The sequence below is a fragment of the Chenopodium album genome, chromosome 25, assembly GCF_948465745.1.
Source record: "Chenopodium album chromosome 25, dcCheAlbu1.1, whole genome shotgun sequence".
Classification (NCBI taxonomy): Eukaryota; Viridiplantae; Streptophyta; class Magnoliopsida; order Caryophyllales; family Amaranthaceae; genus Chenopodium; species Chenopodium album.
This window is the reverse complement of record NC_137858.1, coordinates 31,139,364-31,211,452: the sequence shown is the minus strand read 5'-3', so window position 1 is coordinate 31,211,452 and position 72,089 is coordinate 31,139,364. Positions and strand designations below refer to the sequence as shown.

Below are 72,089 nucleotides of genomic sequence, written 5' to 3'. Positions count from 1 at the left end.
TCTCCATCCATTGTTTTAATTGCAACGGGAGTTGGGTTTGACAGGTTTGAATAAATCAATTAAGGGTTTAAGGTTCATAATGGGAGTAGTTGAATGGATGATTAGGAGGTTAGGTTAATGTGCTCAAAGTCTTTAATTTACATGATTCCACGAAAGTAGGCTTGATTGTGATTAGGGAAGCCATTGATAACTCGGGAGAGACCATTGGTACTATTCAAGGATTGCTTTTCCTCATTAATCAATTGAATTATATGTTAGGGGTAGAACGACTATTACATTTGATCTTGGATGTTTTTAGCATTGATTTGTCATATTACTTAGATTTAATCGTTTTAATTAGTTCTTTAGTTATTAATTCTCACTACTACTTTGGTTACTTGCTTAGTATTTACTTGAGTCTATTTATTTAGTTGAACCATAGTCTCTTAGGATCCAAACCTTACTTGCCCGTCTACATAGTAGTGGTCTTGTTAGGTTATTTTTGTTAGAACGTGACACGCCTATCAGTTAGTCTACCATTATTTCTTGTAAAAATTGATAATATTGTTGATGTGATTGGATTTCATTTAATTTATTCTTCCTTCAATTCAATCACGTCTTACATTGTGCAACATGTATTGTAAAAACTGATAATATACGTTGGTCATGTGGTCTAATTTTCATGCAATTATTCTTCTTCATTTGATTCAATTATGTTAAATGTTAGTGATAAATTCTATGTTATCACAAGATTTACAGGAATTTAAACTTTGAATTGTGATATTCTTCCTCTTTCATGAGTAATAATCTTATTCTTTGCGGTAAATCTTTAGGTGCTTGCAAACCCCAGTTTCTCATATTGAGAAACAAAATTGTATCTCAAAATAGCACATTTTTTGTAAATAAAATCAACTTTTATAGTATTTTTTTTGTTTGTACTTTCTAGCTTTTAATTTTTGTCCTCCTTATTACTCCATTACTGGGTCGACTCCAATACTCCATGGCTCCATTGCTTAAATGCTTGACATTACCTGGTAACTCGTTGTCCCCTATCTTTTTTACCCTCCTCCGCCTTTTCAGTGGTTTTGCCGTCGAATCAAATGAAAACCCCGAGAAAAATTAGAGAAAGTAGGGCATAGTTAATCCTTAAGGGCAAGGTTTGTCTTCCTTTTCCATTGAAGTTGTTCATGATTTTCAATTTCTCCAGTAAAGGTTTTTAATTTATGTTAATGGAGGTGAGAGAATGGAGGAAGAAGAAGAACAAACGGAGGAGGGGAAGGCTAGATTAAGATCAATTTACAATATTAACCCCACGTATTACATACTCATAATGACATGATCAAATACCCCTTTGAAATACTTGTGCTGTTTATCAATATGAGAAACATGAATTACCCAATTTTAGATTTCAATACATGTTAATAAGTCAAAAAAATCTGCAGAGCGGTGGAATGGGAGAGGATTTGGTGTTGTCTGTGGATTGCTTGGTAAATTCTACAAGTGCCAAAGAATGATCTCAGGTGACGTCATCATCACTATCGTTGTTGATTCTAATTTGAGGTTGGAGGAGAAAGCTGAGGACAAATAAAAGGGAGAAGAAGAAGATTTAGTTTGCAGGGCAAGATAAGTGGAAGATGAACCCCTCATTGAAATACGCGAATGTCGCATTTGTCAAGAAGAAGATTGTGTAGTTTGGAAATCCCTTGTGTTTGGAACTTGCCTAAGTCAATCAGCCTTTGTCAATTAGTGCTTTTCTTGCCTTTTTTTAATAATAAAAAAAAAAATAAAAAAAAAATAGAAACTTAGATCTAAAATGGCTTCCACCAAACACCACCATCACAATTTCACAACTATCACTCTTCCCTCCGATCAACACGAAGTCCTTGCCAATACCATAATCTCCATCTTCAATTCGTCTTCGCTTCTACGTTCTTCAACAATTGTCTTCGTCTTCCTATCTTCATCTCAGTCACCACCACCATCTTCGAGGTCACAGCGCGGCTTCGCGGCGAAACAAAAAGACACCCTAGTAGCAAATAGTGTCAAGTAGGGCCATATCAACCCCTTTGCGGAAGCATCTCCTTCGCAATAGCAATTTTAACCACCACTTGTGGTGGTTAGTGTGGTGTGCAGTTTGCTTGTGTGGAGGAAGAAAGCCAAGTTGTCATGGTAGTCATGGTACTGATAAAGGAGGGAGAAAGAGGAAGAAAGCTAAGCAATGTACAAAATTGTCCCTAATTAATGAGTGAAATGACATAAATATCCCCTGATATACCAATTTGGTACATCAGGCTAATGAACAAGTATTTACTCCTCGTGTTTGTAGTGGCAGCTTAAAGGTATTCCTAGGAAAAGAAATAACTTTGTTATAGTTATGCACGGACAAACGTGAAACTCTCAATATGGCAAATAATATAGAGCCGAGACAATAACTTTAATTAATTTATTTATTTATTAATTTTTTACTTTTTACTTTTATTTATACATTTATCATTCATATCGTGAACAACTAAAGTCGTATAACCTTATCATAAATAATTCCTAGTAACTTTGTTATAACCTATTTTTAACTTTTATCATCATATTGTGAATAGATAATAAGGAATTAGGGTCGAATATACAAGGAAACATTGTACTTTTGCTCCTAATTAATATTAAAATATAAATTAAACAGTTTTTTTTTTTTTTTTTTTTTTTTTTTTTTTTTTTTTTTTTTGTGAGAATTATACTACGACAATAAAAAAAACTATGGAAAAACCAAAAATAAAAGGCCAAGAGTATAGGTTCATGAATAACTAATACTCTTGGATAAAACGTAATAATCAATAACAATTTTACAATCAATTAGATTAACGGGATCTTGCATTTATCCATCATTGAATTTGAAATAACATGCTCTAACATGTATTAGATTCAATTTCTCATATTGGAAGTGTTAAAATATTACTAAACTGAAAATTTAAACTAAATACAATAGAACAATTATCAAACTAAAATAGGACGACTTTACTCTGTCCTTAGGATAATTTTTTAGTCCTCCCATATAAATGTTGTTGGGATAACCTATGCTAATTTACCCCTAGGATTCTCCTTCTCAGAACGAATACATCATAGGATTTCATTCTCCTTGGACATCTTTTTTGTGAAGCCCTTATTAATCACAAATATAACTGGAGTATCATTTAATTCTATTTGAAAATAATTAAGCCAAAGTGCTAAGTCTTTGATTAGTAAATATGTTTATTGATAAATATACTTCTAACCAAACCACTAGCATAGCCATAACCAAGCCCAATCCCATACGCCCAAAACATTTAATCACATATAGCACACACAAATCAATATATACATCAAAACTTTTATTTTCTTTCTATGCGGGAGAACTTTTTTCAATTTAAGATTCACTATTTGAAGACTATATAAAATAGAAACTAGCCTTTAACATCATAACTACATCTACTCAATTCATAACATCAATATTGCTATAATATTGAAATCAAATTACATCTACTTGATTCATAATGTAGTTGTATAGAATTAAAATAATTTAATAGGAAATTCACATGCAATATTAACAACAAATAAAATAAAGTATCCCTTCATATTAATCATGGACCCCTAAAAAAATGAATTAAACTAATCTCACATAATCTAATCTAATATATATATATATAAAGGGGAGTTTTTTCCCGAGATTTTAGAGAGCCACGTAGGATCTAATTTTCTCAGCACGCCATGTAGGATTATAAATCTTAGTAGTAGCCAATTAAATAAGAGATTATTAATTTCTTTTAGAATTAAATAATTCAAATGCCATGTAAGCAAAATTGGCGAATGAGATTTTTAAGTTTAAATTAATTAAATATGAAATATTATCTTTTAATATTAGGAGTTTTATCTAAATATACAACAAATTTTAGCTCATAAAAAAAAAAAAAAAAAAAAAAATTAAACAAACCGTGCGTCGCACGGGCTTCATCTAGTTAAATCTAAACTAATCAAAATAATTAAAATAAGTATATTAAAAACAACGATAATAAAACAAATATAAGAATAAAGCATGAATACTAAATTTTAAAAGTTTGAGAATGAACATAATAAAAATTAAACGAATGAAAAGCATAAAACCTAACTAAAGAAAACAAAATATACGTAAACTACTACTTCTAAAACTAATAATCCATTGGAACTTAGAAAAAGATTGGGCTTTTTGTACCAAAAGCCCAAGTAACCAAACAATCCCGAGTATTTGAGTAAGTGGATTTTTGATCCGTGGGCACCGTGGCTAAACACTCTACTTGGTCTTTAATTTAATTGGTAGCTCGTAATGTTAATCCTTAGCCAAACTGAGTGCTTAATCACCAAACTTAATTAAAATAATATCAAAATCCAATATACTCTTAGTGGCCTATATAGCTCAGGAATTACCGCAAAATCGAAATTTTTTTATTACTTGGTTCATTTCTTCATGCGGGGAGTTTTAAGAGAAATGGTAGAAAGTAATTAAATATGATGAAACTGAGGTTGGTTGAAGAATAAACAAATCTATATACTATTCTAAAACAGGGTACACTAGCTCCATGGCTGCCACATGTCCCTGTTTTATATATTATTTATAAATAAAATAAATCAAAATCATGTGTAATTGTGTTAACTATGGTAAGATTGATCATCAAATAATATTATTTATATTATATTCTTGTATATTTTGGCAAAGTATATGTAAAGAATATGTATATTGCTTAGTTTGTTAAGTAAATTTTCTTGTGCATAATGTAAGCTAATTAGCTTCCTTAAGTTTAGGCTAATTATGCTCTTGTAATTTGTATATAATCAATACGTTCCTAAGAAAGAAGTTAATGATTCACATGAATTTTTACTTAACAAACTCAGTAATATTTGCATAAATACATAATATTATTATCTGATAATCACATGAATATGTTATGGTATTCAAAAATATTTTTTTTATTCAAATGTTTGCCAATCTCAGATGAACTTTTCATTTTTTAGAATATTAATTAAGCGTTGAACATATTATTGGAAGAAAGTAACATTTTTGAAATATTCTTTATTTATTCGATTATAATTTGAAAAAAAATTTACATAAAAAGAAAATGATTGTGCTTCATACGTGACTGATTAATATTTTGAGGAAGACTAATAGCTCTTCAATCAACCATTTATCTACATCGTAAATACATATGACTCATATGAGCTTTTGAAGATTAGGCTAATTGGTCCACTTGATAAAGACTTCCTCTATAACAATTAACAAGCTACGAGATAGGATAAAGTAATTATGGTATTTAAAATATGCTAAGAATACGTAAAAATATCCTGTAAATATTAGTATATATAAATACAGAGTTCGACACTAATTTTTACTCTATTCGTCCAATTATAACTGACACGTTAGACTTTTTTTCCACTATCTACAATACTAACTTTGATTGTAGTTTGTTTATTTATATTTTTTTATAAATGTAATAAATTCATATTTTATCATGAAATAAGTTATTAAATAGATATAATAATAATAATAATTATAATAATAATAATAATAATAATAATAAAGACAATTAATCAAACAATTAAGGGCAAGCCTAAGCATCCTTCTAAGGTTATATATAGCTAAAGGTTACAATTTTTGGAAAAAAAAATATATTAAGCAATAGCTTTTCAGATTTTTAGATGTGTAAATTTTTGGATGTGGAAAATGCAATATGTGTGTGGTGATGAGGTTGATTCACCATTTGACAAAATTTAGTAGGTGATAAGACAAGATAATTTAATATTTTTTATCCTCCACGAGTGAAAAAACTATGAGAAGTAATATTTACATACATAATAAAAATACAGAAATTTTTTGGTGCAACGGGCCACACCGTGTGTCAGGGGTTACCTGAGTTATTTTGTTAAAGGTTACCCAAGTTATTTAGTCAGGGGGTCACTCGATTTACTCGGTCAGGGGTTACTTGAGGGGTTTCTCGAGGGGTTCACTCGGTCTAGGGTTACTTGTGGGGTTACTCGCTTAGGAATTACTTGAGTTACTCGGTCAAGGGTTACTCGACTTACTCCGTTAGGGGTTACTCGGTAAAGAATTATTTAAGGTCAGGGGTTACTGGAGTAATTCGATCAGGGGGTTACTTAAGGAGTTAGGGGTTACTTGAAGGGTTACTCAGTTAGGGGTTACTTGGTCGGGGGTTACTTGAATTACTCGGTCAGGGGGTTATTTAAGGTCAGGGGTTAATCGAGTAATTCGGTCAAGGGGGTTACTTAAGGAGTTAGGGGTTACTTGAGGGGTTACTCAATGAGGGGTTACTTATAACTAAAGGTTACAATTTTTTTTTAAAAAAAGTCATATTAAGCAATAGCTTTTCAGATTCTTAGATGTGTAAATTTTTGGATGTGGAAAATGCAATATGTGTTGGTGATGAGGTTGATTCATCAGTTATATTAAGCAATTGCTTTTCAGATTCTTAGATGTGTAAATTTTTGGATGTGGAAAATGCAATATGTGTTGGTGATGAGGTTGATTCATCATCTGATAAAATTTAGTGGTGACGAGACAAGATAATTTCATATTTTTTATCCTCCACGAGTAGAAAAAAAATATGAGAAGTAATAATTACATACATAATAAAAATACAACAATTTTTTGGTGCAGTGGGCCACACCGTGTGCCAGGGGTTACCAGAGTTATTTTGTTAGAGTGTACCTGAGTCATTTAGTCAGGGGGTTACTCGAGTTACTCGGTCAGTGGTTATTTGAGGGGTTACTCGAGGGGTTCACTCAGTCTAGGGTTACTAGAGGGGTTTACTCGATCTAAGGTTACTTGAGGGGTTACTCGCTTAGTAGTTACTTGAGTTACTCGGTAAGGGTTACTCGAATTACTCGGTCAGGGGTTACTAGAGTAATTCGATTAGGGGGGTTAGTTATTTAAGGAGTTAGGGGTTACTTGAGGGGTTACACAATTAGGGGTTACTCGGTCATGAGTTACTTGGTCAGGGATTATTCGAGTTACTCGGTCTGGGGTTATTTAAGGTCAGGGGTTACTCAATAATTCAGTCAAGGGGGTTACTTAAGAAGTTAGGGGTTACTTGAGGGGTTACTCAATCAGGGGTTACTCGAGGGGTTCGGTCATGGATTACTCAAGGGGTTACTTGAGGGGTTACTCGGTCATGAGTAACTCAAGAAACCCATGACCGAGTAAATCAAGTAACTCCGGCAACTTGAGTAACTTCTGACTGGGTAACTTGAGTAACCCATGTCGCACGGTACAGTTGGCCGCATACAAAAAATTGTGATAAACATATCAAATGTTCATAAAAAGATGTGACTATATTCATGATATATGTGAATATAAAAAATCCTATTTTTAGAAGTTACATGTTAAATTTAAAGTGTTTTAAAGGCCATAAAGAAAAAAGATATGACATTATTTGTGATATATGAATTACAAAATTAATACAATGATCATGTTGTTTTGTAATAGAAAATTTTCCAAGCATATATTGAGTTTACAAAATTTCATATGTGGCTGGCTACACCGTGTGTCCTAGATTACTTGGTCGGGGGTTACTCGATCGGTCAAGGGTTACTCGATCAGTTTGGGGTACTTGGTCAGGGGTTACTCGTGTGTTAGCATGTGTCAGTTGTGCTAATCACACAGAAAAGCGCTATATATACTGAGTTAGTGGACAGAGTTTAATCATTTTTAAATGAGGTGGCCAGTGCATCAAGTAGAAATGAGAAAAAATATGACTTAATGTAGTGATTGATTATCAGTTCATTGATTGAGTTGAATTATATTTTAAAACTTTACATTCAACTAAAGAATAAAAAAAGTTGTCTTTGAAGTAGTATATCATTATTTTAAGAGGTTAAAAATGCATGATTAAGACATGTATGTAAGTAAATTAATTATTACTCATTAAATCATTTTATCTAAAAATTTGTGGCATAATTATAAGTAATAAGATTTGTAATCCGTGCATCGCATGGGTGCTATGCTAGTTTTTAAAATTAAAAGTGAGTATAAGTGGGGGAGAAGATAATATGAAAACTATATATAAAAAAAATGATAATGAGGGGACTACTAGTGGAGAGAAAAGTAATAGAATATTATTATAAGTTTCTAGATTAGGAAATGGAACAAGTAATGAAATTCGACCACAAAAGACAAGTGGAGAAAGTAATAAAATACGGAGGGATTATTAAACACTATATTGTTATAGTGTGAAGGAGGATCCTAAAACATATTATGAGGTACGAAATCTCATGATGGCGGTACTTTGGAAAAATAGTTATCCGAGATGAAATGAGTTTAATTATGTAAAACAATACTTGGGTTTTGTCAGAGTTACCACATGCATGGCCGGTTGTGCACCTAGTTGCATTTTGGGAAGAAGTTATCAAAGATGAAATGGATTCAGTTAGGGAAAATAATGTACTTGGGTTTTGTCAGACTTCCCACCCAATTGCACTCTCTTAAGTTGTAAATAAATATTCACAAGAAAATTAAGGATTGATGGAACCGTTGAAAGTACAAGGCTCGATTAGTGCATGGTCTAAAGGTACAATCAAGCAAATTTACGGTATTGATTACTTTGAGTATGCTCCAGTGGCAAGAATAACCACCATAAAGCTATTGATTGTTTGCAGCAATCATGACCTTGTAATTCACCAAATGGATCTCAAAAAAACATTCTTTAATAGTGAATTGAAGGAGGAAGTGTATAGGAAACACTCGGAAGGCTTCATTGTCAGTGGATAAGAAACCAAAGTGTGCATGAAGTTGATTAGATCTTTGTATGAGCTGAAACAAGCACCTAAGAAATGCATCGAGGGTTTAATGATATAGTCTTGGTAACTTGCTATAAGATAAATCAGTTAGATAAGAGTGTATATAGCAAATTTGATAGTTATGGTAAAGATGTTATGATTTATTTATATGTAGATGACATGCTTGGATATATATATGTGACTGATTTAATTTGGATCAAGTTGAAAAGACCAAAGAATTTCTTTCGCCTAGCTTTTCCATGAAGGATATGGGATAAGCGATGTTCTTTGGTATTAGGATAAATAGAGGGAATGTGTAAAGAGGGTGTGCGCATCGTAGGGGATCCTATTCCTTATATGCCCATGACCCTTTAAAAGCCTATCACTTTACACTTGTTAGGGTATATTAGGATTTGAATTCCTGACTATTTGCGGGAACTTGAACTAGAGTTGATCCTATCATTACACTTTTTTGTACGAAACAAGTAACGTGTCGCCAATGAGTTTTTAGGAAAACTCATAAACCTCGTTCATGCCTTTCTCCTAAGTAGATTTCAAGGAATATTTAGCACGAATTGTAAGTCTACCCACGTCCAAATTGGTCTACGTGTACCAAAAATGAGTTCAGGAGCGAGGGTATCAAGATAATGTTCTCTTTAGGGGGGAATCGCTGGCCCTAGTGCGGCCTCTACTAGGTATTCATTTTTCACAATTTCATCATCAAACAATATATGCAACGTGATACCTAAAAACTAAGGGCTTATTTGGCATTGCTTTTTGTTTTCAGTTTCCAGCTGTTTCCACTTTTTTGTTGTTAGTTTTCATATTTTCATGATGTTAATAAGTTAGACTAATTTTTTATTCATCATATGACATATATCATATAATTTCCTTTTTTTTAAAAAAAAAAACCAAAATACAGAAAACCACAGTGTTGCCAAACGAATCTTAAGTTAGTTGATTTTATATTATTTACACGTGTCATTCATGTAGGAATTACATTGCAAAAGTCGTTATTCTTTTTTAATTCAAATTCGTGAAAAGAACAAGAAAAAAACAATATTCGCCTTGTCTTAAGTGATCAAACAACAATTAATTATTCAATTCTATTCTTTTTTAACGCAAGATACTATGTGAAATTAATTAATTAAAAGTTTGTTTATAGTCATCAAACAACAGTAATTAATTCATTAAAAGTTATTTAAACAAGAAAAGTAAAGGTGATTGATCTAAGTGCTTGGGGATCTACCACTTTTCCTTGCTAGATCTTCGTTTAGAACATTTATGGACTCCTTCTTGTTTGGGAACCTCCACCATAGTAACAAGTATTGAGAGGGGCGAGTGTATAGGACAAGAGGGTTGATAGTACACAAGTTTCACAAAGTTTTTGCCAGTATTTTTGGGTTGATTTCTATCTTTTAACCCTCGTATTAAGGCTTTATTTATAGGGAATGGATGCATTTAGGGTTACCTACCGCAGCAGGTGATGCGCGCGACAGCCCAGCACAAGTGATTTAGATGCGCTTTTATAGGCAACGCAACTGAATGTCTTGCACGCGGTATTAAGCTAAAATTCGATTTTATGTTTTTATGAAATTCTGAATCTTCCGTAAGCGCATCACTAGAGGTTGCGTTGGGTGTCATGCGCAACATTGTGAGTTGCGAGCGCAAGACCAGCGCGACTCATTGAGATGCGCGCTGATTTTTCTGCAGCAGCGTTAATTTTTAACCTAGGCGCCTCTAAATTCGTCCAAATTAGGTTTTAACCTCGGGCTTTAGCCTAATTATGATCGGGCTTAGTTATTTTGGACCTTAATTCATTTTTTTTTGGGTTAGGCTAGTCATTTTGCATTCTTGTGACTTAATCAGCTGTCCATAAGCATTCTTCACGTTGGTCCAACACAAAGATGATTTTATTTATCATCATAGCACTTCCTATAGGGACAGGAGGCCAAAAGTAGATGTCTAAAGTTAGCCCCCTCTTTGATCGAGTCTAGAATGGACGAGGATCAAAGTAGCCAAGGAAATAAATTGGAGACTCATTTTGCGAAGTTCCCTAAGAATAGAGAATCTTTCAGTAGTGTTGAGAATGTCAAAACTATTCTCGATTCGCTAAATGTTTGAGACAAGTAGCTGCTAAGGCTAGAATGGTATTTTCTAGATTGACCCTTTGCAAGTGTAGAACGCTTTTACAGGTAAAGGATGTCCTAGGTAATGTCTTGTCATGAGAAGATATCGGTTTAAAAAAAGAGTAAAGAGGATGATAACCTCTCAATTCTGGCATCGTTGATCTAAAGTCCCTTGATATGTCATTGAAATTTTAGTCCCTGATTTTAACAAGTTAAAAGATGATAAAAGGAGAGGTGTTTCGCCATTCGTAGCCTAACAAGTGAATAGAGGTTTTGACACTCGCTTGCAAAAAAACAATATTCAGGGTCCATAAGATAGAAATACATGTCTCGGGTCTGGAGGCATATATCCAAATCCAGTAAGAGAGACGAAAATCGGCAACTCTCTCAGTAGTTTTGTCCACAAGATGAAAACACGCGTCTCAGACTAGGGGCACATGTCTAAATAGGTGCGACTTTGGCATGTCGCTCATATAGGGGGCGGAAGGACACCCTAACTGTCTAGTAAGCCTGAAATCTCACTAACTACTGTATTTGCTTCCAATTAAGAAGTGTCTGTTATCGATGGTTCTGCGCGCCAGTCGACTCGTTGAGCTAACGCCTAAAGAAAGAAGTTTTATAGTGTTTGTTACGGTAGGTAGATTACGTTGCTGGGAAGAGGTAAAATTTTACGCAACACCTACGCCATACAATTTTACGCTGTACTATAACGCCATCCTTTTTGTTGTGGACACCAAAAAGAAAGAAAATAACGTAATATTTCTAAAGTCAGTACAGTAAAATGGCAAACCTGTCTATAGGAGCTGTTATGTAAAGCACCACTACGGAATGTTTTAAGACACGCTCACGAAAAAGTCCAAAACGTATGCTTGGGGCAGGCACAAAGCACGCTGTGCATGCAGAATGATGCAAAATACTACTCCCTCCCTTTTTAAATACTTGAATGCACCACTTTTCTTTTGTGGCCGTTTTTAAATACTTGCTTCATTTCCTTATTTAGAAAGATTTTATAATATTTAATTAATTTCTTTCAACTAGTGGGACCCAATATTATTACTTTTAGATTCTCTCTCCTTCAATTTACCTTACACAAACTCCACTATCTCTATATTTTATTACTTTCTCCAATTTCTTCTAAAATTCCGCGTATGGAGAAATGGAGCAAGTATTTAAAAATAGAGGGGGTATGAAAGAAGAAAATAAACTACAAAATGCAAAACAAATTAAAAGATTTCGATAATTTGCGTGCCATTAAGTCTAATAACGAGCAAAAATCGTTAAAAATAAATCAAACGGATCGAAATCTTAATAGCAGTCTTTTAAGTGACCAGTATTCGCGTGCAACTTAGTGGGTCACGCTGGCCAAGAGCACGCATCAATTCTGAGTTGCGCTGGGATGTCACGCGCAACTGATTGAGTTGCGCGCGATATTTAAGTCAGCAAAAGGAAATTGTTAAACGCGATTTTCCATTCGCTTTCTCTCTCCTTCCTTCACCATTTTCGACTCTTTCTTTCTCTACAAAGCTCAAAATTTTTTGTTTTTAGAAGCTAAAGGAAGTAGATCTCGTCTTCTATCATATTTTCCACAATCCAATTTAAGTTTTTGCTTTTTTTATTTAATTTGTATTTTATGGCGGAATTAGGGGAAAATTGAACCATAAAACCCCAATTTTCAAATTTGGGGATTTTTTTATTCGGTCCATTATTCTTGAAATTGTTTGTTCCATGTTGTTACGCTATGTTTAAGGAGTGTTTTGCAACAAATTTCACGAAAAAATGGTTGAGTATTGGACCTTGTATGAGCATTTCTTTGTTTAACTACGTTCTTAGCATTTTCCTTCAAATTTTAGTTCGAATGGGTTATTTTTGCTTGCTCATTTGGTTATACTTGTTAATTACGAAGTGAATTATAGTATTAGAACTACGATTACTTTCATGAAAAATGTTTCAAAAATTTTGAATCCGAAAAAAAATGGCACGAAGTATACACTTTAGCTTGTTTTTTCCATGCTCGGACCTCAAGGTTGTTTGGTAGATGATAATTATATTTATGTTATTATTATTCGCCTAATTAGTTGATTCTTTAAGATTTAAGGACATAATCTCTAGAATTCTTTAGTTGAAACTGGTATAGGATGGCTTTTATGGGTGTTAAAAGCCGCCATTCATTGAGTTTAACTACAGGTATCGTAGCTTCCAAGTGTGGGTGGCATTCGATTTTTGTGTTTTGCCCTCTCGGCAGTCGTTATGCTGCCAAAGTGGGTCTAGAACACGTAAATTAGTCTTTTAGGAAAAATAAAGTACTAAGGAATTTTATCCGTTATAGTATGGACTCCCCTCCATTCATCGATGCTGAGGAGGACCTAGGAGGACCCGTGCTTGACTAGGCAGTTCGCCTTCGAAAGAGGGTGACATGTCCTCGTGAGGAGGTTTGAGAGCGATGTGTCGGAGCTGATCGATGTCTCTAGGAGGATGTGGTTTAGGAGACTCCTCCTAAATGGGACCCTCAGGTCCTTAAGTGGGACCCAGACCATCATGTTTTTATTTAATGAGTTAAGCAACACTAAGCCTTAGGTCAACCTTAAAGAAAGATAAGTAAAGTCCTATAGTCCAAAATATAAATGCAGTTACATTCCAGCTAGAGCAAGAACATTCCCGGATTTTTTCAAAAAACCGCAAACATAAACCTGACTCCAGCGTCAGACGACAAGGCTGTCGCCTGACGAAAAAAATATGTCGATTGGCGATAGAGTGAGGATGCGGCGACAACTGTTTCCTGAGTGCGCCAGAGCAGCGATGAGATACATGGCCCATATTGGATTATGCGGACCTCATACAACAATTTCGGGTTCCTTGGTACGCCAGTTAGCCCCTATAAGCAAATCGACATGATTAGTAGTCGGCTCGATTACAATCGCAGTAAGTGATTGACCTGACGACGATCGTCTCACTTGGATTAAGCGCCTAAGCATTGGCTCATTACAAGCACTAAGACATTGATTCAAAAGCAAGCACTTATACGACAATTTTCCCAAGATTGGATTGTCATCCCCAACTGACAATATTTCCAAGTGTGGACTGTCGCGCTTCTTCTTCAACGACAATTTTTCCAAGATTGGATTGTCATCTCTAGCAAAGTTTCCGAGCGTGGACTGTCGTGCTCCTTCTATGTTCGACAATTTTTTCCAAGTTCGCAATGTCATCTCTGGCAAGTTTTTCGAGATTGGATTGTCATACACATAGTTCCCTATGGAAAAATTTCCCAAAGGATTGTCGTAGGTCTCTATTCATCTTAATATTTCGGCAAAGGTTCCTCAACGTGGATTGTAATTCATTTCATTAAGTGGAAAATTTTCCTGAAGTGGATTGTCGATCGACTCTTTTTTGCAAATGTTCCAAGACGCGGATTGTCAATTGTGGCAATATTTTCCTAAAAGGATTGTCGCATAGCATTGACAAATTTCCAAGGTGGATTGCTTTCAAGAGTTACATTCCAAGATGTGGATTATCGATCGTAGCAAGATTCTTATGACAGATTGTTACGAAGCATTGGCAACTTTTCCCAAAATAGGATTTTGGCAAATTTCCGAGATACGGATTGTCGCTTCATAGTGGCAACATTTCCAAGGATGGATTGTTACGTGGCATTGAAAACTTTCCCTAAATCGGATTTTCGTACATCATTCAAGAGTTATGTTGACAGCTGTTCCTAAAGAAAGAAAGGATTGTCATCACCCAAAGAATCAACAGCTGCAAAACTGAAGATGGCTACAAGTAGAGTTATCTTCGACGATGTTCCCTAGGATGTGAAAGATTGTCAGAAAACGGGATATGGCTACAAGTAGAGTTATCGTCGATGGTGTTCCCTAGCTTGCGGAAGACTATCACAGCGGAAAATGAAGATCCCCCTAGCTTGATGAAGATCGTCACAACAAATGCAGCAAAAAATCAGAGACGTGTGCTCGACGGTGCAAGATACCCGTTTCTTAACTCTCTTATCTGTTTAACTAACGCTAGTTCGCAGATATCGGCGTTACAAGAATGATATAGGGTCGCAGAACGTTCTGAATCATTCTCCGTCCTTATCGCTACTTTGAATTTTGCTTTCGAAACATAAGTTTCTCCAAACTCAGTTAAAGTGGGGGCTTCTGTAGACACCCAATTGTGTCTTCCCAAAACCAAACCCAGTGATGAATACCTTTCATATCGTTTGATTATCAAATGAAGTGAAAGTGTGAAAAGTCTAGTGTTGCGGTTGTTTTATTAAAAAAAATTTCTTTCTGTTTTCAAAAACCTACTCTATTTTACGAAAATAGCCAATCTAATTAAGTTTGGTCCATGATAAGGGTCTAATGATAGTGTAGTTGGATTGGGCTCAAAAAGCGCTTTCCAACGATATATTATAAGCCCAATTCTGATAAATAATGAGGAAGTTATGGCCAAAATACTAAACTGGCCCGATTTGGTTCTTAAATGCGGCCCAATGATCTAGAGGATGACTTATTATTAATTATCATTATTAAAGCTATTAGGATTGATTATAGTCTTCTAGAATTATCTAGAAGGTTCTCTTAAATCCTAATGGAATTAGGATTGATAATTATATTTTAAAGAGTTTTATTTGGAATAAAATAAGTGTTTTATTTTGATAAATCTAATCTAAAAACTGTTTAACGTGGAGTCTAATTACTTAATTATATGAGGAAAAGGATTCTGGACAAAGCGCGTTTTATCTTTTAATTAGCGCCAAACGATAGAGTGCATAGCCAGTTTGTCGCCTGGCGCTGTAGTGCAGTGCCTGGCGCTTGGCGACGGTGCTAGCGTCTGGCGCTGATGCCTGTCGCCTGGCGACAGATGCCAGTTTTATTCCGTATAGAATTTGAAGTATTTTCTATCGTTTTCGGACTATTTTATTATAAATAGGGTCCTACACCTCCGTTTTTAATCATCAACAAGCTTTTTCCACAACCATCACAATTCTCTCAACTCTTCTCTCTTGAGCGATATAACTTTCTTTTTCTCTCTTTCTAAACCAACCCTTTTGCAAATACCATACCGCACTCATTAATTCTAGACACACCTAGCCTAGTTCGAACTTATCTTCGCCCTAGACGGGAAAGGTTGATAATTTCTGAGGGTTTGGTCCCAAATCTAGTCTAAACTTTTTCACTCTTTCTATTAATTATATAATTTAAATATTTGATTTATTATTGAATTTTTCTAACGCGTGAATTTTGTTATTAGAAAGAGATACGAGACATCAAAATATGTAGTCTTATTACTATATTCTTGTAGAAAGCATGTTTATTATTTATTAATTCCTAGTATCATGTTAGAATGTTATTAATGCTTTCTAATATCATGCTTAGGTTGTCTTTCATTCTTTCTAATATCATGTTAGTACCTTGTTAGGTTTAAAGCTTTGATCTTTAATGCTTAGTGACATGCTAGGATTTGTTATTAATCATGTTAGTATCATGTCTATGATCTTGCTATTATAATTAAGCTTTATTATGCCTGATCATTATGATGTGATGATTGTTATAATTATTATCATGCTGCTTGATGTATATTATTGTTATTGCTTGATCATGCCTTTTATGCATGTTTAAAGGGAATTTGTACTTGAAATCACGATTAATAAGATAATTAATAATTTGGTTTAGGCTAATATGATTTTAATTCAAGTGATCGCCAATAATAATTTTGTTTGTGCATTAATATTCAACCAACATAAATTAAACAGGTTCAGGGTTAATTAAATGTTTGCATGTTAGTCAGAAAGCGCACATGAATACGAGTAGAATAAAGTAGAGGCCTATTATAGGGCGGATTCTTTCTCTTTTAGGTTGGATTTGTACCCTCATCCCCGAACATCCAGTCATGGTTCCAGAACAATTGGAGTTAATAATCTCATGGATCGTTAATACCTTCACCCTGTGAACGGTTTACAAGTTCCTAAAACTTGTTGTGAGTCTTTTACTCTAGCTTTCTTCCCTTTGGACGCTACAATGCTTAAGTGTATGATCACAGTGGGGTTCAAGTTTGGGATGATGCTTGAAATATTACCTAAAAAGGGGTGAATTGTTTGATGGTAAACGTAGAATGCGAGCGCCCAGGAGTCTTCGTTCCCAAGCTTGGAAACCAGCCCTAAAAAAAGTACGAAATGTTAAGGAAATCGATGCGCTTGTTTAGAAGAAAAAAGAAGAAGAAAGAACGAAATAAAAGACACAAGACACATTCGAATGGATAATATAACCTTTAAACAATTCATTAATAATGATATTATTTATACGAGTTCATTATTATTGAGTGTAGGGAATATTTCAAGCACTATAACCCCAAGCTTGAACCCCACTGTGATCATACACTTAAGTATGGTGGCGTCCAAATGGAAGGAAAAGCGAGCAAAAGAGTCGCCAACAAGTTTTAGGAACTTGTAAATCAATCACGAGGTGAAGGTTACACCCCTTAAACGATCTAGGAGATCGTCAACTCCATAAGGTCTTGAACCAAACAGGGTTCGGGGATGAGGGTACGAATCCAATCTACAAAAGAAAGGACCCGCCCTATAAATAGGCCTCTACTTTATTCTACTCGTATTCATGTGCGCTTTCTGACTAACATGCAAACATTATATTAATCTTAAACCTGTTTATCTATGTTGGTTGAATATTAATGCACAAACAAATCTATTATTGGCGATCACTTGAATTAAAATCATATTAGCCTAAACTAAATTATTGATTATCTTATTAAGCATGATTTCAAGTACAAATTCCCTTTAAACATGCATAAAAGGCGTGATCAAGCAATAATAAATATATCAAGCAACATAATCATAATAATAATCATAATCAAAATCATGTTAATAATAAAGCTTAATAACAATAGCAAGATCCTAGGCATGATACTAACAAGATTAATAACAAATCCTAGCATGTCACTAAGCAATAAAGATCAAAGCTTTAAACTTAACATGGTACTAACATGCTATTAGAAAGCGTAAAAGGCACCCTAAGCATGATTCTAGAAAGCAATAAATAATATCCTAACATGATACTAGGAATTAATCAAATCTAAACACGCTTTCTACAAGAATAGAGTAATAAGATTACATACTTTGATGCCTCGTACCTCTTTCTAATAACAAAATACACGAGTTAGTAAATTTCAATGTAAATATTAAATCAAAGAATTAAATTAAAGAATCAAATTGAATAAAGTTTAAACTAGATTTGGACCAAACCCTCAGAAAATATTAAACCTTGCACGTCTAGGGCGAAGGCAACTTCGAACTTGGGTAGATGTTTCTAAGTCTTGTGTATGCAGTATTGTGTTTGCAAAAGGGTGGTTTAGAAAGAGAGAGAGAAAAATCAAGTAAGCCTTGATGAGAGTTGGTGATTAAAAACGGAGGTCGAGGACCCTATTTATAAGAAATATAGTCCAGAAAAGCATAGAATTTGATAAGGAATAAAACTACACGTTGTCGCCAGAAATACACTCTGTCGCCAGGCGACAGCCTGTCTTTCACGCGCTTTCCACGCGGAATCCAATCTTTAACCAAATTTGATCTACGGAATCCGTACAGAAGCTAAAACGTATAATTTAAAAATAATAATATAATAATAAAATAATAATATTTTATTCCAAATAAAAATCCATCTTAAAATAATTATTAATCCTAACTCTATTAGAATTTAAAAGAACCTTCTAGAGACTTCTAGAAAATTATAATTAATGCTAATAATTTTAGGAATAATAATTAACATTGGGTCCTCCTCTAGATCATTGGGCCGTATGTAAATAATGAACCGGGCCCAGTTTAGTATTTTGGCCATAACTTCCTCAATATTCATCGGAATTGGGCTTATAATATATCGTTGGAAAGGTCTTTTCGAGCCCCATCCAATTACACTATTATTGGACCCTTATCATGGACCAAACTAAACTGGATTAGCTATTTTTAATAAAATAGAGTTGTTTTCAAAAAACAGAGAGAAGAGAATTTTTAATAAAACTAAACCGCAACACTAGACTTTCCACACTTTCACCTCATTCGATTATGGTTCGACGTGAAAGACATTCATCACTGGGTTTGGTTTTGGGGAGACACAAATGGGTGTCTACAGAGGAATAAAAAATATCTCGTAACAGTAGGCGTGCGCAAGTAACAAACTCCTTGTGAGACTTTTTTTTCAAAAATACCTAAAAACTAAGTTAGTTGATTTTATTTGCACGCATCAGTCATGTGGGAATTACATTGCAATAGTTATTCTTATTTAATTCAAATTCGTGAAAAGAACAAGAAATAAACAATATCTACCTTGTCTTAAGTGATCAAACAACAATTAATTATTCAATTCTATTCTTTTTTAACGCAAGATACTATGTGAAATTAGTTAATTAAAAGTTTATTTATGGTGATCAAACAACACTAATTAATTGATTAAAAGTTATTTAAACAAGAAAAGTAAAGGTGATTGTTCTAAGTGCTCGGGAATCTACCACTTTTCCTTGCTATATCTTCGTTTAAAACACTTACGGGCTCCTTTTTGTTTGGGAACCTCCACTATATGAAAAGTATTGAGAGGGGTGAGTGTTTAGGACAAGAGGGTTGATAGTACACAAGTTTCACAAAGGATCTACCAGTATTTTTGGTTTAGTTTCTGTCTTTTAAGCCTCGTATTAAGTCTTTATGTATAGGGAATGGATGCGTTTAGGGTTTCAAGTGTTCTGTCGCAGCAGGTATCGCGCGCATCTGAATGGGTTGTGCGCGACAGCCCAGCGGAAGTGACTTAGATGCACTGCTATAGGCAACACAACTTAATGTCTTGCGCGCGGTGTTATGGTAAGATTTGATTTTATAATTTTATGAAATTCTGAATCTTCCGCAAGCGCATCACTAGAGGTTGCGCTAGGTGTCACTCGCCAGACCAACGTGACTCATTGAAATACGCGTGGATTTATTTGCGACAACATTAATTTTTAACCTATGCGCCTCTAAATCCGTCAAAATTAGGTTTTAACCTCGGGCTTAAGCCTAATTATGATTGGGCTTAGTTAATTTGGACCTTAATTTATTTTGTCTTGGGTTAGGCTAGTCCTTTTGCATTCTTGTGACTTAATAAGTTGTCCATAAGCATTCTTCACGTTGATCCAACACAAAGATGGTTTTATTTATCGTCATAGCACATCATGTCGGGACTGGAGGCCAAAAGTAGATGTCTATAGAATGACTCTATAATTTTAACACGTACAATTTATTATATCGAGAAAGTGATTAAGAAGTTTAATGAGTGTGCTAGTTCTCTCATGTCTACTCCAATGGTCCTAAATGTTTATTTGGTTCCAAATGGTGGAGGTCCAGTTTCACAATAGGACTATGCTAGGTTAATTGGATGCTTGATGTATTCTATAATAAGCACTTGATCAGATATAGCATTCTGCGTAGGTATACTTGTAATCCAAGTACGAGCCATTGGCAAGCATGTTCATTCTAAGGTATTCGAGGAAAACTAATTTAATTCACTGCACTTGTTTAACTTTTCTGACCTCCACCGTTTGGTAAGATCTCACTTACTTATTATTGTCAACAATTTAAGAACTTAAGAGATTAGCTGACTTTTAAGTGTTTTATTCATCAATTTTATGTTAAAATTCTTTTTCTTACATGGAGATTAGTATTAAACTGTCTATATGCATCAACCACTTTCATAAGCATTTTCTAGGGTATGTTGTAGGCTACGTAAGGCTCTCTATGGCCTAAAGCAAACCCCATGGGCTTGGTATTATTGTTTTGCTAACTATTAACTGCATATTGGGTTTGTCATTGCTAATTAAGAGTAATAATTCTTTCTTCACCTTTCGGCATGGGAATAATGATGCAACTTACTTACTATTGTAGGTTAATGACATTGTGCTGGTCACATCTTCGAATTGACTGCGTAAGAACATTATTTCTCACTTACAAACAGGGTTCCCAATGATTGACTTAATTAGGTCCTATATTGAATTTTATTTTCGGCATTGCTATTTATTCTTGTCCTAACAGAAATATGCACGGGAAATCTTAGAGTGCACAAGTATGGGAAATTGCAAACCTACGGGGACTCGAGTGGATACTCTGTCCAAACTTGTTGTAGAGTCCGTACCTCATTTTCATGATGCAACCCTATATTGCAGTTTTGTAAATTTATTAAAGTACCTCACTTTTACTCACCCTGACATTTCAAGCTCACTATGATGCATTGAAACACATCCTACGATGCATTCAGTGTTCCATTGATCACATGTTACATGTATAACATTCAGCTCCTACGAACTTGCTCACTTAGCTTATACAGATCTACACATTGGGGCCAGTGTTCAGACACTCGTCGCTTGACATTAGCATATTATTGTTTTTAAGGGAGCAATATATTTTCGTAGCCTTCTAAGTGTTAGACTACTCTTTCTAGATCAAGTGTAGAGGGAGAATACCAAGTTAAGGCGCACAAATATGTTATTGATGAGGCTTACGGCCTTCGTAACCTCCTACGTGAGTTACATTGCCATCTCCGATAGACTACAACAATTGTTTATTGTGACAATGTCAATGCAATTTATCTTTCACCAATCCCGTACAACACTTGCGCACAAATTAAAGCACGTCGAAATGGATATTCTTTTTGTTCGAGAGAAAAAAGGTAGTGTTGGGTCATGTTAGGTCGTGCAAGTTCCTACTCGATACTTCAATTTCACGAAAGTCTTACTTCGACAACGATTTTTGGATTTCAGAATTTGTCTCATCGTTTCATCTTATCTTGCTATGACTGTGGGGGTGTGGTCACCGTTTGATCTTATCCTGCTATGACTGTGGGGTGTGATAGAATATATGACAGGATATTTCGTTAAGGTTAGGATACTTTTTGTGAATATTGCATAATTATTTTAGATATCTTGTAACACGAGTAGGATTCACGTCTGTAACTGTATATTGATCGATGAAAATCACTCCAACTTGACGAGTTTTCACTCAAACAATCTAACAATTTTGAGTTTTGAACGGAAACAATATGGGAAACCCAAACGTTACCCAAACTAAGTTTTCATGCATCACAGAATGAGACAGTAATCACATAATTGAATCACGGGTATATTTTTTAATTTTAATTTTAATTTTTTAAAATTCTAATATCGATTTGTAATGTAGGAAAGAGGAGTGATTTCCCTCAGTAATGTTATAACAAAAACAAATTCACACTATACACCCATTTAAAAACAAATTTCCAAAATACCGTCCACGTAGGATTGGTATTTGGTTTAGCTTAAAACTGCTAACGTTGTTAACGGTTTTATGTTAAAACCGGTAGCAACATTAGCAGTTTTGTTTTGTTTTTTTGTTTTTTTTTGTTTTTTTTTTTAAAAAAAAAGCATAGAGACCCGTTATTAATGAAATTAGGTCTCTTTGAACTTAACAATAATAATGTGGGTGCTCTCTTTCCTGTTATTGGCTAAGTCATGGTTCAACAAAGAGACCTCCTTTTTTTTTATATATTTATAGGTCTCTTTGCCTCCTTACTTTTTAAAAAAAAGGTAAGGAAAAATAGAGACCTGTTTATTGAAATAAGCGGTCTCTTTTCTGAAACCGCTAATAACAATAACGGTTTTAAAGCTTTAACCGCTATTGTCATTAGCGGTTTTAAGGTGAAAAAAAGAAAAATCACACCTTTCAATCCTACATGGACGGTATTTAGGAAATTGGTTTCCAAATCGACGCACAAAGGGAATTTATTTTTATTCTAGCATTATTGTGGGAAATTGCTCAAGGATAAAGAGTAGAAATTCTAGATCATTTAAAATGCTTACTCCGTATATTCTATACATAGACGAATCTGTGAGGAAGTCTCTATTGCATTTGTCACTCGTGTGCCTATATACCATGAATCGGGAAGAAAAGATTGCAATAGCCAGGTTAAGATTGTCGGGAGTTAGGGTGGTTATTGGATGACACCTCTTCGCCAGTTGTGACTATATATTTTCCTCGTCAATCACTCGTGCATTTGACAAATATCCACTTCTTTTTATAATTGCAACTTATGCAATTTAAAGAATGATAAAGATTTCTTTTAGACTTTTACTTTAGACTAACCAAGTTATTTCATGTACCAAATCACCGTCACTTGTATGTTCTAAGGGCCAAGGCTTGAATTAATCATAAAGTGTTGGGAGCTTGTGATGCACCTGTTAATTTACTTGCTTATCCAAAGAACGTCATATTTTGAGTAGAGGTGTCATCAGGTGATTGGATTGAATTTGATGAGGTCGAGTTGAGTCTTTTTTAAAACATGAGTTAGGTTAAATTATTGTGTTAACGAGAGTCAAACTCTGAATCAGATATTTTTCAAATAAGTTTCGGTTCGGGTCAGGTTGGATGTGGTTTTAACAACTCTAATTTTTAGCCGCTAGTTATGTACCCTTGCTAACTAATTATAATAATGTGTTTTCTCTTACAAAAAAGGACATATATTATATTTTCTTTTAAAAGTCATATAACAAGGGCATATAGCTACCAACACAATTTAATCAACTTCAAAGATATTAACCAACTAAAAACTAGCTAGTTGGCATCCATATCTCAGTATATGTGAATTGAAGCATCTTAAATTACATTTGTTTAATATAAAACTGTTTTATATTTATTTTTATCTTTATATCTCTCAACAAGATGTTCCTATGAAAGTTTATGTGCCACGTAAATTACGCCACATCACCTATTCAACCTCTCATTATGCCACGTTATCGACTCAACCTCTCATTATGTCATATCATCGCCTACTTAGCCTCTCATTATGCCACATCACCACTCAATCAACCTTAAGTAATTATGCCACGTCATTATTACTTCATATAAAAACATAAGGATAAGGAGATTCAAACACGCAACCTCTTTTTAGCAACTATATATGGTATACATATGAAACTAAATGTATATAATTGCAAATCACAAACTAATTAAAAAAGGAAAAAAAAAGATACCAAAAATATTAATTACATATTATTAAGGTTTAATTAAGGTAGCAACCCGGTGCAACGCTCGAGCCACACACTAGTTTATACATTAAATGATATGTTTAGTTCACACTATTTAAGTACATTATACTAACTCCAAGTCAGATTAGAAGTAATAAGTTTAGATCGGATTAGATCTGATCAAAATAAATAAGTTCCAATCATGCTTTATATTTTTATGTGCAACTTTAAATTGCAAATTTTCTTTAATATTGTAACACAATATAAAGAAAATTATAAATTTGTAAAAAGCCCATTCATACAAATCTCATAAGACCCATTTAGTATACATTTTTCTTATGTGCCGGGTTGGCGTGCAAATAAGGTCAAAGTACGGTTAAATTAGACAATTAAATTAGATCAGACAAAAACCATATATCTTGTATTAACCACAGATCTAATCATTTTTATATGTGTGTGATAAGGAAAATTTGACAATTACCACCTTCTGTTATGTCCATTTTAGTAATTACCACCTTCTATTTTTTTTTTTTTTTTTGAAAATTACCACCTTCTATTTTCAAAAACATCAAAAGTTACCACCTTCTTGCCCCCCAACTACCACGTGACGTCATTTTGGGCTCATTCTTTCCCTTTTCTCCCTATTTCCCTCACATTTCTCATTCCTAACTCGATTCTCATCCCCCCTTTCACTTTTTTCCCCCCAAACAATCAAAAACACTTCAATTCACTCCTTCAAATAAAAATTGACGAACAATTATTGGTGGTTTGGGGGAAAAAAAGTGAAAGGGGAGATGAGAATCCAAATAGGTATGAGAAATATGAGGGAAATAGGGAGGGAAGGGAAATAATGAGCCCAAAATGACGTCACGTGGCAGTTGGGGGCAAGAAGGTGGTGACTTTTGATGTTTTTGAAAATAGAAGGTGGTAATTTTCAAAAAAAAAAAAAAATAGAAGGTGTTAATTGCTAAAATGGATATAACAGAAGGTGGTAATTGTCAAAATTTCCGTGTGATAAATGTGAATGATATAGATTGATAACTAGCAAAGTAAATATTTATGTCAACACTACACATTGCATATGTACTTGATTTAAAACGTCCCTCAACATATATTTTAAATTCAAATAGATAATCTGCAAGGTAATAAAAAACATGTTGGATAAGTTGAGAAGAAAGTTGGATGTTTTGTTCCACCTAATTTGGATATACTTTTCTCGTCTTTCCTTTAATTGCTTTTCCTACTTATCCTTGTTTTGGAAAAAAAAGTTAATATTGAACATAATTGGATGAACTTAAGAAGTTGCTGCTGACTCAAATCCCAAACATACAAATATCCAGAGACGAAGCTTCAATGTTTTGGTGGAGCAAAGTGTTACTCTTGTTATTTGAGTGCATGAGCATGAGTGGAGTGAGCAATGCATAAATTGGCACCAATATATGTATATCCCTTTTTTAAAGAAATGAAAAAAATAAAAGGCAAAAGTTAACAGTATCTTTGGAGCATTAGATAAAAGAACTAAAAGTGAAAATATTAAGGTATAATAAATAATAATTAAACTAATCGACGTATGATTTTGACATGCATTATTAATTTTAGTAATTTAGATTATATATTAATTAGTAATCTAACGTCTTGGGGGCGCTCATTAGCAAAATGCAACCACAAATGACATGTTTTCCCTTTCCCTTTCTCCACTTTATATTTTTACCCAAAAAATAAAACAACCTTATTACTAATTCGCTATATTAATTAATATTTTTACTTCATATCTCCTAACTTAATAAAAATATTATTTATGGGTGCATTTCAATAATTGTCCCTCTTTACTCTTTATTTTAAACTCTAACTTGTGTGTGGCTTGGACGATTGCCTTGAGTTGCTGGTTTGTACTTCTTTAATATGATAATTATGTTCGATTGATTGTAGCTAGCGTGTGGTTCGGACGTTGTCTCGATTGTGACTTTTGTTTTTACCTCGCTCATATGTACTAGTATTTATTTTCTAAGCTTGTGAAAAATAAATAAATTATATAACCTCTAATTTACTTAATAAATGAAAGGAATAAATAATGTTATGTAAAATTTATAATATTAATAAAAGTTAGATAAGATGCATGGTAAATGTATCACCTTTATGTATTAGAGGTTACGGGTTCGAATCTAACTCAAAGCATAATCTATTTTGTTAAATGAATTGACAAGCTTACGTAGTAGAGGAATTGGCAAGCTTATGTGACACATATACTTTGGATATCGATGTGACGCTATGACATGACGCATATACTTTTAAAAGTACCACGTGGTATCTTTCCTTTGAAAGGAACGCCTTTAAATATATTTTCATTAGTACTGTCAAAACGGTTTGACAGTTCGGTTTCGGTTCGGTTTGAAATCGGTTCAGTATTCAATCGGGTCGGTTTGGAATCGGTTTAATTGTCTCACGGGTCGGTTTTGGTTCGGTTTAAATAGTTATCGATTCGATTCGGTTTCGGTTTATTCTTAAGCGGTTTAATTCGGTTCGGGTTGTAAACAGTCCGGGTAGTAAACGGTTCAGTGCAAACGGGTTGCGGTTTGTTAACGGTGCGGTGTAAACGGTTTTTATCCCGGTTCAAACAGTTTCGGGTTGGAAACGGTTTTGGGTTAGATACAGTTCGGTTCTTTTTTTGTTCAGTTTTATAACTGGTTCGGTTCTTTTTCGGTTCAGTTTTTAACTGGTTCGGTTATTTTTCGGTTCAGTTTATAATTGGTTCGGTTCTTCGATGGTTTAACCACTTTAACGTTATTCATATCGGTTCCATTTCAAATTTACTAAATTACGGTTCGGGTCGGTTTTCGGTTTCAAAAAATAAATTGTTTATCGAGTTGTTTGGATTCGGGCAGTTAAATGGTTTTGGTTTGAAATTTGATAGTACTTGCTAATCTTTTGCGTTCACAAGTTTTATATAAAGTCGCGAATCATTTCATATTTACTATTTAGGCATCATATTATAAACAAATTCTCATTGATTTTATAAATAAATATTATGTTCTGTTTCAAATTTAGTCATACTGATCTTACTAGTTTATTACGAAGTAGATTATAAGGTAGATTATAAGAGTTAGTGTATTAATGTATTACTGTGTTTACAATTAGGTTATTATATGCTTCTTATTTAATCATTTATATACATGATTAGAGGCAGTAGTGTTGCTAATAGTTTGAGGCAGAGCTTGAGCCTGCTTGTTTTGCTCTTGTTTGTGAACACTGATTATCCTTAATGAATGATTTGCCTTGCTATTTTAAAAAAAATATTCTAAGATTTCTAATATTTAATCCATTTAATTATATTCCCGTCAAAAAAAAAAAATCCATTTAATTATATCAAAAAGTTTGTAAACGGTTCGATTTAGAAGCGGTTTGGTTCATAAACGGTTCGGTTTATAACCAGTTCGGTTTACAAACAGTTCGGTTTTTAAATGGTTCGGTGCAAACGGGTAGCATTTTTCTAACGGTTCGGTGTAAGCGGTTTTTTTGACAGTTTAAACGGTTTCGGGTTGGAACCGGTTTCGGGTTAGATACGGTTCGGTTCTTTTTCGGTTCGGTTTTCTTTCAGTTCGGTTTATATTTGGTTCGGTTTGTTAACGGGTTCGGTTCTTATACGGTTTAACATTATTCGGGTCGATTCGGTTTCGGGTTTACTAAAATACGGTTCGGGTCAGTTTTCGGTTTCAAAAAAATCGGTTTTTAATCAGTTCGGTTCTCATTTGGGTCGGTCGGTTTCGGGCAGTTAAACGGTTTCGGTACTAATTTTTTTATAGTATTGATATGATATGATATGATATAGATTGATCTTAGAAATAACTTTTTTTTTTATTAATTTTTTTTTTTTTTTTGGTACTGATTTTACTAATAATATTGACGCACATGTCATAATGCTAGTTTCATTTTAGAAAAATATCGGAGGGAGTATATAGGCCATAAAAGAAAATCAAAGTGGTGGAAATTTTTGGACAGTTGTCTGATTATGATAGTGTAACTAAATTGCCGTTGTTATAAATGCTACCAACTCTTTATCACAAGTTCAATGTCTCAATTAGTGTCCCATCCATGATTTAGCTATCTATTAGTAAGGGGAAAGTGTGAGGATCGTGACTTATAGTGGATAGAGTCAATTTTTTAAGAAGGGAGCTAAGCTTGGCTTGTTAAGTGTATGCAGTATGCTTACTATGCTACCAACTTAATTATTGAAAAGAAAAGTTTGGACAACCGGGTTTAAAGTAACATTTCAAATTTTGAGGAAAATTTCGCAAAAAATTTCTTTTAAGGGCAAAAGAAGTCAGTCATGTGAACCCTTACAACTTAACGAGTGTTCCTTCATACCAAAGAGTTCCATTGTTGTAGTAACCCCCAAACTACGGACAATCGCCAGAAGCTATGAGCTACCCTTCGACACTTGATCTGATAAACTTTTTTGTGTGACGATCCATCTCCATATGTCCCAACATCATGTGTAGGGTTAAATGTTTAGGCTTGATCCAAGTCTTGGCCCAATTATGGTAAGAATAATTAAAATTTCCTTCTTAAGAATCATGCTTATTAGACCTGGTTATTGAATAGGGTATCCCAATGATAATAGGTTTAGGGTCTAGCTTAAAGATACTCCTTCGATCTTACCATTTAGAGATTTGTGTTCCAGAAACACATGCTATTATCTTAAATTTTGTTTCAAAGTTACAAATATTTATGATGTAAAGACTTAGAAAGGGATAGAAAAAAGGCCATTCATCATACAACAAAAAAATATTCAAGGAAATTAGGTAAACCAGAAGAGATGGAAGAAACGCAACTAAATATGCGTATGATGTAATTCCATTAGACATCCATTCACTTGTAGACTTTTCAACAAAGCCAAAAAGTTCTCAAAGTATTATTATTCCAACTCAATTGGAACTTTGGAAGGTTAAATCTACCATTTTTAATTTTTAGTCACTTTTTGTTTTTGAAGAACAAATTGAGCAAAGATCGCTAGCCATCTGGACACTGATTTTTCGTAGTTAGGCAAAACTGACTAATTAGTTTATTTATTGGTTATCCCTTTTAGGGGGTGTTTGATTCGCAAACTGGTATGGGGTTGAAATCAAGAATGAAAGCATAGTGGTATGAGTTTGGAACTTGATTTTTAATAGCATATGTTTGGTATGATTATAGAATACATTTTTTTTTCTTTTTTTTGATACCTAAAAGTATGGGAATGAGCCAAACCCACCTCCCTCCCTCCCCCCCCCCCCCCCCCCCCCCAAGGTTTCTAAACCCCATACCTTTGGGCTTTGAGGTATGGGTTTAAAACTCTTAAATTTTAAAACAAATATAAGGTATGGGTTTAAACCACTCATTCTAAACCCATAACTTATACCTTAATTATGTGAACCAAACACCTCCCCTTAAATTCAATGCATAATTCAGGGGAACTTGGTATTCAATTTATTTTAGAAGGTGTTTTGACTAGCCTGCCAAAGAGGTTCTTTCTTTCTCTATAAAGAGCTCATATGTATTTTTATATCAATTTATAATAACCTAATTATTAGTAACATTTGATTTAATGACAAACTAGTTTTTAGCCCGGTTGTTGTCTCGGGTCAACATGTCCGCTGGTTTAAAATTTTACTTTAAAAGAGTAACATCAAATGTTCCACATGGTTTAGTGTTTAAGGTTTATATTAATGCATAACTTCTGATTAGCTCGAGCATTGCCCCATGTTGCTACTTTTTGTAATCGCGCAACTGGAATTTTTTTTTATAAGGATTTTGAAATATGTAATCGGTATGATTGAATGTGTTTTTTTTAAAAAAAACTAAATCATGTGGTTTGCACTTATATGTATATTTCTTTTTCATATTTATAACTTGCTTGATAATGGACTAAGATGGTTAAATAGCCAACTTTGTTATAAGTGGTTGGGTGTTCGAATCCCCTTAAGAATATGGAGAGTGACACATCACACCTAAACTTATTCAAGTGCACCTAATACAACCGATCCAAATAGTGATTTTTTTGGCCCATTATTTGTGGGCTAAATACTTTGAAGTGAGCCACACTCTAAAGTAACATAGCCGAGAGTAATCGACTTTGCGACCTCATGATTATATTCACCAAATACAGAAATTCTTGCGGGTTTTTCACTTTTTGACTGAGATGATAAGTAATTGCAACATCAATTAAATTAATATTGTAGGATGTACAGCAGCTTCTTCCAGAAGCATCTATATCCTGTTATGAAGCATAACAAAATTGTACAGCTCAATATAGCTATTACATTATTTGTATTTTATATTTCTAGCTTTTCCTAGTCAGCTAGTTAGTTAGAAGGTAGGCTAAAAATAGTTATTACAAGCTGTACATTCATTTCATACTTTTGGAGAAATAAATTCCCAAACTAATTTCTGCATTTTCTCTCTCTAAGTGAATCAGTTTCACATGGTATTAGAGCATACGGATTTTGATCTTTTGGATTGATTTTCTGCTTGCTTTGCTAGATTTTTCATTAGATTTTACTTCTTGATTCAGCAATTTGCTGACGATTTTCTTGATTCAACTCAATTTTCTTGAAATTGAGGTAAATTTTTGCGATCGATCGAATTGATTCATTGATATTCATCGAACTTTTCCTTCATTTTCAGCTATAGTGGCGGCTCAAGATTCTCTTCATCAGCAATTTTGTTACACTGTTAAGTACTTCCTCGATTCTGGTGATCAACATCTTGGAGCTTACAAGTTTAATGGCGATAATTTTCTTACCTGGAATCGTGCAATTAGACCTGCTCTTGGAGCGAAGAACAAACTCTGTTTCATTGATGGAACTTGTCGACGACCTGTTGCAGATTCCTCGGATTTGTAGAAATGGATTAGGAATGATTATATGGTTCAATCCTGGTTGCTAAATTCTATGGAGAAGATAATCTCTGAAGGTTTTATTCTTCAACAATCGGCTCATCAATTGTATAAAGAAATTGTTGAAAGGTATGGACAATCTAATGCACCTCAGTTATTTGATTTGCATAAGAATTTAATTTCAATTGAATAAGATTCTGATTCAATTGTTCAGTATTACTCTAAATTCAAAAGAGTTTGGGATGAGATACAATTATTGGAAGGTTTTCCAGATTGTGATTGTGGAGCATTAGCTCATTGTACTTATGGAATTTTGAGGAAAATTTTGGCTGCTGATCAAAAGCAGAAGTTAATTCAGTTTTTAGCTGGATTAAATAGGGAATATGATGCTACTAAGACTAATATCATCAATATGGATCCTTTGCCTACTGTGAATCGAGCATATTATATGCTATTGCAGATTGAGAGGCAACATAAGTTGAATGAGAAGGTTGATGTTTCTTCTCAGACTAGTGCTTTTGCTACTTTCAAGAATAACCAATTTTCTCAAAATTCTCAAATTTCTCAATCTAGTCCTCATGATGTGAAACGTTATAAGGTTGATAGAATTCATAAGTCTGACAGAAAATGTGATCATTTTAAGAATTCTGGACATACTATGGATGCTTGTTTTAACCTTCATGGTTTTCCTCCTTGGTATGTTGCAATGAGAAATAAGCAGCCTGGTGGTACTAGTAACATGTCCAAGTATGCAGCAAATGTCTCTAAGTTTCCACTCCTTGATTCTCCTTTGGATTTTGATGATTGTGTGGGATCTGCTAAGGATAATCCTGTTGATACTGCTCTTGTGAGTGCTGTTTATAAGGAGATGATGAAGGCAAAGCATAATAAGGCAACAGATCTTAGTGGAGTTTCAGTCAACTTTGCACGTATAATCACCGCTTCTTATGTTGACTCTGTTAAGATGTTTTCTAGATTCAGATTCGATTGTGGATACTGGTGCTACATACCATATAGTCTGTAATAGAAACATGTTAAGTACTTGTAGTTTGCTGCCTAAACTTGTTATTGTTGGTTTGCCAGATGGTCATTTAAAACATGTAACTCATATTGGCACTGTTCTTTTAACACCTGAAATCACTCTTAAAAATGTCCTCATACCAGAATTTAAACACAATCTCCTATCTGTAGAAAGACTCTTAGAGAAAAACAATTTTGGTTGCCAATTTTAAGCACGATTCATATGTTTTTCAGGTTTCAATCACTAAATAAGTTACAGTTGTTGGGATCAAACAAGCTGGGCTCTATAAATTCAGTTCACCTTCTTTTTCTAGTTCAAATAAACTTTTGTATGAAGATGTTTCTTCTGTTTCTTGCCAAGTTAGTTCTTCTAGGCCTAAGCTTGGTTTACTTCATTCTAGGCTAGGTCATATCTCTGTACAGAACTTGTCCAAATTGACAGTTCCTTTTGATTCAAATAAAATCAGTGATTTTTGTTGTGAATCATGTATTTTTACAAAAGTTCAAGAACATCCTTTTTCCTATTTCTACCTCTTATGCTTCTTGTGCCTTTGAGTTATTACATGTTGACCTCAGGGGACCATATAGGCATTCTACCTTAACTAGTGCCCATTATTTCCTAACTATACTTTATGACTTTTCAAGAGTTATTTGGACTCATTTGGTCCATAGTAAGACTCAAGTTCTTGCTATTATCAAGGGTATTCTAGCTTATGTAGAAAATCAATTTTCTTCTTTTGTCAAGACCATTAGAAGTGATGATGGGACTGAGATCATTCAAGATGTGTGTTCTGTTCTGTTTTTTAATAAAGGGATAGTTCATCAAAAGAGTTTTCCTGGGGTACTTTAGAAAAATGGTAAGGTATAACACAAACACAAGCATCTTCTTGAGACTGCTAGAGCCTTGAGGTTTCATGCTGGTTTACCAATCAGGTTTTGGGTTGATTTTTTACTTGCTGCAACCTATTTGATTAATCTCATGCCTAGTTCAGTGTTACATTGGAAAACACCTTATGAAGCATTGATGAAGCAATTGCCTATTTATGATCATTTGAGAGTCATTGGATGTTTGTGTTATGCACTTTAGACAAGTTTGCTAGCAGGGCTAAGAAATAATGTATTTTTGTAGGGTATCCTTATGGTCAAAAGGGATACAAGCTATATGATTTGGAGCTAGAATAGGAAGATTGTTTTAAGCAGGGACGTTACTTTCTTTGAGGATGTGTTTCCTTTCAAGTCTGATAATTCACATGTCATGGAATCTGCGGATTTTACTTCTCAGCATGGATCTATGGTTAATCCTGCAGTTTTTCCATCTAATACTTCTCCTTTCTGTATAAATCAAGGGTCTTCCGAGTGTACTATGTCTTCATCTTCAGATTCTGTGTCCAATGCTCAGCATACATTGCCGGATCCTAGTGTTTCTTCTAATTCTGTCGTGTTCTTGGAGTTCCTATTCCAGTTGATTCTGGAATCAGGTCTGATCCTCCTATCTAGAGAAGATCTTCTAGACCAATTAAACCTTCTTCTAAGTTGCAAGGTTTCATTGTTCCTTTTGCTGGTCTTCCTGGTCAAGCAAGTTCTTTTGGTTCTTCTAGTTTTAATGATTATGCTTTTCCTGCTATTTCTTCCTTGCATAAAGATCAACTCCCTAGTCTGGCTAATTTGTTGTCAGATGTTAAACCTACTTCGTATAATCAAGCTAAGCAGGATCCAGTTTGGGTTGAGGCAATGAACAAGGAACTTGATGCTTTAGAGAAGAATGGAACATGGGAGTTAGTTGATTGTCCAAAAGGTATTAAACTTATTAGATGTAAATTGGTTTATAAAACCAAATTTAATCCAGATGGTACAGTTGAAAGATGCAAAGGAAGACTTGCTGCAAGGGGTGATAGACAGATCAAAGGGAAGGATTCTAGGCATACTTTCAGTCCAGTTGCAAAATTTACAACTGTTAGACTTGTCATTTCTCTTACAGCAGCTTGTGGCATGGAATTGCATCAATTAGATATTAATAATGCATTTCTGCATGGGAATGTCGATGAAGAACTATATATGCATCCTCCTCTTGGCTATTCTAAGGCCAAACTTGGACAGGTTTGCAAATTAAAGGGGTCTTTATATGGCCTTAGGCAAGCTTCCATGCAATGGAATCTAGAACTCAGCAGATTTTTGAAGTCTCTTAGTTTCGTACAGTCCAAGTATGATTATTCTATGTTCACTTCTTTTGGTTCCGATTTTACAATTGTGGTCACATATGTGGATGATCTACTAAATGCTGGTACAAATCTTTCTTTGGGGCCACTTTGGTATTTTCTTGGCATTGAAGTTACCAGATCTAATTCTGGTATTATGCTCAATCAGAGAAAGTATGTTCTAGATCTGCTAGAGAATACATCTATGATGGACTATAAGCCTGCTAAGTTTCCCTTGCCTAGAGATTTAAAGCTCAACAAGCTTGATGGTGATAGAATTTCTGATCCTGAGATTTATAGAAGGATTATTGGTAAATTGTTATATCTTAATATGACAAGGCCTGACATCTCATATGTTGTTCAGCATTTAAGTTAGTTCCTTGTTGAGCCTGAGTTCCTCATTTTCAAGCTGCCCTACATGTTTTGAGGTATTTGAAAGGTTCCCTACATCATGGTCTATTTTACTCAGCAAATTCAACTCTAAAGGTTAAAGCATACTGTGATGAAGACTGGGGATCTTGTGATTTTTCTGCTAGATCTCTCACTAGCTACCGTGTGTTCTTGGGTTCTTCCTTGATTTCTTGGAAAACCAAGAAACAAAAGGTGGTTTCCAAGAGCTCAACTGAGGTAGAATATCGTAGTATGAGTTATACTACAAGTGAGATTAATTGGATCAATAATTTGCTTTCAGATTTGCAAATAAATCCTCCTCTGCCTATTCCTTTGTTTTGTGACAATATTTCTACTAAACACATTGCAGAAAATCCTTGTGTGCATGAAAGAACTAAGCATCTTAAGATAGATGTGCATTATGTCAGGGAGAATATAGAATCTGGGTTTCTGAAGATTCATCATGTTAGTTCTACTGACCAGTTGGTTGATATAATGACAAAAACCCTTGGTACAATAGGCAACACTTAAGATTGCAACACTTACAGAAATGTTACTCTTAATAATCTAACGCAACAATATTTATTTGTTACCTTAAAGTAAAGTAACAGAAAAAAATGTGTTGCCCTAAACTATATAAGGCAACAATCGCTTAAAGTGTTACCTTTTTCTTGTCTAAGACAACAAACATAATAATTGTTGCATGAAAATATAACAATAGCAAAACTATTGTTTAAAAATATAACGTCAATATAAATGTTGCCATCTATGGCAACATTTATATTAAAAAGACAACATAATTTAAGATGTTGCTTTTATGGTAGGTGTGTGTATATATATATATATATACATATATATATATATATATACACATGTATATATACATGTATATACATACATATATACATACATACATTTATATATATACATATACATTTATATATAAATGTATGTATATATATATATATATATGTATATATATATATATATATATATATGTATATATATATATATATATATATATGTATATATGTATATATATATATATATATATATATATATATATATATATATATATATATATATGTATATATATATATATATATATATATATATATATATATATATATAACAAGTTTGGTGTAGTTGGTGGGAAACTCACCTAGTGACTTTAAGGTCACGAGTTCAAGCCCTACCAATTACTAAATGCTAGAGAGTGGCAACATTTAGAAACATTTTTGAATTGTTCCCTTATATATATATATATATATATACATATATATACATACATACATATACATATATACATACATACATATATATATACATATATATGTATATGTATATATATATATGTATATGTATATATATATATATATATATATATATATATATATATATATATATATATATATATATATATATATATATGTATATGATAATATACTACCTCCGTTAATTATTACATGCAACTTTGGGGGTGAACACGGTTCCCAAATCAAATTTTCATAATTGTTATTAAGGGATATAAGGGTATGTGATTAAGTATGAGAGAGAAAAAATTAAAAGTGATTAAATAACCACCCAAGACACCACCAGTCCACCACCACTGACTCACTCCTAAAACCCAGACCTGCCATCGCCGCCACCACCACCACCCTTCGCTGACATCCCCTATACCCAGATCGGCACGACACCCTCACAAACCCAAACCCACCATCGCCAAACCCCAGATCGAAGCTCACCATCTGCCGACAGCCCCTAATTCCAACCTCACCACCACCGCACCCCTTAAACAAAAACCACCCACTCAACCCGAAACCAAAAACCCGACCCCCAGTCAACCCGAAACCATCCACTGAACCTGAAACCACCGGAAATCAAACTCCCACTCAACCAAAACCACCAAAAATTAAACCACCGTACCCATCCTAAAAACCACAAAAGCCCTAGCCCATTTTGAAACCTCCCATAAACCCCCCGCTCATCTCGAAACTAGAAATCCCCAACCCGAAACCATCGAAATTCAAACCACCCAGCTCTCAAACCATTAGATCTAAATAACAGGTGGATGAGGCGACGTTGTAGCGGTGTTTAGAGGCGGCGATGTTGTAGGTGGTGGTTGGAAATGGCGGCGGCGACATTGATATTGAAGGTGGTGTTCGAATGAGTTATTGGAAGATGAATCTGATGGCGGAATGATTTGTTGGGTTGGATTTTTGATTGAATAAGTATGGGTAAATTGGAATTGGGTGAGAATAGTTATGTTAAATAAGTGAAATTATTAATTTAATGAGTTGTAATTAAGTTATCTAAGTGTGTTTTTAACATTATTAGTAAGGGTATTTTTGTAATCTCATTTAAAAAAATTTACCAAAAAAGGAAAGAAAGTGAAAAGTTGCAAGTAATTGGAAGCATCCTAAAAAGGCAAAAGTTGCAAGTAATAGATAACGGAGGTAGTATATATATATATATATATATAATATATATATATATATATATATATATATATATATATATATATATATATATATATATATATATATATATATATATATATATATATAGCAAGTTTGGTGTAGTTGGTGGGAAACTCACCTTGTGACTTTAAGGTCACGAGTTCAAGCCCTACCAACTACTAAATGCTAGGGAGTGGCAACATTTAGAAACATTTTTGCATTGTTCCCTTATATGGCAACATTTTTCAATTGTTGTCTTTGTAAAAGTGTTGCCTTATATATATATATATATATATATATATATATATATATATATATATATATATATATATATATATATATATATATATATATATATATATATATATATATATATATCAAGTTTGGTGTAGTTGGTGGGAAACTCACCTTGTGACTTTAAGGTCACGAGTTCAAGCCCTACCAACTACTAAATGCTAGGGAGTGGCAACATTTAGAAACATTTTTGCATTGTTCCCTTATATGGCAACATTTTTCAGTTGTTGTCTTTGTAAAAGTGTTGCCTTATGTATCATTTTACCTTGCCTTTCAAAATTATTGCCTTTGAATAAAAATGTGTTGCCTTATGAATCGACAACGGGGGCATATATATGTGTTGCCTTATGAATCGACAACGGGGGCATATATATGTGTTGCCTTAGCTACAAGGCAACACTTTTTTTATATTAGGCAATGATTTTGCACTATTACCTTTGCTTTATTTTGTTGTAGTGTGGTGCTGAATAACCCATGACTTTGGTGCTCAAGCTTGGAATTGTTGTTCCTGATTCTTCTGTCACTCCATTCCAGCTTGAGGAGGGGGTGTAGGTTGTACAACAGCTTCTTCCAGAAGCTTCAATATTCTGTTATGAAGCATAACAGAATTGTACAGCTCAGCATAGCTATTACATTATTTGTATTTTATATTTATAGCTTTTCCTAGTCAGCTAGTTAGTTAGAAGGTAGGCTATCAATAGTTATTACAAGCTATACATTGAGCTCATACTTTTGGAGAAATAAATTCCCAAATTAATTTCTGCATTTTCTCTCTCTAGTTCTCTTATTCAAGTTTAAGTGAATCAGTTTCACAAATACATATTCTCATAATTTTTTTTTTACAAATATATTACAGCCCAGGGGCGGAATTGGGGGGCCTGGGTTGGGCTATGGCCACCCCCTTGGCCCAAAAAAAAAATAATGCTAAGCCCAATTTTTTGTTTTAAAAAAAAAAGAAAAATAAAAACCCCTTAGTTGGTTATAAGGCTTATCACACAACCAAAAAAAGGAAAGAATCTTTGACTTCACTTTTTTATACACCTTAAATATTATTTTATTACTTTCATATCAAACATCAAAGTGAAAAGTACTTTATCTATTACTCTATATATATAGGCATATAGGATTATGTATTGTTTACAATGATTAAAATAACTTTTTACCCATTGGATAATTCACAATACACATAGATCCCTATTCCCTAATCCTTCAATTCTTCAGCTTCTGTCCTTCGTTCAGGTACGTTTTCGGTTTCCTTTTTTTTATTTTTGTGTTTTATTTTTAAATACATGTATTAGTTTTACATAATCAAACTTAATTAATTAAAATTAGATTATATAAATAACTATTATAGCTCAATTATATTGTGTATTTTTTTAGTATGTAATTGATCAGAATAATATTAATTTTTCTAGGGTAAAATATGAAGAGGAAAACAATTGACTCTTATTTTTCGAAAGCAAATCCTCCTTTCGAATTAAACATTGAAGACCCATCCCCTAACGTGACTGTCGAAACGAATGTTGATGTAAATCCAGAGACCCATAATGAACAATCAACAAATCCATCTACAGTTCAACCTACATTTAATATTGGAAATACAGTTTTGATGCGTGATCCGGCTCTATGTAAATCAATTTATAGTTACCCTTCAAAGGAGCAGGAAGATATTGTCAATGCATACGTACATTGCAGGCCTTATCAATTTCACTTAACTCAATACCCTTCTTCGGGTCCGATAGATCACTAACGTCGATTCTAATCTAATTGGTTTAAGAATTTTCCTTGGCTAGAGTATTCTCCTACAACAGATGCAGTTTATTGTTTTATGTGTTTCCTTTTTTCAAAAGACCCATTAGGAAAATCCGGATCAAATGTTTTTACAGTTTAAGGATTTAGACATTGGAAGAATGTTGGGGGTAAAGATTGTTCTTTGTTATCTCATATGGGGAAAGATACCAATTCAGCTCATGGATATTCATCTTTATGTTGGGAGAATTTGAAGAAAACTGAAGGTCACATTGATCAAGCATTCGAAAAACCTAATCCACAAATGATTGAAGATAATCGTTTAAGAATAAAAATTTCAATAGAAGTGGTGCGGTGGCTTACATTTCAAAATTGTGCATTCATAGGACATGATAAAAGCGCAAAGTCAAAAAATCAAGAAAACTTTCTAGAGATGTTAAAACTCTTAGCATCGTATAATAAAGATGTATGTAATGTTGTGATGGACAATAGCCCCACAAAATGCTAAAATATACATCTCTTGCAATTCAGAAAGAGATTCTACAGGTATTTGCTAACAAAGTGCATAAAGAAATTCATGAGGAAAAGTATTGTATTATTGTTGATGAATCTCAAGACATATCTAAAAGAGAACAAATGGCTATTGTTTTAAAGCTTTGCGACAAAAATGGTTATTTAAGAGAGCGGTTTTTTGAGCTAGTACATGTCAAAGATACTACCTCTATGACTCTTAAAGAAGAAATTTTTATGGTTTTATCTAACCATGAGTTGAGCATTCAAAAAACCCTAGAGGACAAGGTTATGATGGTGCAAGTAATATACGAGGAGAATGGAATGGCTTAAAGGCTTTGTTCATGGAAGAATGTCGCTATGCTTACTATGTACATTGTCTAGCACATCAATTACAATTAGCTCTTATTGCTACGGCAAGATAAGTAGCCGAGGTACATGATTTTTTTAAAGATTTAATTTTATTGTCAACACTGTTAGCTCTTCTTCTAAATGTCATGATGAATTACAAGCTAGCCAAATAGCTGAATTGGAGAATTTGATTAAGATTGAGGAGGTTGAAACAGGGAAAGGATTGAACCAAATTGGTAGGTTGCAATGTAACACCCCCAAATCTCCCTCTACGGAAATACTAGTATAATACGTATAATTATACCGTAGAGATAGACTTAGGCGTATTACCACCGCGTGATTACGCAAGGCTACTCAACTTACTAAAAATAACAATACTTTGCAGCGGAAACTTCAATACTCTTCTTTATTAATAATAACCATAAATAGTAACCAAAGTTATGAGTACTTAAAATAGATACAAGACCAAATTCCTAATTTAGTGAAAACCAATCCCGGGACTCCAATGCATCATTTATTGACTCCAACCTGAAAATAAGCAACACTGCTTACCATTACGGTAGGGCGAACCAAAACAAATAAGAAGTACGAGTTAGCAAAATATGCTAAGTACGATAAGTGCAAGATGATTAAACTCAATTTATTCGCAAACATGCTTTAAAACCAATTTCCAATAAATAATCCAATAATTCCAAACTCATGGTTTAAAACCAATTCTCAATAATTCCAATATCAATAATCAATAAAACCAATTCCAATTATTTAAAAACCAATTCCTCATATTAAAACCAATTCCTCTCCCAAGTGTGCACAACCCCCAAGCTAGTCTCCTTATGTTACAAGGCTATTCTTGAGGAAAGACTCGGTCATGCAAAGTCCAAGACCTTATCAATAAACCAAATCCGCATAGTGGGATCACCAACATGCTTATAAAGCATAAATAATAATAAATCCATGATTAAATAAATCCTCTTTTAAATCCAATAATTCATCCTTTAATAATAATAAATTCAACATGCTTTTAAAATCAATCCTTTTTAAACATGAATAATAAATTAATTAATCAAAACATGTTATAAAATCAATACTCCAATTTAATTATTAAAACCAATCCTTTAAACATACTTTTAATTCATAAACCATAAATCAATTCAACTTAGTTCAATTCATCATAAAATCATTCAACATGTTATTCAAATCGATCACTTTCAAGGTATCTAGCCACCTAACGTACCTTGATCTTCACTTAGCCAACAACACTTCAAAAGAACTCTCAAGTAGCTTGATCAAAAACACCCTACAAATAAATATAAGGTTAACAAATAATCACAAATAATTAAATTAAACCCTCCCAACTATATGTACATGAACCTCTTAAATTAATTCAACATGAATATTATTTAAATATGATTTTATATAATTAAAACTACTCATAATAATTTCATATTAATCTCCCATAATAATAATAATAATAATTGAATAAGAGAAAAGGAGAAGAAAAGAATTGGATTTGCGTAGGAAATAATAGGCAGAACTTTCAGAGGCTATAACTCCTTCAATATAGCTCCGAATTGAGTGATTCTTGAGCCTAACCTCAAAGATTTTTTGAGAGGAACAACTTTCTGTGAAATGTCAATACCCCAAAAACTGACCAGAAGTGCCCGAAAATTGGCTTCAAAGATGAACGGGATGATTTGTGTAAAATTGAGGAGAAGAAAAGAAGTGAATTTGTGTGAAGAATGTGAGAGGTATGAAGGGGAATTTTTTTGAAATAAATATGAAGGGGTATTTATAGGCTAGTATGAGCATGAATTATGGTAGGAAAATGTAGGAAGAATTATGGTAATTAGGGTTTAAGAGATTACTTGGAGAAGTAAGCAAAGTTTTAAGGAAAGTTTTGATATTTGAAGGGATTGTGTATAATTGAATATGGAAGGTATGTATGTCATGAAAAATATTAAGGAAATTGGAATTGCTTGGGGAATAATTAAGAAGAATGAATGGAACAAAATATAATAATTGGATATCAAAAAGATGGAGAATTAGAATTATGGAAAATAGGAGATTTTAGGGAGATAATTAAAAATACAAATTACCAAAATATTTTCCCAAAAATCTTTATGGGATGGCCGAAATTATTGAGCTTTCCTAAGCTCATATTTTCGGCCTTCTATTTAGAATTTAGGAATATATTTTGCTAGTTTTAAGGAATTAAAAATAATTGTGTAAATAATATATATTGTAATAAATAATTAAATAATAAAATACCAAATATTTCACCAAATAATTTAACTTATAAAATCAGATTTTATACATAAGAAAATCTGAAATTATTAGCTAAATAAATGGGATTTTTGGACTTATTAAAATAATAATAAAATATAGCTTTTGCCTTAATTAAAATATCCGAAATATATAAATAATCCGGTTTTTAAAATAGGATAAATGGATAATAAATCTTATCCAAAATAATGATTAGTTTTCAAAATACTTTTGGCGCCAAAATTCAAATATTATTTTGGCTCCAAATAATAAATTTACTAAAATACCCTTTTTATAAAATAATTCCTAATTAATAATTAGGAAAATACGTATGAAAATACGGGGTATTACATGCAACGTCCTGGAGATACTAGATGGAGCTCTCATTATAAGTCAATTTATAGTCTATTAAAAATGTACAATGCAACTTGCTCGGTCCTTGAAAAAATATTCATTGATCATCGGGTATCATATTCTCAACGCGAGGATGCTAAATCTGCTCTAAAAAATTTGGTAGCATTTGATTTTGTATTTATTTTACACCTTATGGAAGATTTTATGGGATATACAGATGGACTTTGTCGAGCTTTGCAGCATAAATCAAAAGACATTTTAAATGCTATGCATTTAGTTGTTGGTACAAAATCCTTGATTAAAAATTATAGAGATAACGGTTGGGAATCTCTTTTACAAAAAGTACATTCATTCTGCCTTAAACATGATACTCAAGTACTAGATATGCAAGTTGCTTATTCTGAAATAATTCGATCTCGGCGCAACAAAGACACCATAACAGTGGAGCATCATTATCAGGTGGATGTGTTTAATGCAACCGTAGATCATATCAACAATTGCAAGAGCTAATGAATGAACAACAGAGCTACTCACTTTAAGTGCGTCTTTGAGTCCTATTGATGGATATAAACACTTTAATGTGGAAAATATTTGTCTCCTTGCAGAAAAATACTATCCTGAGGACTTTTCAGAGTATGAAAAATCACATTTATTTGAAGGATCAATTTCAACAATTTTATTGTGATGTTCCTAATCACCCGAATATGAAGGACTTGAGTACCATTACCGATTTGTGTAGAAGTTTGGTGGATACTAGGAAATCAGTTTCTTATGCATTATTAGTTGATAGATTGATTCGACTTATTTTGACTCTCCGGGTTAGCACAGCAACTACAGAAAGAGCTTTTTCGGCGATGAAAATTGTGAAAACTAGTCTTCGAAACAAAATGGAAGATGACTTTCTTTCCAATTACTTACTAGTGTATATTGAGAAGGAGATTGCTGGAAAATTTGAAATAAAGTCAATAATAGATGACTTTTATTCTATGAAACCTAGGAGAGCTCGTGTTAAGTGATTAGTTTTTTTTTATTTTTTTTGTAATTCGAATTTTTACATACCTTTTTATTTTAATGGTTTATGTTGAATTTTTTTTACCTAATTACATACGCATTTATGACTTGTCGAGGTATTTTTTTCACATTATCAATTAGGCCGGCCACCCCTTCAAAAATTTCTGGTTATGCCCCTATTACAGCCTCCATAATATACATAATATTTGTTTTTTGAATAAGCAGAGTAGATATAATAAATTGAGAAAAAGACTTGTTTAAAAAATTAAAGAATTTTAAACTTTCTAAATGAACTAAATGGAAGTAATAATTTTTCTTTAATTTGAAGGAGAAAAACATATGTTTTCATGTTTCTGAAAAGAAAAGCAGTTGTATTTTTTATCTGGAATATACCTAGACTACATTAGATTGGTAAGTAGAAATATAAGAACCTCTTAAAAAGATTGGGTATTTGGGCAGCGGTGGAATATACTTCATACTAGGCTAGATCCCATGCCATGCACGGTTATTTAATTACCCCATATTTTCGATCAAGATCATATTCTTACAAAATATTTCACTAAAATTACGTCTTCCTTAAAAAGATTATATAAATTTTTTATTAGTCCGTAATTAATTTTGTATCAACCCAAGAATGGTAAATATTATTGCTCACTTATATAGTTGACAAAAACAACACTTTTTTTTTAAAAAACTTTCTTAAATAAAATTAAGTAATTAATAATTAATTATTAAAAAATAATATACTAAGGACACACCAGAAATTGACACGTATCATTGCTGGTGTGTTTTTTAGTATATAGTTATTGATTGATTGATAGTCGTAAGGTTTTAGTTTGAGGATTAAAATCGGACATATGCTAAAATTTTCAAAATAATGCTCTCTCTATTATTAATTTTTTATTTGCAACATATCTTCATGATCAGAGGCGGGGTTACAAATGCTAACACTAAAAATGACCGGTACATTTTTATTAAATTAGGCCCGAAAATCATTTCAGTAAGGAAAAAAAATATTTTACTAAAGGCTTGTTTGGCATCAATTTTGGTTTTCAGTAACCTGTTTTTTTTAAAACCAAAAAAAGAAAACAAGAAAAAGGTGTTTCTCACTTTTATGTTGTCATTTTTTAAAATTATCATGATTTAATAAGTTTAAATAATTTTTGATTCATTATGTGATATATATCATATACTTTTAAAATACAAAAACCCAAAAATAGAAAACCACAGCAATGCCAAACGAATCCTAAATTATAAACTTTATTATAAAATTGAAGAATAGATTATTGCTTAACAAGTTTTCTCTTTACTTTGTATAAGTAAACTTCAAAAATTGGGGCCCTTTTATAATAATCTCACTTAGGCATCCTGTGCGATCGACCGCCCTCCATATGCTCAGAATCATCTCTGATCATGACTCACAATTTAAAAAAAAGTATTAGACAACGTTAAATAAAGTACTTAATAAGACAATTTAATTTTTACATATAGTACCTATCCATTCTTTAGTCCCTGTGTTTAAACTATTTCGGTAAAATTAATCGTATTCTAACCATCTTCAATAAAAGTGTCCTTAAAACCGTGTTACAAATAAAAGAAAACAAATAAATTTTATGTGAGTTATAATGTCTCTAGTTAGAGGAGTGGAGGTAAAGTTTATGAAAGACGTTAAAATTTTCTTCAGTACAAGCTTGTGTCAGAATGGCCTAATTAGTCGGAGGAGTGGAGGTAAAGATTTTGAGTCCACTTAAACCACACACCAAGTTTTCTCTTAAAATTGAAATTCAAATAATGACATTATTTTATTTTTTTTTTGGTGCAAACAAATAAACTTTTTTTAATCTAAATAATATAATGTATGTAATTCTTAATTTTAATCTAAATAAATTCCTTTGCTAGCTTTATCTTACTTACATAATGGTGGAGTAAACATTACATTCCATTTCACATGAACTTTTTTTGCTTCCTTAACAAAAATAAATAAATAAATAAATAAAACTTGCACCGTCTCTACTCGGTCTTCTTCATTTCCCACAACCACATCATCATACCTCTCTTTCTCAAAGGGTCCTACAGTCCTACCCCTCTTACTAAAAAGAAAGTTCCTTGACATTGTACTATCTCACTTAAATCACTAAATTAAATAAATCTCACGTATGTTTGAATGTCAACAACAATTATACTTTCTCTCCTTTTTTTTTTCTTTTCTTTTTTTTTTTTTAGGCAATAACAATAATATTTTACTTTATATTACTCCCTCCAGTTCAATTTAATAGTCCAATTTTGAATTATTTTATAGTCAAATTTTTAACAAAAAAATTAAACTCACACAAATATAAATTATTAGCTTAGATTCGTCTCGATGTTTAGTTTTAATAATTTCAATTTTTCTATATAATTTTTATATGTATAATTACATGTGTTGATAGCCAAAATAGTATCTAATTAAATATTGTGCAAAATTAAAATGGAACTATCAAAATGAAACGATAGAAGATATATATTTATATTTATATAATATTCTCCTCCAAACTCCACGAGATGATAAATTAATAACCATAGAGACGTGTTTAGAATGACCAATGTTTTTTGTGATATAAAAAGACATACGAGGGGACCAAATAACATCATTTATCCTCTTCTCTTTTCCTCAATTGCTTAACCTTTTGTTTCGCTAGCGCACGGCCGGTGCTCCCTCGCACGACTCACACTTCTTCTTACCAACAAACACTAACACCCAAACTATTACCCCACTTTTCTTATCTTTTTATTGCCAAACCATATTTTGCCAAATATTCAATCCATTTGCTTATTCATCATAATAAAAAACTTGTTACCAAAAAATAAACTATCTTAACCAAATTCAGCAAAAGAACTGTTAGATTGTAGTAGGAGCTTATCTAGCAATGGAAAACAATCAGATGTTAGGGAGTATGATGATGAAGAGGTTTCCGGGTACGTCGAAATTTAAGCGAATTTGTGTGTTTTGTGGTAGTAGTCCTGGAAAGAGTCCTAGCTATCAGGTTGCTGCTCTTCAGCTTGCTAACCAACTGGTATGTTTCCTTCCATTTTCCTCGTTGATTTCTTTCTTTTATTGTTTTGACCATACACATTTTTGTATATACTATGTTAAACTATTTTATGTTGGTCAAATCTCGGAATAATACGTAATAAGTTAATCGGTGGTTTCATGGGTTTTAATACTCGTTATGTTCAGAATTAATGGTTAATAATATAAATAGCTACTAAAATGACTATACATGTATATGTGACTATTAGTTTCGAAAGGAGATACTAGTATTAGATTGGAATATTCTTGGAGCAATGATTTTGTCACGTACCAGGGCAGAGCAAATTGCTACTAATTATATATGTGATTAAGGGGGCAATAAGAAGCCGTGTGGCAGAATATGAGTATATAAAACTTGTTTTAAGAAATTGGGTAAGCTTATAATAAGATTACGTCACTAGTTAGAGGAAATAATGTAGAGAGAATACACTAATGATAAGGGTGTGTGTTTCCTAAAGTGATACAAAGTTATTAAGCATCGACTGGACTAACATGAGAGCAGGTTAAATACGACATGAAAATAGTCTGAATTGATGAGTATGTTAATTTAAAATCACAGAAGGGCACGAGGGGCACGTTAGTGTACCGCGCTATGCACGCATGGACAATTTAGTACTCAATATGTTTATGTACCGATAGGTCGGCAGCTAGGCTTGGAATTTTTGTTTGGGGGCAAAATATATACGAAGTATATAAGTAGTTTTAAAATTTGATTTACATGTGTTGTGTAGGTTGAAAAGAAGATAGACTTGGTTTACGGAGGAGGAAGCATTGGCTTAATGGGAATGGTCTCTAAAGCTGTGTATAATGGAGGACGTCATGTCTTAGGGTAAGTAGTCAAGCATACCATTTACTTGAGGCAATTCAACAATTAAAAGCTAATGTAAAAAGTATGACATGCAATTTCAAATGACTAATAAGCAAATTGTATACTTCATATAGTTTCATACAAGTATAATATAGTTTCATACAAGTATAATACTCTGTACTAGACATGAGATTTATTTAATAAATGTTTATTTAATAAGGATTTTTTCTTTAGTTCGTTGCGAGAGATTCGTTTGTTGTATTCTAACTTATGAGTCATGACATACGTTGTTTCAGGAATAAAAAAAATACATAATCATCAATGATGTTTACTGAATGAATTATAGTATGAAGTAGTAGTTAGTACTTCCTCCGTTTTCTTTTAGATGCAACACACAATTTTTCACGGTATTTAAGAAATGTGGGGTTCACATGATATAATACACTTTAAAATGGGATGAGTGGTTGTTAGGAGTGTAATTTAGTGGGCAATGTGCTTTAAATAAGGGAAATAGTATAGTTTTTCCCTAAAGTAACTTTCCTTTTATTATGTGTTGCAAGTATTGTGACATTTCCTTTTTAGACAAGTGTTGCAAGTAAAAGAAAACAGAGGAAGTATAATTTATCAATTGATTGAGCTAATCTTTCCAATATTAAAGAAAATGAGGGTTGCTGTAACAAAATTATTAACTATCAGAAATCATTAGCGTACAACTAACCCTAACTCAAAAATTAAATTAGATTTACGTTGCCCTCAATGTCATTGACAACATACTCCATTTTTTTTCATTTTACATTTGTGCATGTTTACCAAGTCCAATGTAAATAAAAAAATGTGCCATTAATTAACTTATTTTCCTTATATGCAGAGTAATCCCGAAGACCCTCATGCCTAAAGAGGTGAAAGCCAACTTCAACCTTTTGAATTGAAACTTTTAAAAATGATTTTCTTTTATATATCTTTGTTTTATATATAATTTTTTGCTTTTGCTGTGAAATGATTTGTCCTAATTAAATTTTTTTGAAAGAGTTTAGAGATTTAATCTACATTAATGAATAAATTCTTATACAAATTGGATCTAACAATATAACAATACATATTCTCAAATATTTCCTCAAAATAAAAATAAAAAATAAAAAACGTATTCTCATATATATATATATATATATATATATATATATATATATATATATATATATATATATATATATATATATATATATATATATATATATATAATAATTATACTACCTAGTAAATAAAAATAAAATAAAATAAAATAAAAGAATAAGCAAGATCTTTTTGACTACTACAGAAAAATTCTAATGTGGATCAACAACAACGTTTTCTTAACAATGTATACGCTAGAGGTGATGATTCATGAATTCTCATATTTTATCTTTAAAAAGTTATTTAATGGGATAGTTAACCTAAACACATGCTAAAACAGGGACATTAACGTTATAATAATGAGGTAAGATAACTCCATTTTACAAAATTTTGTAAGTTATAACTTTAAAATTGCATATGTGTGGCATAGAGTTCGAAAGCTAAGCTTGTCCTAATTTACACTCCAACAATAAAAGTGCATGTGATAAAATAGAATTCAAACTTTTCTGTTCACATTTGTCTAGAGTGTTGAAGGATTAAAAAAAAGTGGTTATGTGTGTTGTGTTAAGATCTAGCTTTTGCTTTTGGTTTTTCTAAGTTCATTAGTGATTTTTAGGCAAAATTTTGTGATTAATTTATTTGGCTTACTTCAAATAACTTTTACATTCTTTAATAAACCAAAATAAGGCCACAAAATGTGTAGCATAATGTTTGATTTACTTATTGAATGAGACAAAGGGCACCTTTCGTTAAAAAAGATTGTATATTATACGAGTATGTTCTTTATATCTACATATTAAGTTATAAAAAAGTACCAAATCTACCAATTTGTTGTTGGTGTAGTGGTGATTGAGGCTACACTTGGTAAGGAGGACCCGTGTTCGATTTCCCGTAACAACAATTGGGAAAGGACTGGAACCCAACTACCCAAAACTGATCCCGAATTCAGATTAGTCCAAAGGGTGAATCGGTGGAACACCAAAAAACATATTAAGTTATAAAGTGTCGTTCATTCTTTAAAAGAAAAAGTGATCACATAGAATAATAACCTTTTATTGTGATTCTAATTGATGCAAGATTTTACTTTGATGCGACATTTAACTTAGATTGATAGTGTATTTTTGGGATTGTAGAATTGTAAGATTATTTTTGTTTGTTCTAATTATAATGCATGGAAAAATTAAAGTTGCATCGGTATGTATCAGATAACTGGTGAAACTGTAGGGGAAGTAAGACCTGTGTCCGGCATGCATCAGAGAAAAGCAGAAATGGCTCGCCAAGCTGATGCTTTCATTGCTTTACCAGGTAAAGTTATACGAAGTATATGCTCAAACATACACCACTTTTGTATATTGAAAATAAAATAAAATAAAATAAATTATATACTAATATTTTTAGCGTAAGGCTTTATTAGCTATAAAATCTATCATGTCTCATCTTTAATTTTGAAAAGTTGGGATAATGTAAGAGCAAAATATCAAATAAGACACTTTAACATTGAAGTAGAGTTACAAATTGAGTGTTGACCTATTAGTAAGGTCGTAAGGAATAAACTTTCTAACCTAATTTGAGGAGAGTTCAATTCTTACAATGTTAGGGTGCGAATTCTCTTACCTGTTCCCCACACTTTTAATTGTCTTGTCTATTAAATTGATATGGATTAATATATAATAGATATTAGACCAATCAAACAGTACTTCTCACCTACCAAATTAAGTTATTACGAGTATAATTAATCTTTGATTAGACAAAATGGTGCTATTATGAAAGCAGTTATAAAAAATTGGTTGTGGGCCTAAGAAAAAACAAGATAGGTAAAACTATAAAAGTCTTGAGAAAATATTACCTAAATTTATGTTAATATTATTTAATCTGAAACACATATCTCTTCATGTTTTTTTAAGTGTTACAGTTTGATCGACATATAGTTTTAGGCAATTTAATTGACTTAAATAAAATAAAAGGTAAGTCGGGTAGTTGGAGTATTAAAAAATTGTAAAAGAAAAATAGTGAGGTTAATAGTTTATTGAAAAGTAATGAATGTGAGAGAAAAATGTAATAAAATAAGTAGTAGTGGGTTTGGGTGAGGACCACGAGAGGAGAGAGATATAATATTTTTAATGTAGCTTATTGCAAAAAAAAAAAAAAAAAAAAAAAAAAAAAAAAAAAAGAAAAAAAAAGAGTATAACACTTATTAAAACACGGCCGAATTTGGTAAGTGTAACACTTATTAAAACACGAAGGGAGTATTCATGGATTGTAGCCATCTTTAGTGAGTGGGAATGTGGGGTACTGGGGTTACCTTAATCTATCTACTAATTTGCTCACGGGTAAAGTTGGTCCACTCTTGATGAATGCAGGGGGTTATGGAACTTTGGAAGAATTACTAGAAGTCATCACCTGGGCTCAACTAGGAATTCATGACAAGCCGGTAATTTGCTTTTCTTGCCTTTTTATAATAAAATAATATTTCTCAAATTCTTTTATTGTTGTATATGATAATATAATTTAATAATATAAGTGTAATTCACATCACCAAAATATATTACGACTATAGCTAATCTAACAGCAACATAAACCAAGGTAATTTGATATTGTGATAGTGTAGGGCTCCTATGCATTTCGAGTCTTACCTTAAAGGGCTTAAAGATATTGTGGTGAGAATTTTCTAATCATTTCTAAGGGCCTGTTCACATTTACTGATGTGAGATGAACTGAACTGATTGGAGCTGAACTGAATTGAATTGAACTGAATTGAGCTGAAATGAATATTTTATGTGAGAGGGAAATTAAGAGCTGAACTGAACTGAACAGATTGGAGCTGAACTAAACTGAACTGAACTGATTCAAGCTGAACTGAACTGAATTAAAATTAAGTAAATGTGAAAAGGCCCTAAGTCTCCAAATCCTAGAGAGTTTTTTTTTTATATACATCTAGGATTCCGGGTGTATATAGAAGTAGGTGCACCCAAGCGTAGTTTTTTGTTTATTTAATATTTTTTTTTTTTTGCTCATTTCATAATCTTAAAATGAATAAATAATATCAAACAAGTAAAAAGAATACCTTTAAGTGTATTTTACACCCGATTATAATGTATATAAAAGTTTTCACAAATTCGAACAAGAGCATAACCTTCACTTAAGCCAAATTGACCTTGGGGGATTTCAATTTGGAAAAACCTTGTTTTTAACCGTAAAATAAATTATTTTATCGTTTTGTTAAAGGAAAAGTTGTTTTCATTTAAGGTGCTCACTAGTGCTCCACTAATTTTGGAAAAATAATGATAATGGAGAAAATAAAGGTGATGTGAGGCATAACATCATGATATCGTCGAGCGCCTCATCAACTTGCCATACACGAATGTTTCATTTATCAATAATGTACCAAGTACCATAATTATTAGATTGATTACGCTAATTTATAATTATAGATTGAGTGAGGAGGATAATTGGATGTGGATCGGATTGATATCCAAGGTGGAAGGAGGACTTTTCATAAGAATGTAATAGAGCTTTTAATTTTAAATCATACAAAGAAACATACTTCATTTATTATGTAATAAACGTGATACCAATGCATGTTCATTAAAATAATGCTTACTAGATTATATTGCCAACATGAATTATATACTTGAGTTACACTTATAATCCTTAATGGTAGATTGGTAGTATATAATTATTCTAAACAAACTAAAAATCTCACGTTTACTTAGAACATTGATAATGTGAAGCTTTTTTTTTTTTTTTTTTTGAAAACCTGATAATGTGAAGCTTTGAAATTTAGATGATTATAAGAAAAAATTTCATTGCATGCACATGAATAATTCCTTGAATAAAATCTAACTTTATAAAAGAATAATTAAATAAACTTGTTTGATTCTATGTACTACTATAATAAATGCTGAATATCATTTAATTTTTTTTTTTAACACACGTGGAAAGTAAATAAAGTAGGCAAAATTTGGTGTTATTATTCTGATCTCAGCTCGTATTATGTGTAGCTAGTCACACTATGTGACCACTTACAAAATAATAAAGTAACTCCTATTATATTGATCAAATAACCCCTATAATACTAACTGAGTAACCCTATTGACGAAGTAACCCCTTAACACTGACCAAGTAACCCCTATTACACTAGCGAAGTAATCCTTGCCACACGGAGTGGCTAGCCACATATAAGACTTTGTGTTCTAATTTAGTACGAATTGAATGTTTTTTATTTTTTAACTTATTCTATCAAGAGTACATAACATATTTCTATAAGTTTAGGGCTGAGACCTAAATAATATATTATATATTTATATACTCTATCACTTATAATTTCTAATCTAAATTTTAACAATATTCCACATACATACTAATAACCAAAAAAAAAAAAAAAAAAAAGAAAAATGTTGGTTATCAAATAATAGTTAATGATAACAAAAAAAAAAAAAAATGTTGTGTATTTTTGGACACAGGTGGGCTTGCTGAACGTTGACGGGTATTACAACTCATTATTATCCTTCATAGACAAGGCTGTTGACGAGGGCTTCATTGCCCCTGCTGCCCGTAGCATTATTGTTTCTGCCCCAACTGCCCATGAACTTATGTCCAAGCTTGAGGTAAGACTCTAAACTAACACACTTTGTTTTGGACTCATTTAAACATACATGTACTGAAAGTAATTAAAATATACAGTACTTGACAGTAAAATTTATTTCGTACCGCTAATCATATAAATGTTCATATACTAGTATGTGAGATTGATTGTTACATTAACATTTGCCAACCAAGCCCTAAATGTTACTAGTAGGTATAGTAGCTAATTAGCTAGTACAATTTTTTGCTGCTAAAAAATGTACGTAATATGAAACATTTTTAGGACTATGTTCCGGATCACTATGGTGAAGAGCCAAAGCTAAGGTGGGAGATTGAGCAACAACTAGGATACGGTACAACGAAGTCAGAAATTTCTCGTTGATTTCGACAACCAATTATATGACCATCTGCAATTGTATAAATGGTCTTTACTCTTTAGTATAGCTAAACAGAAACATTTGATAGCCATAGATTATGGAGATTGAGATTCAAGCAAATTACAACTATACAGAATCTCGCTTTGACTATTGTATAACCACGGTCATCCAAATTTATTTGTTCATAAATTTAGGGGTAATGTTTGTTACATTCCAATGATATATGCAAGTATATGTTTATGTAATTTATACTACGTATATGATTCGTCGAAGTCTTAAGATAGCTTTTTCAAGTAGATGATAATTGGTAGCCGTGGTAGGTTGCTCAATTATAAAATTTAATTGATTTTTCTAATGTGTGAACTCATCGTTTAATTTTTTACCAAAGACTCTACATACTTGCAAGTGACGCATTTGCTTACGTAAATCATTCCGAATTAAACATTTGTATATGGTTTACCATGAGAAGTTGGGATGTAGTTTAAGAAATTACATGACATCACCATCCTTCATCATTAATAGACCTGACAATCGGATTGTTCAGGTCATATATAGGTCAGATAATTTCAGGTTGGATCAATTTTGGGTCAATAGAAAATCGTTTTGACTTAATTTTTTATCATGCAATATGAAAAAATGTTATTATGTAAAAATATCATTGGATTATTACAATGCCTACTTTCAAATTTTTATTTTTTTTTAACAATTTTTTCTAGTAAACACTAAAGATATAAGTGGTTTATTGAAATGTAAGGAATGATAAAAAGAAGTAATAACGGGCATATATGGGACAGAGATACTCCGTATAATATTAAAATAACAGTTTGCTGAAATTATTTTTTTTTAAAAAGGCCGCATTAGGAAAGTGTTAACAAAAACGGAGGGAGTACTAGAGAATATGACTAATTTGGGAACTATTTTTGGGTCAAAAGAGAAACTAATTTGTGGCCTTGTGGGCAACGAGAATACCTTATTTGAGGTATATTCAAATTTGTTTCATGTAAACAGATCATAAAACCAAGCACTTGTTATTTCTTGAATCTAGATACACAACCGTAAACCTAACGGCAAAAAGAAATCTACAACAGCCTTGCTGCACCCTTGCTCATTTCATATCGCACAACAATCACAAGCTTAACAAGTTCTGCTCTTCAGTCATCACCTCTGCAGTGCCCCTAACTCAAGCAAGTAAGGGACGACGAAAAAGAATAAGTAAAAAAATTGCAGCAAATACAGAAAGTCTTGTGGAAGTTGTGATCTGATACACTAGCACTCTACTACATAAGTCTACATTACTATGATGATACACCGTATCATTGCACTATGATAACAAGAGCGACATCAATGTCACCCACGTAGATAACTAATATGGACAGCAAAAATACAGCTATAAGTACAAAGACATAGTTTGTAATTATGGCATTAGCATAATAGCATTCATGTAAAAGATGGAACTACTGAAGAAGTGGTGACCAAACCCGATAAGAGGCCAACAACAAGGGCACTGTTATATGTGGTAGGTTCAGTTTGCATCGAATTATTCCGATCATCGATGAACGTTTCGTTTAAAAAGGGCCCTCCAACAAGTGCTCCGACAGCAACATTTGGATTGGGTTTAGTAGAGTTAAGCCACTGGAATCCATCTTCACACCCAGTTTTTGCGTTTGCTGGGATTGAGGCACCTCTATGGTGCACAAATTGTGGGTATTTGTCCCCATAACCAACGAGAAAACTCATTTCCATAGGATTGTCTCCTAAAACATAATCAGCCTACAAAAACAAGAAAAGATTAACAGTCCAAAAGATACAGGATTTCTCTCACGTCTATAGAATTAGCAGACAAGAAAACACACCTGTGAAAGGGCAAACTTCCGAAGATCAGATGGCTTGTACGAATGTCCACTGCAAGACACCCTGGCTGTTCTTGAAGAAAGCATGTAGTCACTGTAGACAACAGCCAAAAAAGCAGCTGCGACAGGATGCTGAAGTGAATTCCACTCACTGACCCATACAAGACCACCTGGATTAACAGTCCAAAAGAAAATACCAAGTATTTAGAGAACTAGCTGGTATTTCTACACTGACTACACATTAGCAGGCATGTAACAACAGTACAGCATAAATGAGCTCTAGTATAATCAAATTTTTCGTCACAGATGAACCCAAGTACTCAACCATTAGCCATTGGACTATATTAGCTACTTCCCTTTCTAGTTTTTATGGGTTGTAGGATACATCTAAGATAATCAATAGAAATGAAGACAGCAGGATTGTGTCATTCAGCACTTAATAACACACATAACAGACACCTAAATCGAGAGGAATAAAAGGCACTAATTAACTAGAAGATTATTTTCCATTCATTACTATTATGACCATCAAGTGTCTTCACCTTTCTCAGGTTTTCAAGGTCAAATTTATATGTAACAAGTGATAGACACCTTATACAGTTCAAATATCATGAAAACCAGATCATATTCACAAGATCAGCTACCTGTAGATAATTCACAATTCTACCAAGTTTCAACAAAAAAAGGTTCATTTTCTACGCAATTCTGTAATCTGAGTAACAAAGACATACTCCGTAACAATGAGCAAAAATGAGTTATTTTTCTCTGTTTTTGTTATTGGGTAGGGAAGGGATGAAAGCGGGCATATTGATGAGAGCACGTCAAGTGACTTACCATCTGTTCTGCTAGACGTTGCAGTTGGAGATTTTGGTAAAAGACCACACATAACAGCCTCAGCTGTTTGCCTATACTTCAGAAGGCCAGAGTTTGCAGAACTTGAGACATCCTTTGAAGAAAAAAGATTGACCCTAGAGAGTAGTACCTGAAGAAAATTAAAAAGACTGTCAAACTCAAACACCATTATCAGCCCATTAATGGGGGGTAAGGCTGATTAGAGTTTGTTTAGATCCATTATGTAAGGCAACTGAAAATTCAATAATGACCAAAACGCTTTTCTTATTACCATGTTACACATCAGTTTTTTAAGGTTGAAAGCCCCTCACAACAAAGACAGTAATAGTTGTATGGTTTAAATACTGGAATTCTTTGAAAATCTATGGCAATTACTAAACTCGATCATTTACAAGGTCCACCACAATAAATCATGTGATTTAATAACCATTTAGCTTCCTTGTTCAGTGAAACTTAAGCTTGAATCACCCTGCAATTTTTCGGCTATAAATATATATAGATTAAACTAAAGGGTGTTATTAGACAAGTAAAGGAAATGTTAGAGAACAGCCATGAACTAGTTCATCAAATTGAAATTTGACAACAATCTAGTCAACTATGCTGGCAAACTATTGTGAACCAGTCTCTCCAATCATATGAATAGTCATGTAAACCATTTGGAGATGTCCTCAGACATATATCCCTTGGAATGAATACGAGGAAAAGGTGGGAGTAATACAATTATTACAAAGGAAAATGTAAATTTTTTTGTAACAACGTTGTATATGATAGGTTAAAACAATGTGGCAATATATCTACTCATTCAAATGGAATATCATACAACTCATACGAAAACAGATTATGCAGAATTTAACATCCCTTGCAGCAACTTTGTCAACAGTTGTACAAGTATATATAAGCAGGAAGCCAGAAGGAGCACAAAAGAAGAGCATGTAAATTTCAGTTCCCGATATAATATATTAATAATACTCACCTGAGTTCCTGCAAGTTTATTATCCCAACTAAACCAGGTTGGACTTCCAAAATCAGCAAATTCTTTTCCATTGTCATTCACGTATTCCAAATAAGTGTTATCTTTAGTTGCATGATAGAGCCAGCTTGCAGCCCACAAGAGCTCATCCCCATAACCAGTAGAATTATAAAAAGTTGCAACTTCTGGAATGTTTTCACTGTAAGAACCTCTGTTAGTGTCAGCAAAGTCAAAAAGTTGTTTAGCGTGCTTCAAAAGAGTGCTTGAATAGGTGGCGTCACTTGACTTAAACACAAGGGATGCTGCTGCCATAGCCGCAGCTGTTTCTGCTGCAACTTCTGTTCCTGGAGTGGAGGCATTCACTTGTGTAAGAGGCCTTTTCTCAGTCATATCTTCAGGCCTCTCCCAGCATTTATGATCCAGATCAGGATCACCAACCTACATAAATTCATCATCAATGGAAACGTTACTAATTCCTTTCATATATATCGTTTAAATAAAACTTTGCTGAAGATTATATATAAAAGCCACTCATCGCACCCCAAGACTTCCACATGTTAACAATCTCAAGTAGACAAATTAGAGTAAATTATACTCGTAAATAAAAAGTTATAAAGTAATCATTAAATCTTAGTCACAATTCATAAGATAAAGACCTATAAGAGCATATAAATGGAGAATAAAATAGCAAAAACTAACTAACACCATTTCGAGCCAACAATTTATAATTTAATAGCAATACTTCCCATCTCTGATACAATCTGAAGCAAGAATAACATTTTCGAATAATTTAACAAAATAATAGATGAGATAGGAACTCAGTATACCTGAATATAGAGGACATTATCTTTAGGATGAGCATTGACAAGATAGTCAGTGATCCACTTAAGGTTCTCTTGAGCAGGCTGAAGCTGTTTTGTAGCAGCCATTTGATCCCCATACTCGAGGATAGCCCACGACAAGACGGTGGCAGTGAAAGCCATTGGAAACCCAAACTTCATGTGATCACCAGCATCATACAGCCCTTTTGAGAGGTCCAATTTTGCCTCACTCCCATCCTTCAAAGCCGAATCACCTCTCCATGATATCTTATTATCTTCCAACTTACCAGCTGCAAGATCAAAGAATGAGTAACAATAATCTCTTCAAAATAGATCCAAAAACTTTTCACTAAGACCATATAAATTAAATGTAGATCAAATCCAATTGGTTATAACATAAATCTCAATTACAATATTATCAAATTGACATTTATATAACCAACATAATCAAAAATCAACAAATCGAAATAATATAACCTATGATTTTACCAGATAAACTTTTCTTATAAACAATGAATTTCCAACAAACAACACTTGCAATGACAAAATATTCAAATGAATAACTCCCAATCACATTATTAAATCACTTAACAATAATATCACCAAAACCCCATTATAAATTACAAAATCAACATATATTAAATATCACATTGTCAAAAAATAATTAAACAAATAACACCAAACTAATAATATGATCAAATAAACTCAAAAACAAACTTACATTTTTGAATATCAAAAAACTGCATAGCTAACTTGAGGGCATCAGAGTATTTAGTAACAATGGCGCCAGGTGGGCCGGGTACGGGTTCGGGTTTATCAGAATGATGAAACTTTGATCTAAAAGCAACCACTAAACCTGCAACAATGGCTGCCGCAACTATCAACACCAAAAACCAACCACAACATCCACCTTTCGACCCTTTTCCTTCCCCCATTTTTCACCCAATATTTGTTTATCAATTCAAAATCAAGTTCAAAAGGTTTAAGAATTTAATGGGTAGATTTTTTTTTGATGCAAAAACAAGCACAATATGAATATTTCTTTGATAAGGTGTTTGATGCAAATATATTATCGTGGGTGTTGTAATGTTTTGTTGAAATGTCGTGTTTTTGCTGTGTTTTGATTAAAGAAAATTATATTTATATATGGGTTGTAAATAAATGTAATCGAAAATATGGAAAGCATAGATCTAAGAGAGGGTTGGTGCCAAATGTGAAGATTAAGCAAGCACCGACACATTCAAATCCCAATTAAGAGTATAGTTTATACAGTTGTCTTTTCCCCTTTTTATATGTTTTGATTGGATGAGTAAGACATTACTCAAATGTTTGATACTCGTACTTCCTTGGTTTCCTTTTGTTGGTAAAAACTCTTAAAATGTAATGATAATATTATAAAGCTGTGTTACATTAATCATCCAATGAAATAGTATATATATAAAAAAATAACTACCAAGTAACAATGAACATACACAATTTTACAATACTCCCCTTTGGATATTCTTTATCTAAAACAATGTATTACTTACTAATGCACATGTAATGTTGCCTCTTTAAAAGCCTTACCAAGGAAAACTCAATGGGAAAAAACCATGGCTAAGGAAAAAAGAGTGGAGCGCGCAAAACTCCCCCTCACAACATCATTGAAGATCTTTAACAGAACGCAATCCAATGTGATGACTTAGCTTCTTAATTGTCGCACTTGGAAGCGCGTTAGTAAACAAATCTGTCAAATTTCACTCAAACGAATATATAAAACATTTATATCACCATTCTTTTGACGATCATGGGTGAAAAAGAACTTTGGTGAGATATGCTTTGTCCGATCTCCTTTAATGTATCCTTCCTTGAGCTGCGCCAATGCATGCTGCATTATCCTCATATAAAATGGTTGGTGCTTCTTTTCCGGAAGATAAAACACAATCTTCTCGTATATGCTGAATTATCGATCTCAACCACACACATTCACAACTAGCCTCATGAATAGCTAAAATCTCATAATGGTTAGAAGAAATAGCAGCATGGTTTGTTTCATGGATCGCCACGAATTGAAATGGCAGTACCACCATAGGCAAACACATATCCAGTATGTGATCGAGCATTATGTGGATCAGATTAGTATCCTGCATCTGCAAAGCAAATCAAATCTTCTTTGGACAATTTAGAAAAGAATAAACCCATGTCTTTCGTACCATAGAGGTAACGAAGTACATGTTTAATACTATTCCAATGCCTCCGAGTTAGACATGAACTAAACCTTGCTAATAAATCTATTGAAAATGATATGTCAGGTCTAGTATGGCTAGCAAGGTACATTAATGCTCCTATCGCACTTAAGTATGGTACTTTTTGACCAAGAATCTCTTCATCATTTTCTCGAGGGTGGAATCTAGTGACCTTATAACCATGGGATTACCCAATGGATGTGCTTTATCTATAGAAAACCTTTTGAGAACCTTATCTATGTATGTTGATTGATGCACAAGGATCCATTCTTTAGGTGCTCAATTCGCAATCCCAAACAAAATTTTGTTTTTCAAAGATCTTTCATTTCAAATTCTTTCTTTAAGCATTCTACTGTCATTAATCATTAACATACACTGCAACTATAACAAATCTTGATCCAAATATCTTTATAAAAATGTATAGGCTAATAGGATCATTCTTGTAGCCTTCTTTCAACAAATACTCACTAAGGTGATTATACCACATACGCCCAAATTGTTTCAATCCATAAAGAGATTTATTCCATTCAATAGAAAGTTGTTTCCGAGAACTAAATTTTGTTGCTTCAGCTTAAAACCTTCTAGGAGTTTCATGTAAATGTCATTATCTTGTGGGCCATACAAGTAAGTTGTGACTACGTCCATCAGGCGTAAGTCTAGTCCTTCTCTTATTGCTAGACTAAAGAGAAATCTAAAAGTAGTTGCATCCACCACATGATAATATGTTTCCTCATAATCAAAACATGGTCTTTGTGAGAATCCTTGTGCAACTAATCGTGCCTTATATCTCACAATTTCACCTTTTTCATTTCTCTTACACACGAAAACCCATTAATATCCCACTATGGACTACAGGTCCAAATACTTTTTCTTTTTCCAAGAGATTTTAATTCTGTTTCAATTGTTTCTTTCCATTTTGGCCAATCATTTTTTTGTCGACATTAATCAATTGATTTAGGCTCATGATCCTCATTATCATTCATAACATCTAATGCCACATTGCATGAAAACACATTATCGTTGTCGATTGGTTTTAATTCCATGTAATTCAAAACATGATATAATTTATTAAATTCCCTTTTGTATCAGGTACCTTAAGGTCTCTTCAGGAGATTCTTCATAAATTGTATCATCATTTTGGCCATCATCAACCATTTCTCCTTTCCTTTTTCGAGGATTCTTATCTTTGGAACCTATTGGTCATCCATGCTTCAGACGTGCTTTAGACTCATTAGCAACTTCATTTTTCCCTTTTGGGACATCAATCTTAAATGGAGCATTTATAGCTGGAATATGTGACTCAGTCGCTCTTTTAGGGTCAGCAAACGTGTCTGGCAATTGATTAGCTAAACTTTGCTAATGAATTATTCTTTAAACTTCCAATTCACATTGCTTTGTTCGAGGATCAAGATGAATCAATGATATGCAGCTAATTTCTTTTTCCAAAATTTGTTTTCTCCCCCTAATGTTGGAAAAACTGACTCATTAAAATGATAATCAGTAAATCAAGTAGTATATAGATCTCGTGTGGTAGGCTTGTAGGGAATATCTCAAGCACTATGATCCCAAGATTGAACCCCACTGTGATCATACACTAAAGTATGGTGGCATTCCAAAGGAAAGAAAGCTAGAGCAAAAGAGTCGCCAACAAGTTTTAGGAACTTGTAAACCCAAAACGATCCAGGAGATCGTCAACTCAATAAGGTCAGGAACCAAATAGGGTTCGGGGATGATGGTACGAATCCAATCTACAAAAGAAAGGACCCGCCCTATAAAATAGGCCTCTACTTTGTTCTACTTGTATTCATGTGCGCTTTTTGACTAACATGTAAACATTAGGTTAACCCTAAACCTGTTTATCTATGTTGGTTGAATATTAATGCAAAAATAATACTATTATTGGCGATCACTTGAATTAAAATCATATTAGCCTAAACCAAATTATTAAATATCTTATTAAGCGTGATTTCAAGTACAAATTCCCTTTAAACATGCATAAAAGGCGTGATAAAGCAATAACAATAAATATATCAAGCAACATAATAATAATTATAATAATCATAGCATAATAATAAGGCATAATAAAGCTTGATACCAATAGCAAGATCCTAGGCATGATACTAACAAGATTAATAACAAATCCTAGCATGTCACTAAGCAATAAAGATCAAAGCTTTAAACCTAACATGGTACTAACATGCTATTAGAAATAAATCAAGGCACCCTAAACATGATACTAGAAAGCATAAATAACATCCTAACATGATACTAGGAATTAAACATTAATATAAGCATGCTTTCTACATTGAAAGAGAGTAATTAGATTACATACTTTGAAACCTCGTACCTCTTTCTAATAACAAAATATACGCGTTAGTAAACTTCAATGAAAATAATAAAGAATAATTAAAGAATTAAACTAGAATTAAATTAAATAAAGTTTAAACTAGATTTGGACCAAACCCTCAGAAAATATTAAACCTTGCACGTCTAGGGCGAAGGCAACTTCGAACTTGGCTAGGTAATTCTAAATCTTGTGTATGTGGAATTGTGTTTAAAAAGGTTAGTTTAGAAAGAGAGAGAAAGAAAGAATTAAGTCATTCTTGATGAGAGTTGATTGAGAGAATTGATGATTGTGAATGAATAAAAACGGAGGTTCAGGACCCTATTTATAAGGAAAATAGTCCGGAAAATCATAGAATTTTATAAGGAATAAAACTACACGTTGTCGCCAGAAATACACTCTGTCGCGAGGCGACAGGGTCTGTCACCAAGTGACAGACTTCTCGTTTGGCGACAGCCTGGCTTGCACGCGCTTTCCACGCGGAATCCGATCTTTAACCAAATTGATCTACGGAATCCGTACAGAAGATAAAATGTATCCTTATAAATAATAATATAATAATAAAAAATAATAATATTTTATTCCAAATAAAAATCCATCTTAAAATAATTATTAAATCTAATAATATTAGAATTTAAAAGAACCTTCTAGAAACTTCTAGAAAGTTATAATTAGGCCCTGTTTGATTCACCTTAATTTTGCTGAACTGAAATTATTTTTACTAAACTGAACTTATTTTTACTGAACTGAACTTAATTTTACTAAACTGAAATTATTTTTACTGAAATTAAATTATTTTTACTGAACTGAAATGATTTTTACTTATTTTCTATTATAATTCTTCTTTAAGAAAACTGAATTTTACTGAACTGAACTTATTTTTACTGAACTGAAATTATTTTTACTAAACTGAAATTATTTTTACTAAACTGAAATTAATTTTGCTGAACTGAACTTAATTTTACTAAACTGAAATTATTTTTACTGAAATTAAATTATTTTTACTGAACTGAAATGATTTTTACTGATTTTCTATTATAATTCTTCTTTAAGAAAACTGAATTTTACTGAACTGAACTTATTTTTACTGAACTGAAATTAATTTTGCTGAACTGAACTTATTTTTACTAAACTGAAATTATTTTTACTTAATATTATTTTTTTAAGGTGAAAAGAACAGGGCCTTAATCCTAATAATTCTAGTAATAATAATTAACATTGGGCCCTTCTCTAGATCATTGGGCCGCAAGTAAATAATGAACTGGGCCCAGTTTAGTATTTTGGCCATAACTTCCTCAATATTCATTGGAATTGGGCTTATAATATATCGTTGGAAAGGTCTTTTCGAGCCCCATCCAATTACACTATTATTGGACCCTTATTATGAACCAAACTAAGCTGGAATGGCTATTTTTAATAAATAGAGTTGTTTTCAAAAACAGAGAGAAGAGAATTTTTAATAAAACTAAACCGCAACACTTGACTTTTCACACTTTCACCTTATTCGATTATGGTTCGACGTGAAAGGAATTCATCACTGGGTTTGGTTTTGGGGAGACACAAATGGGTGTCTACAGAAGCCCCCACTTTGACAGAGTTTGGAGAAACTTATGTTTCGAAAACAAAAGTCAAAGTAGCGATAGGGACGGAGAATTATTCAGAACGTTCTGCGATCCCAAATCATTCTTATAACGCCGATACCTGCAAACAATGTTAGTTAAACAGATAAAAGAGTTAAGAAACGCGTATCTTGCATCGTCGAGCACACGTCTCTGGAGGTAACCGCTTTGTTGTTGCATTTTGTTTTGACGACCTTCTACAAGCTAGAGAACGCCATCTTCAAAGGTAACATTACGTCATCATCTACAACATTTCTTGGTGACAATCTTCCACAGTATTTCGGGAACATCGTCGAAAATAACTGTACGTCGTTATTTTCAGGGTTGTGGCAGTACGTTGCCACGGCAGTACGTCGCCGCTATAAACAATCTCTTCTTTATCTTCAGAGACCGTCGAAGGTGACCATATCTTGTCATCTTCTGAATTTGTGGCATTATTTCGCCACGGCAGTATCTCGCCACTAGACAACTCCTCTCTATGTCGGGACATCGTCGAAGATCACTCTACGTATTGATTTTTAATATTACTTTGTACCAATACGTCGGTGTCTCTACTTTTTGTGAACCATTATGTCGGTGCTTCTATTGTTTGTGAACCATTATTTCGGTGCCTTGCTATGAGCCAATATTTAGGCGCTTTAAGCTAAGTGAGACGATCTTTTATCAGGTCGATCACTTAATGTGATTGTAATCGAGCCGACTACTAAATCATGTCAATTTGCTTAGAGGGGCTAACTGGCGTACCAAGGAACCCAAACTGCTGCACTAGGTCCATATAACCATAATATGGGGCCCAACATGTTGTCGCCACTCCAGCGCCAGCCAGAACAGCTTGTCGCCACCATTTGCGTCTATCGCCAGGCGACAGAGTCTGTCGCCTCGCGACAAATCTGTCGTTTGGCGACAGAATCGGGGTTTAAAATACCCGTCTTCTTTCTTTCTCATTTCGCTGCTGCTGCTTTGCTTCGTGCGTTTTCACAAAAATTTCGAATTGCTCGTTCTTGCTCGTTTCTCACCCGAATTCGCTCAAACTTGTTGCAAATCGAAGCTTATTTCATCTATTTTCCCGATCTATGTAAGTTATGATAATTCTTATTATTATGTTGCTTGATACATTTTATTGTTATTGCTTGATCACGCCTTTATGCATGTTTAAAGGGAATTTGTATTTGAAATCATGCTTAATATGATAATTAATAATTTGGTTTAGGGTAATATGATCTTAATTCAGGTGATCGCCAATAATAGATTTATTTGTGCATTAATATTTAACCAACATAGATTAAACAGGTTTAGGGTTAACATAATGATTGCATGTTAGTCAAAAAGCGCACATGAATACGAGTAGAATAAAGTAGAGGCCTATTTTATAGGGCGGGTTCTCTCTCTCTCTTTTAGATTGGATTTGTACCGTCATCCCCGAACCCTATTTGGTTCTAGACCTTTTGGAGTTGACAATCTCATGAATCGTTAAGGGGTGTAACCTTCACCTCGTGAACGGTTTACAAGTTCCCAAATCTTGTTGGCGACTCTTTTGCTTTCTTTTCTTTCCCTTTGCACGCCACCAAACTTAAGTGTATGATCACAGTAGGGTTCAAGCTTGGGATAACGCTTGAAATATTCCCCACAGGTTGATTTGAAGGAAATGAAATTAAACATTCATTCTCATTGATTCAAGTAAAAAAAATATTTTTGGTTGTTAATCATTTTAAATAACAAATGATGCATGATTTGGGTATTTCTACCCCGCCACGTGGACCAACCCGAGCGAGCTCTACACGTGTCACCCTAGGAAGGACCCAAAGTGGACCAACTAGGGCTTGACACATGGAAAGCGGATATTCTAGGGGAAATGGTGGATTTCAAGGCCCAAACCCCTAGACAGTCGTAAACGGCGCATCCTAATCATTCCTAGGTTTCTGTAATCTAGGATGAGGGCACAAAATTCCGGGACCCTAAAAATAGGGAAATTCCCACATTATTAGGGCACATTCAATCATTACATCATTTAATACTCTCGAAAACAGAGAGACGCCTGATCTCAGAATCCATAAAGATACCTACTTTTCCGCATCCCTTTCCTCCGATCCAGTACTAACTTGATTGTCGGAGGCGGAACTCCGAACATCCGAAGCTTCCGTTGTTTTGCAGGTACATGCGGCTTGATTCCAGTCATGGTGCTGTAACTCTTCTGAGGGACACAGAATACCTCGAAACATTTGGCGTCGTCTGTGGGGAGAGTACCACAAAGATGGTTTCACAAGAATCTATGCCGCCTCCTGAACCCAAGCGGCCTACGGTCGATGGGGAGGTCTATTCTGTCCATGATACAGACAACAACTTTGATGTCAAAACCCATGTGGCCCCTGATGGGTCACTCATCACCAAACACATCTGTCCCAAGGATAGATTGGAACGGGGTGAAAATCAAGCAGATCCAAGCAAGCCCCCGGATAACCTACTAGTCAGACCTAGGCGGGAGGAGGATCTGACCCAGTCACTCGAGACAAACTCCTGAAACTCATGACAAGTTTCAAGAGTGAAATCAAGCACCTGATCACCAAGAAGATGGCTGCTCCTAGAAAAGAGCATTCAGCTAAAAAACCTACTCAACCTAAGAAAGCTAAGTTAGTGAAGAACCAACATCCTACTTGCTATCCTACAACAAAGGAGAGAACTCAACCTTTGATTGATCTATCTAAGATTCGCTTTCCTGAAATGGTAAAGAGGAAGGCCATCCGGCATACTAAGCCGGACCCAATAAAAAGACATTTTCTGATGCTCGAAATTACATCGAGTAAAAGAAAAACTAGCAGCTAACCGAGTCGGCTTCTACGTTGACTTACCTAGACAGCTTCAAGGATACCTCTGTGAGGTATCACCATCTGTACTTGGAACCTAGTCAAGCGGTCCTTCCGCCCACACTGGTCCCCATGTGTAGGGAATATTTCAAGCATCCCAAACTTGAACCCCACTGTGATCATACACTTAAGCATGGTGGCGTCCAAAGGAAAGGAAACGAGAGCAAAAGAGTCGGCAACAAGTTTTAGGAACTTGTAAACCATTCACAGGTTGAAGGTTACACCCCTTCACGATCCATGAGATCGATAACTCCATAGTGTTCTGGAACCATGACTGTATATTCGGGGAGGACAGTACGAATCCAACCTAAAAGAGATTGAACCCGCCCTATATAAATAGGCCTCTACTTTATCTTCTCATATTCATGTGCGCTTTTTGACTAACATACAATCATTAGGTTAAGCCCTAAACCTGTTTAATCTATGTTTGTTGAATATTAATGCACAAATAAACGTATTATTGGCGATCACATGAATTAAAATCATATTAGCCTAAATTAAATTATTAATTATCTTATTAGACATGATTCAAGTACAAATTCCCTTTGCAGAAAAGGCATGATCAAGGAATAACAATAGTATACGTCAAGCAACATTATATAATCATCATAAATCCAACAATCATCATATTAACAATAAAGCTTAATATTAATAGCATGATTGTAACACCCCCAAATCTCCCTCTACAGAAATACTAGTATAATACGTATAATTATACCGTAGAGATAGACTTGGGCGTGTTACCGCCGCGTGATTACGCAAGGCTACTCAAAATACTTAACTCAATAACAAAAACTTGCAGCGGAAACTCAACTTTCTTTTATTAATACTTATGAAAATAGTAACATTGTTATGAGTACTCAAAATAAACACAAGACCAACATTCCTAAACTAGGTGAAGCAAATCCCGGGACTCCCATATGCTCATTCATGACTCCACCTGAAAATAGTCAACACCGCTTACCATTACGGTAAACAGGGCGAACCAAAACAAATAAAAATTACGAATTAGCAAAATATGCTAAGTACGATAAGTGCAGGATAATGTAAACTCAATTTATTCACAAACATGTTTTAAAACCAATTTCCAATAAATAATCCAATAATTCCAAAACTCATGATTCAAAACCAATTCCAATGATTCAACATGTAAAATAATTGATAAACCAATTCCTTTAAAAATCCAATTCCTTTTTGAACCAATTTCTTTAAATTCAATTCCTCACCCAAGTGTGCACACCCCCAAGCTAGTCTCCTTATATTACAAGGCTATTCTTGAGGAAAGACTAGGTCATACAAAGTCCATGGTCTTATCAATAAACCAAATCCGCATAGTGGGATTACCAACATGTTTATAAAGCATTAATAATAATATTTCAATGGTTCAATAATAAATCCTTTTAATATCCAATAATTCCAATATAATTCAAACTCCTTCCACATACTTTCAAAATCAAAACCTTTTAAATAAATACTTGAGAATAAAATCTCATATTAATACTTTTCAAAATCAATAACTCTTCCTTGAAAAAAAAAAACCTTTTATTTAATTCAATAAACTTTTCAAATCAATTCCTTTAAACATGATAAGTAATTCGATCAAACCATTCAAAACATGATTTAAAAATCAATCATTCAAAATACTTTTATCAATACTTCCAAACATAATTTATTTCAAAATCACAATTCAAATCAATTTAATTCAATCACCAATCAAATCATATAAAACATGTTATTCAAACCAATCACTTTCAAAGATATCTAGCCACCTAACGTACCTTGATCCTTGCTTAGCAAACACACCAAAAGAACCTCAAGAATCTTGATAGAACACACCCTACAAATAAATATAACCTTAATCAATATAAGGTTAAATAATTAAAAACCCCCAACTATATGTACATGAACCTTTTAATTAATTTCTCATAAACATCATTAAAATATGATTTTATATAATTAAAAATACTCATAATAATTTTTTATAAATCCCCCATAAAAATAATAATAATAATAATTGAATAAGAGAAGAGAAGAAGAAAAGATAAGAAAACAAGAAAGAGAGAAGTACTGGATTTGCGTTGGAAAGAATAGGCAGAACTTGCAGAGGCTATAACTCCTTTGATATAACTCCGAATCGCGTGATTCTTGAGCCTAACCTCAAGGATTTTTCGAGAGGAACAATCTTCTGTGAAACGTCAATACCCCAAAAACTGACCAGAAGTGCCCGAAAATTGGCTTCAAAGATAAACGGGATGATTTGTGTAAAATTAAGGAGAAGAAAAGAAGAGAATTGGTGTGAAGAATGTGAGAGGTATGAAGGGGTATTTATAGGCTAGTATGAGCATGAATTATGGTAGGAAAATGTAGGAAGAATTATGGTAATTAGGGTTTAAGAGATTACTTGGAGAAGTGAATAAAGAATTAAGGAAAGTTTGGATATTAAGGTGATTGTGTATACTTGAATATGGAAGGTATGTATGTCATGAAAAATAATAAGGAAATTAGAATTACTTGGGGAATAATCAAGAGGAACAAAAGGCAAGAGAATATGATGATTGGATACTAAAAAGATGGAGAATTAGAATTAAGGAAAATAGGATATTCCCTTACTAGTATTTAGGAAGATTTTGCTCGGTTTAAGGAATAAAAATAATTGTGTAAATAATATAGAATAATTAAATAAATAATTAATTAATTAAAATACCAATTATTCACCAATAATTAACTAAGAAAATCATATTTTCTATACATAGAAAATCCAAATTTCCTAGCTAAATAAATGGGAATTTTCGGCCATAATAATTAATTTATAAAATATTATTTTTCTTAAATTAAAATATCCGAAATATGTAAATAATCCGGTTTTTAAAATAAGATAAATAGATAATAAATCTTATCCAAAATAATGATTAGTTTTCAAAATGCTTTTGGCGCCAAAATTCAAATATTATTTTGGCTCCAAATAATAAATTTACTAAAATACCCTTTTTATATAATAATCCTTAATTAATTAATTAGGAAAATACGTATGAAAATACGGGGTATTACAATGATCCTAGGCATGATACTAACATGATTAATAACAAACCCTAGAATGTCACTAAATAATAAAGATCAAAGCTTTAGCCCTAACATGATACTAACATTATTGATATGACATAGGTATTCTTTCAGGAGCAGTCTGGGCCAATGAGGCATGGGGATCATATTGGAATTGGGACCCAAAGGAAACTTGGGCATTTATTACTTGGACCATATTTGCAATTTATTTACATATTCGAACAAATAAAAATTTTTGAGGTGCAAATTCTACAATTGTAGCTTTTATAGGCTTTCTTATAATTTGGATATGCTATTTTGGGGTTAATCTATTAGGAATAGGGCTACATAGTTATGGCTCATTTATCACTGAACAAAATATTGCAGAGTCAAAGGTGGCTTTAGTCTACGGGCAAATGAATGAACCACCAGGGGCGCGTATGAGAGTTGGGTTGACTGCCCTAACTATGGCGGAATATTTTCGAGATGTTAATGAACAAGACGTACTTCTATTTATCGACAATATCTTCTGTTTTGTCCAAGCGGACGGAGTTGATTTTAATTAAAAACCTATTCACCAATCGGAATGCTAAAGTCTTTTCGTGATTGTTCTAGCAAAATCGCACATATGAAATATGGCAAAATAGATACCAAAATTGCCTTCCTAAAACAGAATTTTGGAAGTGACTATGCAAATAGTCTTAGGGTTTTGAGAATATAAATAATACTAGATTTGAAAGCAAGCTCAAGAAATCCATTATTGGGTTAAAGGAAGCATTGCATATAGGAATTGAAACGTGTTTTCTCATAAAACTAATAGAAGGATTAGCTTATGGAGAAACATAAAAATTCTAATAATAAGAAGTTTAGTGGGAGCAAAAATCAATCATGTAAGGTCCAACAAGAAGTTAACAACCTCTATTGTGAAATAACTATCAACTGCTAATGCTTAGATTTGAAAGTATTTTCGCCAATAGACCAAGCTAAAGACGATACTTAGTACATATTGGGAATTAAATTCTATGGTATAGATTTAATCAAATAGTAAAGGAATTTACCATGTTAAACATGAAGAACTTTGAAAGGCTTTCGACCCATATGTATAAAATTAACTAAATCTTTGAATTAAGTATAAGCTAGGCTGAATACTAAGTCAAACAAGAAAGACTCTAGTAGAGACTTTCAACCGTATCACATAGCAAACAATTTAGCAAGACTCAGTGAAACTGAATGAGCTAAAATGTCACATGGATAGAATAAGATTGAGAATCATTCTACAACTAAATCCATCATGTACTCTACGATATGGAATCGCCACACGACTTGCTTGCTTAGAGCATGTGAAGTATGTATATAATACCAATCAACTTGAATCTAAGTAATAGATCGTTAGATTATGATCAAGAACATCCAAAGTACTTGGATAAGTGAGAGGATGAGTTCTTGACGCATGGAAACAAATATAATTTAAGTATTGATGTTGTAAGCACAAACCTTAACAAGGATCAAATCCTTAACTAGGAAGCCATTTGTAAGCATGAACTAAGAAGCATCGTGGCTTGAGAATGGTAACATAGATGTGCATCCATGTGTAATGTGCGAAAATTTAAGGTAAATTTCCATGATCACAATTGGTTAGGGTATCCGAAATCGTTGTGAGCCATTTGGAGTGAAACCCAAACAAAGCATCATCAAGAATTCTACTAAATTATATGTCGAGAATATTGTTGCCTTAAAAGCAATAACAAGGAAGATGTTAAATGGAAAGTACGTTGTTGAACATTGAGGATTGTAGGTTTTCAAGTTGAAGATCTCAAATCATGAAAATGAGTGGGAGCCATGAATTGGACGATAAATCCTAAAATCACATGTAATCCATAAACACTCTCAAATTTTATCATCTTATTATGAAAGTGGTCAATAATGAAGATGCTAAGATTCGTAAAGTAATCATGACTAAACCTATGCAATAAGTGAACGAAAACATTCACAAATTGTGTAAAAGAAATCAAGCATATCAAATATGGGTGTGATTTCTATAAATGTTTTATGAAGAGTACTACTCTTAAAACATTTGGAAAAAACATTGATCACATATTTATTTAATTGTGGTTTAGAATTAAATAATGAGTCCATTCGATTTATGATAATATTCAAAATAGGGTATCAGGACAATGTCTTGGA

At 33.1% G+C, this 72,089-nt stretch overlaps 4 protein-coding genes across 4 annotated transcripts; 3 read left to right on the top strand and 1 right to left on the bottom strand.

Moving 5' to 3' along the window:
• Nucleotides 1-30,268: 30,268 nt before the first annotated feature.
• Nucleotides 30,269-32,147, top strand: LOC145615263 (uncharacterized). The gene is made up of 2 exons (XM_081670327.1): nucleotides 30,269-30,369; nucleotides 30,570-32,147. The coding sequence occupies exon 2, from the start codon at nucleotides 31,193-31,195 to the stop codon at nucleotides 31,802-31,804; it is 612 nt and encodes a 203-aa protein (XP_081526453.1). The 5' UTR covers nucleotides 30,269-30,369; nucleotides 30,570-31,192; the 3' UTR covers nucleotides 31,805-32,147.
• A 10,277-nt stretch (nucleotides 32,148-42,424) lies between these two features.
• Nucleotides 42,425-43,380, top strand: LOC145613963 (uncharacterized). The gene is made up of 2 exons (XM_081668991.1): nucleotides 42,425-42,823; nucleotides 42,970-43,380. The coding sequence occupies exons 1-2, from the start codon at nucleotides 42,425-42,427 to the stop codon at nucleotides 43,378-43,380; spliced, it is 810 nt and encodes a 269-aa protein (XP_081525117.1).
• A 2,642-nt stretch (nucleotides 43,381-46,022) lies between these two features.
• On the top strand, nucleotides 46,023-53,578 carry LOC145614523 (putative cytokinin riboside 5'-monophosphate phosphoribohydrolase LOGL10). The gene is made up of 7 exons (XM_081669578.1): nucleotides 46,023-46,428; nucleotides 47,177-47,274; nucleotides 48,122-48,152; nucleotides 49,569-49,668; nucleotides 50,724-50,794; nucleotides 52,827-52,970; nucleotides 53,231-53,578. The coding sequence occupies exons 1-7, from the start codon at nucleotides 46,282-46,284 to the stop codon at nucleotides 53,327-53,329; spliced, it is 690 nt and encodes a 229-aa protein (XP_081525704.1). The 5' UTR covers nucleotides 46,023-46,281; the 3' UTR covers nucleotides 53,330-53,578.
• Nucleotides 53,579-54,368: 790 nt separating this feature from the next.
• LOC145614522 (endoglucanase 10-like) lies at nucleotides 54,369-59,052 on the bottom strand. The gene is made up of 6 exons (XM_081669577.1): nucleotides 58,539-59,052; nucleotides 57,824-58,107; nucleotides 57,000-57,434; nucleotides 56,009-56,156; nucleotides 55,178-55,344; nucleotides 54,369-55,094 (listed from the first exon to the last, which is right to left on the bottom strand). The coding sequence occupies exons 1-6, from the start codon at nucleotides 58,750-58,752 to the stop codon at nucleotides 54,762-54,764; spliced, it is 1,581 nt and encodes a 526-aa protein (XP_081525703.1). The 5' UTR covers nucleotides 58,753-59,052; the 3' UTR covers nucleotides 54,369-54,761.
• Between the last annotated feature and the right edge of the window lie 13,037 nt (nucleotides 59,053-72,089).

Excerpts from the sequence above, each read along its gene's own strand:
- LOC145615263 (XM_081670327.1), top strand. The coding sequence starts at position 31,193 with ATGGATCCTTTGCCTACTGTGAATCGAGCATATTATATGCTATTGCAG.
- LOC145613963 (XM_081668991.1), top strand. The coding sequence starts at position 42,425 with ATGTACAATGCAACTTGCTCGGTCCTTGAAAAAATATTCATTGATCAT. Across the intron at positions 42,824-42,969 it reads CAGTGGAGCATCATTATCAG|AAAAATACTATCCTGAGGAC; the intron begins GTGGATGTGTTT and ends GTCTCCTTGCAG.
- LOC145614523 (XM_081669578.1), top strand. The coding sequence starts at position 46,282 with ATGGAAAACAATCAGATGTTAGGGAGTATGATGATGAAGAGGTTTCCG. Across the intron at positions 48,153-49,568 it reads AGACCCTCATGCCTAAAGAG|ATAACTGGTGAAACTGTAGG; the intron begins GTGAAAGCCAAC and ends GGTATGTATCAG. Across the intron at positions 49,669-50,723 it reads TGCTTTCATTGCTTTACCAG|GGGGTTATGGAACTTTGGAA; the intron begins GTAAAGTTATAC and ends TGATGAATGCAG.
- LOC145614522 (XM_081669577.1), bottom strand. The coding sequence starts at position 58,752 with ATGGGGGAAGGAAAAGGGTCGAAAGGTGGATGTTGTGGTTGGTTTTTG. Across the intron at positions 56,157-56,999 it reads ATAAACTTGCAGGAACTCAG|GTACTACTCTCTAGGGTCAA; the intron begins GTGAGTATTATT and ends AATTTTCTTCAG. Across the intron at positions 55,095-55,177 it reads GGAAGTTTGCCCTTTCACAG|GCTGATTATGTTTTAGGAGA; the intron begins GTGTGTTTTCTT and ends TTGTTTTTGTAG.